Genomic DNA, 69789 nt, shown 5'->3' with positions numbered 1-69789 from the left:
TCTTTTTGTTAAAAGATTTATTTATTTATTTATTTATTTATTTATTTATTTATTTATTTATTTATTTATGAGAGATACAGAGAGAGAGAGGAAGAGGCAGACACATAGGCAGAGGGAGAAGCAGGTTCCATGCAGGGAGCCCGATGTGGGATTCGATCCCGGGACTCCAGGATCACGCCCTGAGCCAAAGGCAGAGGTTCAACCACTGAGCCACCCAGGTGTCCCAAGGGTTACTATCTAGAATATACAAAGAAATTGCAACTACATTTTAAAAAATCCAATTAGAGGGGCACCTGGGTGGCTCAGTCAGTTTAGTGCCTGCCTCTGGGGGCACCTGGGTAGCTCAGTAGATTGAGCATCTGCCTTCGGCTCAGGTCGTGATCCCACGGGCCTGGGATTGAGCCCCACATTGGGCTCCCTGCTCAGCAGAGTCTGTTTCTCCCTTTCTGTCTCTCTCTGCTGGTCACTCTGCTCATGCTTATGTGTGTGCTTTCTCTCTCTCTCAAATAAATAAATAAAATCTTTGGAAAAAAAAAAAAGGCGTCTGACTCTGGATTTCTGTTCAGGTCATGATCCCAGGGTTGTGAGATGGAGCCCCAAGTCAGGCTCTGCGCTGGGTGCGGAACCTACTTAGATTCTCTCTCTCTCTCTCTGCCCCTCCTCTTCCTCTTAATAAATAAAGAGATTCAATTAGAAAATGGGCAAAAGACTTTAATAGACATTTACTCAAAGAAGATATACATATGGCCAACAAGCATATGGAAAGATGCTAAATATTATAATCATTGGGAAAATGTGATTCAAAACCACAATAAGCTATCACCTTACATCTGTTAGGATGGCCAATTAAAAAAAAAAAAAAAAAAACAGAAAATAACAGATGCTAAAAAAAGAAAGAAAGAGAAAGATAGAAAGAAAATGACAAAAAAAAGAAAAGAAAATGACAAATGTTGGTGAAGATATAAATAAGTTGGCATCTTTGTGGTACTTACTGGAGGAATGTAAAATGGGACAGTCCACTATGGAAAACAGTACAGAGGTTCCTCAAAAAAGTGAAAAATAGAACTACCATATGAATAAGCAATCTCATTCTGGGGATTTATCCCAAAGAGTTGAAAAAAAGATCTCAGAAAGGTATTTACGCAATCTCAAAAGACACCCATGTTCGCTGCAGCATTATTCATAATTACCAAGAATTGGAAGCAATCTATCCATCAACAAATGAATGGATAAATAAAATGTACATACAATATACATACAATGGAATAATACTGCAAATCTTGTCATATGCTATAAAGTGGGTAAATCTTGGAAGACATCACATTAAATGAAATAAGTCAGTCACAAAAAGATAAATACTGCTTGGTTTCACTTCCAGGAGATGTCTAAAATAGTCAAACTCTTACAAACAGAAAATAGAATGATGGTTGCCACGGGCTTGGAGAAGGGGAAGGGGGGAGTTATTCAATAGGTATAGAGTTTTCAGTTTTGCAAGATGAGAAAGTTCTAGAAATCTATTGCACAACAGAGTTTTGCAACTGTATTGCACATACAGCTAAGGTTAAAGTGCTCTTTAACTGCTCTACTGTACACTTAAGGTTAAAGTGATACATTTTGTTATATTTTTATTATTTTATTTTATTTTTTTAAAGATTTTATTTATTTATTTATTTATTTATTTATTTATTTATTTATTCATGAAAGACACGGAGAGAGAGGCAGAGACACAGGCAGAGGAAGAAGCAGGCTCCACGCAAGGAGCCGGATGCGGAACTCGATCCCGGGACCCTGGGGTCACGCCCTGGGCCGAAGGCAGACACTCAACTGCTGAGCCACTCAGGTGTGCCTATGTTATATTTTTAAAACCCCTCCCCCCCATACAAAGAATAAACAGAATTGCTGGGTAATAGAGTATGTGTATCTTCAACTTTAGAATATAAAATTAAATTGTTTTCAAATTGGTTGTGCCATTTACTTATCACTAGCAGCGTATAAGAATTTTGCTCCACATCCTCACCAGCATTTGGTATTGTCATGCTTTTAAAATTTCACCTCTGATGGATTGTTTTAATTCGCATTTTATTGATTGCTGGAGACTTTGGGCATCTTTTCAGATGTTTATTGCTTATTTGGATTTCCACTTAAGTGAATGACCTATATATGTCTTTTGCTCATTTTTCTATTATTCTGTTTGTCTTTTCAATTGATTTTTATCAATTCTTTATATATTCCATGTGCAAATCTTTTATAAGTCAATCAAATAGCAAATATCCCCCAGTGTGTGGCTTGTCTTGTCACTTTTTAAATGAAGACCTTTAAAGAAAATAATCTTTTTGTGTAGTCAAATTTATCCATCTCTTCCATTGTGATTTACTCTATTTATATCTTGGTTTAAGATTTTTTTTTACCCTGAGGTCAGAAAGATATTCTGTTTTCTCCTAAAAAATTAAAGTTGTTGTGGAATTGAATTTTGAAGAGGTGTGAGAACATGGAATGGTAAATCAAGAGAGACTTTCCTTCTTTCATAGGAGGCGGATGCCCAATGTTGTCTATCTATGTGGAGTTAGAGCCAAAGTGGCTGCAGAGAGAGTTGGTCTAACCTCAAGAAGGGTTTCCTGTCGATGAGGGTTTGCAGAGTTTCATTGTCTTATTGAAGCAATGGAGTCTTTCACATTTTGTTTGGTAGTAGGAGATGGTTGCTTGAACACTAGAGAGATTATAATTCAACTGGAAGGGAAGAGGTGAAGAAGCAAGGGACAAATAAAATGATTATCAGTTGTCTCTGAACCTAAATATATCACTAACAGGCTGCAAGGCACAAACTAAATGTAAGTGCGTACAGCTCCATCTCTGCTTCCATACTTCTTCCTTATATTTCACTTAGAACTTTCTATCTGGCAGAAATAAAACAATCTCAAGAGAATATGGCCAAAGCCACAGTGGAAAAGATTAAAAAGTACAGCATTGAGTTAGAAATACTCTACTTGAGGACCAATGGAAGTGTGGACCTTCTCTGGAGCCTTTGAAAGTCAGACTGAAATGGCTTTAAGTGGAGGGAGGAGACCTCTGGAGCCATTTGGATCTCTGCAGAGGGTTTTTTTCAGTCTCCTGATTGGGTCGTCTGAAAAGTCCTTCTTGTTCTACTTAACCCAGGTCAGGCACCCCAACAAGGATGTTTCAGAAGGAGCCAGTAGAGAAGGTTTGGGAAAGACAAGGAGACAAAAAGCCTGGCCCCTATAGGAAAGCATAAGGAGTGGAGTGAGAAGAAAAGCTCTAGAGGAATAGACTGACAGAGTGGGGATGAATGACACTCCTGGCTCCTCCAAAGGGACATCACCATCAATCTTTAGTTTTTCATCCTAAGCTAGTGAAGGGGAGCAAGAGAGGAAGGACAATGCAGTGTAAATTATTACACAGCCCTTGGCTTTCAGAGTACCGCCAGTAAAAGAGATTTATGGAGTGAAAACTTCAAGCATAAGGTTCTAGAAAATGCTCACACCACCTTCAGGCACACTTATCAACTACATCTGTGCATTCATGCATGCGCCCCTCCCCGTGTGCATACACATACATTCGCCCCCACAGAAACAGCCTGTATGCAATAGTGTGCAACGTAATTTCACTACACTTCAGAGGCAACTCTGTCCGTTCTTCTGTTTCCACCAGGCTTCAGGGTAGATCCAACCACTGGTGTGAGTTTTGTTCAGGTTGACAAGGTATGAAAGGGGCACCTATAAAAGAGATGAGGAGTTGCAGAAGTTGCATTAAAGATATTGAATTCAGTATAGGGAATGATTTTTTTTTTTTTTTTTTTTTGAGGAAGGACACGAGGAAAGCAGTGTTTCATGCAAGTTATTCTGTTAACTATACATAAGAGGGAGTTAAGTTTTCACCACTAGAGACAGGAAGACTGAGAAGGAGACTATGCCATTGAACAGGTACAGAAAGCAACTTCTGGAAATGTCAGATAAAAACAAGACTGTAACTGCCAGGGCCAGACATATTGATCCCAGGGTAACGTGTATCTGTCTCCTGTCTTCTTCTTTCTATTTCCACTTTCCTGGGAGTTGGTACAGCCAGCAGCTGGAGGAGAGGGATCTTTGCTCTCATGCCCTTGGGTGTTCCAATGAGGAAGCCTACAGCCCTGTCTGGGTATCTCAGGAGTTCACTCAAAGGCTAGCAGACAAGGACTTCTGAGCCAAATCCATGACAAAGGCCTAGCTGATGTGAAGCAGCCTCTTGGATGCAGAGGCAAAGGGAGGGGAGGGAGGGGAGGCTGTTGAGAGGGCAACTCAGCTTTCCTCCCACCCATGGTGGCTCTTACACACCCTACACTGATGGTGACCACTCTTCCTTTCTTCCCTTGATTCAGTGTTAATGGTTGGGAATGACTTTGGCTATTTAACTTTACTCCCTCATGCTTTAGTGGTAACAACATCTAGGACATGCATACCTAAGACTTTACTATATTTAAAAGCAATTGCAGAACCATCATAGAGCCTTGTGATATTGTAATTTCATCTGTATGTGTTTTTATTTGCCATTTATTAGGTTGAACCATATGTGACTGATGGCATATTTGAGCATTTTGACATACAAAAATAAAAAATAAAACCTTGTAAATTTCACCCAAATATTAAAAACCCACTGTATGTTTAATAAGAGTAGAGGGCAACGTGATAGACTAGTTAAAAACCAGAGCCAAGCTGCCTTTTTTTTCTCCCCCCAGATGGCTTCACCATCTAGTCTTATGTAACTTTTCTGTGTCTTCCTTCCCTCATCCTTAAATGGAGATAGACTGCTTACCTCCTAGGCTCATTGTGAGAATTTAAATGAGCTGTCATATATAAAGCACTTAGAATAGTGCCCAACCTGAAGCAAGTTCTATATAAATATTGACTATTATTACAAGTTAGTCACTGTTATCTCGTTTAATTTTATTATTAAGTATTTCAGGCACACAAATAGGTATAGATAATAGGTAAATTACCATTTATCTGCCCACCTAAAGCATCACTGTTATAATGGAAACCCCATAGAATCCCTTCCCCTATCACATTACCGTCCCTTTGTTCTCTGATGTAACTTCTGTCTTGAATCTGGTGCTTATCATTACCATCAAAGTTTTTATAGTTTTCCTGTATATGTATATAACGTAAGCTATATACAGTGCCGTTTTACATGTGTCTTAATTTTTATAAGTGGTGTCATGCCATACTTATCCTTCAACTTGCATTTGTTGTTCAGTATTATATTTTTGATATTTATCTATGTGGATTCATGAAGCTCTAATTTATTCATTTTAACTACTGTAAAGTATTCTAATGAAAAGAAGGCGGCACAGTTTATTTAAGCCATTTTCCTTTGGGGTAACATTGAAGTTTCTTCCAAACCTCTGCTATTACAAACTCATTATTTAATTTTGTCAGCCACTTTATATCGGCTGCCATTTCCTGGAGGAAATGGCAAATGTGTTTACATGGCATGATCGAGGGGAAGAGTGATACGCAGTTACTTCAGGTAAGTAGCTAAGGATTTTCTTCAGTGATGGGAAGCCACTGGAGGGTGTTGAGCAGGGCAGTGATTTATTTTTTAATAGATTATTATGGCTACTACCATAATATCCAGGAAGCAAAAATGGATAGCAGGAGGACTGGCTGGGAGTTTATTCCTATAGTTTAAACTAGAGGTGATGGTGACTGAGATCAGGGTAGTGGCAGAGGAAATCCTGGAAGTGAACAGATTCAGCATATATTTAGAAGTTAGACCTACTAAGACTTTCCAACGGATTTGGTAGAGATTACATAAAAGAGAAATCAAGGTTAACTCTCAAATTTTTTTGCCTGAGCAAATGGATGAATGATGATGCTATTTTCTTAAATGGGGAACTTCTCAAGAAGAGATTTGGGGGAAAAACAAATACTGTCCTTCGTTTTGAACATGTTAATTTTGAGATGTCTATTACTTTTTTTTAAAGGATTTTATTTATTTATTCATGAGAGACACACAGAGAGAGGTGGAGACACAGGCAGAGGGAGAAGCCGGCTCCCCGTGGGGAGCCCTATGCGGGACTCAATCCCTGGCTCCCTGGGTCATGACCTGAGCCAAAGGCAACCGCTCAACCTCAACTGCTGAGCCACCCAGGCCTCCCTGAGATCCCTATTAGACCTCCAAGTGGAAACTTTGAATTGGAATTTGGGTATAGGAGTGTGTTTAGGGGGTAAGGATAAACTAAATATGTTAATTTAAAAGTCATTAGCATAATAATGTTTCTTGCCTTGAAATCTCCTGTGTTTTCCTCGAAAGGTGTTGCACTTTTGCATTCTATGTTTAGACCTTCAATCCTGCTGGAATTAATTTTTTTTTTGTATAGTGAAAAAAGAAAAGGATTTCATTTCCCCTCCTGAGGGTGGTCCATTTTGCCCAGCAGCATTTAGAAGACAGTCCTGCCTTTTTTTCCCACTGATCTGAAATGTCAGATACCAAATTTAAATAGCACAGGTCTGTTTCTGGATTCTCTATTCTTTTAAATCTTTTAAATAAAGTTTATTTTGACTCTCCCTATGCAAACACCACGCCGTCTTAATCACCATGTGATGTAGTCAGGGCTTAGTGCAAGAACAGAAATAACTCTAGATATTCCAAGCAGAAAGGAATTTACTACATCAAATTAAAGGAATTTGATGCTTACAAAATTGTTGGAAGGGCTGAAAGAAGTCAAAAGGTGCCACTAAACTCATTAGTGGGAGAACATACCGCCGCGGTTGACCTGGATCAACAGGCCGGGAAGCGGTGCCCCCACCTCGGAGCTGCCAACACGGCTTCTGTATGCCCCAGAGCTTCTGTGGAAAGGCTGTAGTTGCTGTTTGTAACTTCTTTAGTCAACTATCCATTTCTTTAATTTGCTTTGTCCTCAGTCAGCATCTGGCTGGTTCTGGTTCCTGGTGGAGAGACCCCATCTTTATTCCTGAAGGAGCTAGCCTGTAATGGTCCTGCCTGCCTTGAGGTGCTCTAATCTTCCATTAGCCTCACCTCAGTCCTGGAGGTGTGAGGCACCCCAGAGACTCTCCTGGGTTTTGAGCACACTCCTCCTTGCCCTTCTTGTAAGGCCACAACTCTCTTTCACCCCAGTTGGTACAGGAAACTCCTTTGCTTCAGTTCGGTGGCATGAAGAATACAAAATGGTCTGGAAGCTGTGAACCTCTCGTGGGAATGTATTTATACCTCTAAACCAGCAGAACCCAAAGTTAAAGGAATGGGGGGTAAGAAAAATGCTCAAGGAGGTCATCATGTCTTAACAGAGGAGTCAGCGTCGTATACACTTCTTGGTGCCCAGATCCATATATGTTGGCTACGGGGAAAATATCTCCACATATGGCTCACCCAATCGCTCTGGTAAGATAGCACTCTAACCCCGGAAAGTATTGTCTCCCAGTGGCTCTGCAGTCGAGTCTTCATCAGGCCATCCTATGAGTCCCTAAAGTCAGCCGCCCCTGGATGATGGAGCATCCGGGAAGACTACTGACTCCCCTGAGCATAAACCCACTGCCTCACTTCTTCAGCTGCAAACTTTGGATGGGAAAAATATAATGTGGGCCAGCATCCTAGTGAATAAGGCGTTCGGTAAGTTCGTGGATAATGGTGCTGACAGAAGCACTGTGGGCAGAGAGGGCAGACCTATATCCGGAAAAAGTATCCATCCCAGTGAGGACAAAACACCGCGTCTTCCACGATGGGACAGATCCACTCTTACCACGGTGCCTTCTCTGGCTCCCTCGGTGCAGCCCCATAGGGCTCGCTATCGTCTGGTCTGGGCTGTTGGCAGGTATCTTTAGGTGTAATGTAGCCAGATCTGCCTTGGCGAGGGAAAAGTCTGTTTTGTTGAGTAATATCCAACCTTGCTCTCAGTATTAATGAGCCCTTTTAGCAAGCCCTGGGTGGCGTGATAAAGAAGCTGACTGACATTTACCGGGTCATCTTGTCCACCTGGTTATTGAGCCCTGTCAGTGCCCTTTGGTGAGTGAGCATTTACCAGCTTGTACTTTTGTTGATAATCCCTATTCTATCTTTGTTTCTAATTTTTACTTTTACAATTATTATTTCTTTCCATCTTCTTTGGTGGGGGGACTTGGCTGTGACATTCTTTTCGTAACTCAGCTCTTTGTTTTTCTTTTTTCTTTTATAATGTATTAAGGCGATAAGCCCCTCTCTGATGCTGTTTTAGCTGTATCCCACATATTTTGTGTATTTTCTTTATTGTTCACTCTAAATATTATCTAATTTCCATTATTAGTTATGCTTTGAAATTTGTTCTTAAATTACTAACTATATGGGACTTTATCTTCTAGTTATTGCTATCTAATTTAATTGCTTATGTTTAGAGAAATGTTGGTCTGTTTATTTGTTGAGATTTGTTTTGTGGCCCAGTGTATGATCAAATTTGAAATGTTCTGTACACTTTTTTTTTTAAGAGAGGGAAGTGGGGGGCGGGGAGAGAGGATACTAAGTAGGCTGTAAGCCCAGTGTGGAGCCTAACACGAGGCTCAGTCTCACAACCCTGAGATCATGACCTGACCCAAAATCAAGAGTCAGACGCTTAACTGACTGAGTTACCCAAGTGCCCAAAATATTTTGTGCCTTCTTAAGGCAAATGAGTATTCCCTAATTACTGCATATGTATATCCATTAGCTCATGCCTGTTAATTGTGCTATTAAAATCTCCTGTCTTTACTAATTTTTGTTTGCCAACTTATCACTTATTTGAGGGTTATGACTTTTTAATCTCCAACTTATAATAATTCATAATTTCTTTTATAGCTTTGTGTTATGTATGTGAAGTGATTACATAAAAATAAGGAGTTGCTGTGTCTTCCTGGTGAACTCTTACTTTTATGATTATGTAGTGACTACTTTTTTATCTAAAGTTTATTTTTAAAAAATAAATGAACTTTTTTTTAAAGAGTTTTATTTATTTATTCATGAGAGACATCGAGGGAGAGGCAGAGACACAGGCAGAGGGAGAAGCAGGCTCCATGCAGGGAGCCCGATGTGGGACTCGATCCCGGGATCCCAAGGTCACAACTTGAGCCGAAGGCAGATGCTCAACCACTGAGCCACCCAGGTGCCCTAAAGTTTATTTTTTATTGTGGTACAATATATATAAGCATAAAATTTACCATAACAATTCAGTGTCATTAAACATGTTCACACAGTTGTGCAACCATTACCTCTATCCATCTCTAAAACTTTCGATCACCCCAATTAAAACCGTACCCATTAACCAATAACTCCATTATCCTCTCTCACCAACCCATGGTAACCACTATTCTGTATGTATGTACGTAGGGTCACACCCAGTATGGAGCCCAATGTAGGGCTTGAACTCACTACCCTGAGATCAAGGATCAAGTGCTTACCTGACCCAGGCAATCAGGCACCCCTATGTACCTTAAAGTCTGTTTTGTCTCGTAGTAACAGAGCAATGCCAGCTTATTTGGTATCTTTTTCTATTCTTTTACTTTCAAGCATTCTATGTCATTATGACATAATAGCACATAACTAAATTTTTATTTTTTAACTTTTTAAAGATTTTTTATTTACCGTATTCATGAGACAGAGAGAGAGAGAGAGAAGCAGGCTCCATGCAGGAAGCCCGATGTGGGGCTCGATCCCAAGACCCCAGGATCTCAGCCTGGGCCGAAGGCAGGCACTCAACCGCTGAGCCACCCAGGTGTCCCTAAATTTTTAAATCCAGTCTGACAATACAGTCTTGTAACTGGTGACTTTAGAATTTTTAGAATTTTATAATTTTACAATTACTCAGTTTGCTGATAATTTTTCTTTCTTATGTACTATCTTATTTTGTACTTCTATTTCTTCCATGTATCTGTCTTCCTACCTTCTATTTCCCTGATTCTTTCTTGTTTAAAATCCCTAGAGAGATATCTTTTCAATCCTGAACACTGACCAATACAATGACTAATGCACATCATGTAATCTAAGATGATATCACAGGTAAGAAACACCATTATTTTATTGACACTAAGAAAGCCACTGCTGCAATTAAACTAAGACAAATGCTTTCCTGACACCTAGCAATTTTCCCTACCCATTTAAAGAAATTTATAAGAAAAAAAAAAGCATAAGGGAAATAAATGAGTTAGGGTACTTCTAATACTTCTGCACTTCAGAATCCATCTCTTTTAAATTCCCTGCTTTTCCACACAATGGCATCTTCTATGACACCAAGAGCATTAGTAATGTAGCATTTCACAACAACAGTGCTCCCTATTGTCTCCAGGATTTGTTCAAAGTCACTGTCATCCATTCTGCAAATTTTGATGCATACAAACAGGCAATGACAACTACATCAAGAAGGTTGCCTACCCAGCAGTTATTGCAGGGAATATCCTGATTTCAGAGATGCTAAAATGTGAACAAAGTACGTCTTAGAATTGATGAAATGTGGTGTGTTTTTCATATCTAAAAATTCTCCTATGCTCTTTTTCAAATTTGTTTGTTCTTTTTTTTGTTGTTGTTCTTTTTTAAACTAGTATTTTTTCCCTTATTTAAAAAAAAATCTTCCTTTGTATCTTTGATCACATAAGTGTACTTTATTATCTGGATCTGATCACATATTATCTTAAGTTCTGAATAGTCCAATTCTACTATTTGGTGTGTCTGCTGACATTTGTTCTCTTGGATAGTTTCTTTACACCTCTGTAATTTTTTTTTTTCACCTCTGTAATTTTGATTTATGAGCTTATCTTGAGCAAGACATTATCTGTGGGAATTCTGTGTTGCCTAGTTGAGGTTGTTTCCTTTCAGAGAGGTTTTATATGTTTGCTTCTGCCAGGCAATAAACTCTGGCATCATTTTTATTTTTATTTTTATTATTTATTTATTTTTTTATTTTTATTTTTTTTTCTGGCATCATTTTTAATATTAATTTCTCAGCTAAAGAATCCCCACACTAAAAAAAAAAAAAAAAAAAAAAAAAGAATCCCTACACTATGCATATCATATAAATTTGAACCCCAAACTGGCATAAAGGGAGGCAAAAAAATCTTATAGGAGAATGTGTTTTGATATGTTTGAATTATTTTCCAGAACCCTGACCAAGACAGACTTCTTTGTCCTCTCCCTTTACCAATGGACAGATTTTTCCCCCCTTATTCTTCCTTTTTATTTGGGCCCAATTTTGATTCCTATTTCTATATGACCATTAAAACCCAACCCTTTGGGACACCTGGGTGCCTCAGCAGTTGAACATCTACCTTCGGAGATCCCAGAGTCCTGGGATCGAGTCCCACATTGGGCTCCCTGTGAGGAACCTGCTTCTCCCTCTGCCTGTGTCTCTGCCTCTCTCTGTGTCTCTCATGAATAAATTTTTTTTTAAGTGAGGAGATGTATTGACTGAAGAAACAGAATGGAATACAAATTACCTACTCCAGTTAAAAATATCACATTGGAAGGAATAAAGAAACCAATCTAAAGTTTGTAATCATGTACCTGGGTGGCTCAGATCATGATCTCAGGGTCCTAGAATCAAGCCCCATGTCAGGAAACCTACTTCTCCTTCTGCCTCTGCCTGTCACTCCCCCCATACTTGTGTGCTCTCTCTCTCTCTCTCTCTCTCTCTCTGTCAAATAAATGAATAAAATCTTTTAAAAAATAAAATAAGGGGGGGTGCCTGGGTGGCTCAGTCCATTGAGCAACTGCCTTCCACTCGGATCATGATCCCAGGGTCCTGGGATCCAGCCCAGTATCAGGTTCCCTGCTTGGTGGGGAGCCTGCTTCTTCCTCTGCCTGCCACTCCCCCTGCTTGTGCTCTCTCTCTGTCAAATAAATAAATCTTAAAAAAAAAATAAAATAAAGATAAAATAAAGTTTGTATTAATGGGGTGCCTGGCTGCCTCAGTCCATGGAGCATGCGGCTTTTGTTCTTGAGGTTGTGGGTTAGAGCCCCACATTGGGTGTAGTGGTTATTTAAAAATAAAATATTGAAAAAAATAAAATAAAAATTGTATTCATGTAGTTATAACATTTAAAAATTATTCTGATTAATGTTGAGTCTTCAAACAAAACAAAACAAAACCTTTGGTTAACAAAATCAATAACCACTCTCAAAAACACTGTAAGGCATATCCAGGATCAGCTCTCACATTTACTATTCAGGTTTTTCAGCTCTTATTTTTGTCCCCTTAAGAGATTGTTCTCTTTCTATCAAACTTAGTTATATATGTAAAAGAATATTTTAGGGGCACCTGAGTGGCTCAGCGTTTGAGCGTCTGCCTTTGGATCAGGTCATGATCCCAGGATCCTGGGATCAAGTTCCACATCAGGCTCTCCAGAGAGGGCCCGCTTCTCCCTCTGCCTATGTCTCTGCCTCTCTCTGTGTGTCTCTCATGAATAAACAAATAAAATCTTAAAAAAAAAAAAAAAAAGAAAAGAATATTTTAGGGGTGACTGACTGGCTCAGTCTATAGAGCATGGGACTCTTGATCTCCCCCATGTTGGGAGAGAGCCTGGGCTCCATGTTGGATATGGAGATTACTTAAAAATAAAAATATTAAAATAAATAAATAAAAGAATATTTTATATTTTATCCAATATTTTTAGGTGGGTTTGAAAAAATCATTTCTCTTTTTTTCTAAAAAAAAGATTTTATTTATTTAGTTGAGAGAAAGAGTGCACATGAGTGGGGCAGGGGTGTGGTGCAGAGGGCAAGGGAGATGCAGATTCCCTGCTAAATGCAGAGCTGGGGATCCCTGGGTGGCGCAGTGGTTTAGCGCCTGCCTTTGGCCTGGGGCGCGATCCTGGAGACCCAGGATCGAATCCCACGTCAGGCTCCCGGTGCATGGAGCCTGCTTCTCCCTCTGCCTGTGTCTCTGCCTCTCTCTCTCTCTCTCTCTCTCTCTCTCTGTGACTAAATAATAAATAAATAAAAATTAAAAAATAAATAAATAAATAAATAAATAAATAATAAATAAATAATAAAATAAATGCAGAGCTGACCTGGGGCTCCACGTGGGGCTCCACACCAGCCTCTATCCCAGGGCCCTGAGATCATGACCTGAGCAGAAGTCAAACACAAACTGAGCCATCCAAGTGCTCCTCTAGGTGCTTTATAATAAATCATTCTTAATGCTAAAATCAAAAGTCCATCTCATCAATATGTACTAAAAAATTTCCATTTAACAAGAGAGAAAATTAAGGCTCAAAGAGGTTAATCATTTTCCTAAGTTCACAGAGATAACAAGTGGTAGAACCAAATTTCAGTCAAGTTTTTTTGTTTCCAAACCCATGCCGTTCCCACTGAACCACAGTTAGGCAGCCTTGTTTTCAATCTCCTGATACTACAGTGACATTCTCATATTTACAGCTAATTGAATCATTACATTCTTATCTATTATAGCTGAAGATTTGAGTTATTTGTACTTTATAAAAATGCCACAATGGAACTTTGATGAATTTCTGAATATTCTATTTTTTTTAAAAAGATTTTATTTATTTACTCATGAGAGACACAGAGAGAGAGAGGCAGAGACACAGGCAGAGGGAGAAGCAGGCTCCATGCAGGGAGCCCAATGCAGAACTCGATCCCGGGACTCCAGGATCACGCCCTGGGCCGAAGGCAGGCGCTCAACCGCTGAGCCATCCAGGCATCCCTGAATATTCTATTAAAAAAAAAAATAGACTTCTGGGCTTGGAATATACTTAAAAAGAGCGTCTTGTCCATCCTTTGCTTCCAGACAGAAACACCCTCCAACCATTACTCACAATATTTGCTAGATGATAATTTCCCGGGATTCAAGGTGCTATAGAAGACAAACTATAAATTCTTTTAGTAAAACTCGGGCTTAGCAAGTCTCCTGGCAGGGTTTTTCTTCCTTAAGTCTTCCTTAAGTCTTCTCTCTTGTATCTTCGTCATTCCTGTTCACTAGGGAGAAACTAAAGAGCTTTCCTTGTCCTCTATAAATAGCATCATTGCCCCTCCCCACTTCTGAGTAATCACAAGCCCCTCTGGAACCACTGCTACTTTAAGCTTTCCCTTCTTTCTTCCTTTTTGGTCATGAATTTTTTTTCTTGGCTGTAACTCCTGGTGAGTTATCTACCCTTAATGATGCTGACATGCAGGGTCCAGATAAAGTGCTATATAAATGCTAAGTAATCACAGCCAGGCTTGGCTTTGTGATACAGGTTATCTCAGGCTGTTGTGTTATGGGATCAGCTCCTTGTTGACATTCAGGATGAAGTTTACCAGCTGTAGATTTTTTTTTTCCCCAATGAAACAGTTTTGTAAGTACTGGTGCTCTACTAGGAGCCTTCAAAACAGAGCCTGCTATTATTTGCCTGTCTGTCTGTTCTTCAACATGTACACATACGTGGCACATTAAGGTATACTGGTATACTAATAAACTTTCAGAACATGGCTGCTCCAGGACATGGGAGCAAATCCTATATGCTGGGTATTGAGGGTGAAGGCAGAGAGAGATCGGAGAGAAGAAGGATTATAGTGGAGATGGGCACTCATCCATAACACAAAGACTGGATCTGCTTAAAATGTTAAAAAGAATTCTTTTGACTACCCAATGCCAAATGACCAGGGTGACTGATTTTTTTTTTTCATTGACTTGGCTAAATCATCTCATTTTTTTGACATTGTGTAACTCTGTAATCAAATCAAAGAACCCATTTCCAACATTTGTGTAGAACAAGTGACTATAGACCTGTTCATGCTCAGGTTTATTGTCTGTATGACACCAACCAGCTTTGGAAAGTTGAAAATTTAAGTCAAAGTCAATTTCAGTCTTTACAATGTCAGAAAAAAAGAAAATATATTTGGAATTTTGTCATTAGAGAACAGAACTGAAAAGTTGTTTGGGCATTTTGTAGTCAACTGTGGTTATCTTCTAATTCATTCTCCACCCAACATTCTAGGCACTTAAAAAAGATTGTGTGTGTGTGTGTGTGTGTGTGTGTGTGTGAATATAATATGCAATATTCTAAGACTACAGTAGAAGGAATCTTAGATTTTTTAAAAGATTTTATTTATTCGTTCATTCGAGACACAGAAAGAGAGAGAGAGGCAGAGACACAGGCAGAGGGAGAAGCAGGCTCCATGCAGGGAGCCCGACGTGGGACTTGATCCTGAGACTCCAGGATCAGGCCCTGGGCTGAAGGTGGTGCTAAACCGCTGGGCCACCTGGGCTGCCCGGAATCTTAGATTTTGTAAACATTTTTCACATTTAATAGGTGAAAAAACAGAGTCAGAGAGAAAATGACTTACCAAAGGTTATTCTGCTATTAAGAGACAGATGTGGACTAATAGTCATATCCTTTGACTCCTGCAGGATTTAGTGCAGTTGTCTCTCCAGTACCATGCTAGTGCGGGGTAGATATTGGACTAATTTCCTGTAATTCTTTCAGAAAAAGGTTATTATATGGCTTGAAGTCATTGGTTAGCTGTTCCTGTTTCTTATAGACAAAAATAGGATGATTTAAACACTATCTTAGGGATCCCTGTGTGGCGCAGCGGTTTAGCGCCTGCCTTTGGCCCAGGGCGCAACCCTGGAGACCCGGGATCGAATCCTACGTTGGGCTCCCAGTGCATGGAGCCTACTTCTCCCTATGCCTATGTCTCTGCCTCTCTCTCTCTGTGTGACTATCATAAATAAATAAAAATTAAAAATTAAAAATAAATAAAAAATAAACACTATCTTAGGTCTACTGTTCTCTTAGTCTTTTTTATAGTATGCCTGCGAAATGAATAGCAGTCACTCAACAGCACTTGTGTCTTTATCCATATCTGAAATGGCATATCTTTTTGTATATGTGCATTTCTAATATGTAAATCAATGTCATTCAACATTTCTCTGTGTGTATGCGTAGGTGTGTATGGGGCAGAGGGGCTAGTGCTACACTTTCCTCCATGGGATGTGTACTGCTCAGAGCTTATCCATCTGTCCACCTACTAATCTGATGTCTAATGTCTATTGTTGGTGGCTGTCCTGCATACTATTCTAAAATGTTCAATGGGATCCCGGGGGGGCTCAGTGGTTGAGCATCTGCCTTCAGCCCAGGGCGTGATCCTGGAGTCCCGGGACCGAGTCCCACATCGGGCTCCCTGCATGGAGCCTGCTTCTCCCTCTGCCTGTGTCTCTGCCTCTCTCTCTCTATGTGTGTTTCTCTCAAGAATAAATAAATAAAATCTTTCAAAAAATAAAGAGTTCAAGAAGAAACACAATCAGAACACATAAAGACATGTCTATGCAGCCTTAAACACACACACATAGGCACACGCCACGGACACATGGAGAGGCACGTGCCACAACACCATCCCTGGCTCTTTCCTGGATTCTCTTGTGATAGCTGGCAGATATTATTGCCACTTCAGACTGGTACCAATGAGGCAACCTGCTTTTTCTGTGTTTGCGTCATACAACTGACCAGAGATGACTGCATCACCCTCATTTGCTTAGATTTTGCCTCTTTTCTAAAAGATAGGTAGAGAAAAAGCCTCCTCCCTTGTCAAGAATTTTGTCACAGACACCTTTCCCCAGAAATTCATGTTTGCTTCATCTTCTCCTGCTAGCTTTGTAATTCATCTGCTTCCCAGCCTTTTCTCCCATGACTCCCTGATGCACAATTTCTCCACCAACACATGCCTTATCTTCTCCAGGCTCTAAACTGCACAAGCCATTGCTCAACATGGGACATAAGTTTCTTCCTACTTCTGCCCTCAACTGCACTTCATTCTCCTTCCCAACTCTGAGCCATCTCCTCTCCTTGGGGATCACTCTCTTTTCTGATTCCTCCTGCACCCACCCCCCCACCCCCAGCAGCCCCTACTCCTCCTCCCCTGAAGGGATGTCCCTCTCCTCTCTTGTCTCTCAGTCTTCTCACCTTTCTTTCTGGGTCTGGAGTCTCTGTCCCATCTCCCTCCACAGATGGGACAGACTCCCCACAGGCAGGGATTGGCCTGATGTCTTGTTCTGTGGTGGCCCCCTCCCCCCTGCAGGAAGTACCTTCTTCCTGAGAAGGTGTTTATTGACAGACGGGCTGGAGTAAAAGCTCAGCCTTGATACTGCTCCTATCTCTTTTCTTAATTAATTTGATGTGTTTGGCATCAGCTCTGCTGCTAGAGGGGTATTTTCTAGAAGGCAGAGGAGTGTCGGAGGCCTTGCTCCTGTTCTTTCCCTTCCCAAATAGACTAGTATTTCAACCTGACAGCTCCCAGCCGGTCCTCTGGCTATGGAGCATTGAGTGTTTATTTTCCTGATGTTTTTATTCCAAAGTCTTTGCCAGGGTCATGTTGTTGAAGTCTGCCAAATGACAGCAGTCCCTGACCCTGCTACTGAATTTGACACATTTTACAGGTACAGCTGTTGTCAGAAAATTATAGAAGCCAAAGGCAAAAAAAAAAAAAAAAAAGAAAAGAAAAGAAAAGAAAAAAAGAAAAAAAAGAAAAAGAAAAAAGAAAAAAGAGAGGAAGGTAGCTTTGAGAGGTCATCTTGGACATGCCCCTGTCTCTGGCCTAGCTCCATACATTTTTGCTCAGATCTGGTATTCAGAGGGCAATAGATGTCAGACCCTTCAATTCTCATTCCATTATATAACAGGCCTCACTGTCACCTTCATTATATGGAACCACAAGCTCTCCTTTCTAATGTCAGACCTTTCCTACTTCAACTGCTCCTAGAAAGTGGATGATGGTGAGCATAACCTGCTGTACACTTGAAAAACTGAGGTAGAAGATGGGACATAATCCAAAGAAAGTGGGCCAAGCAATCACTCATGATGAATAATTCAATATTTAACACAATCTATGTTATCTGCAAAGACCAGGGTAATTTCCAGACTGATTTAGCTGTTAACTAAATGTAGACATCCCCAACCCTTCCTAGATCACAATGGTAAGCAGATTTCCGAGTTTAGATTAGTCTCACCCACAGACTTCAATGCTTTTTGTCTACCCACATCCCAATCTACAGCCCTTCTCCCAACTCAGGCTTACATAGTGCTGGTGCCAGCCAATAGCACACACACTTACCACAGGCCTATGTAATGCCAGGCGACTGGTTGTAAGCAGGAGGAAATTGTCATCCAGTTAATCCAACCACTTGCCTCCATATATCTAGATGTTTGGAACTGACCAAATGAAGGAATAACCCCTTGAGGTTATCTATCAGCTGGTAGATAGCCCTAAAATTTTGTAGTCTAGCAGTGTCCATGGACAAAGTTAGCTGCATCATTAATACTTCTTTTCTCCATTTGGCATGCTGTGGCTGGATGGGTTTTCTCCTCACCTGGTGACCCCAAAGCTGGCCTGTGTGGCTTGGCAGTGGTAATAAAGAGAGATGCCAGTATCTCAAAAGTGCCAAAGAGTCTGGCAGGCATCCTAGTATCAGACAGCTGCTGTCCTTTCCATAAAAGAAGAAGCAGAAGGCAAAACAGAACTGCAGGAAGGAGATTGCCCAGTTCCTAGTGTTGAAAGGGGCCAAAAAATGCAAATATATTTCTTGAGGGTGAGTCTAGTTACATGTATCATGGGAAGATGATGGAAGCTGGGGGGAGGGGGATTTTGAGCCAATTCAAAGCGATATATCCTCATTACCTTTGGAGAAAATGCTTCATACCTTTGCAAGGGACCAAATGGAGCCATTTCTACAGTCTAGTGAAGCAAACAGTGATTCTGTATTTAGATATGGAAATGTATGAAACCAAATAATTCTGAAAATCCACTTAAAATCCTAGATCATCTAGATCTACACTCTCTTGTTTATATGTCAGATTAAGTAATTGCTGAAGTTCTTCTTCATTTGGTGATATAGTTTCCACTACAGTTGCCCTGTTATAATTGGTTTATCTCCACAATTCCAACTCACAAAAACATTGCTTGAGCCCATCCCCTACTCCCTCCATCTCTCCAACTGCTATTAGGTCTGAAACAGCAGCTGAGGATAAAGGAAGAGAAACAGGTTAAGAAATAGAGAAGTTTGGGCAGCCCCGGTGGCCCAGCGGTTTAGCATCGCCTTCAGCCCAGGGTGTGATCCTGGAGACCCAGGATCGAGTCCCATGTCAGCCTCCCTGCATGGAGCCTGCTTCTCTCTCTGCCTCTTTGTCTCTCTGTCTCTCTGTCTCTGTCTCTGTCTTTCTCTCTGTGTGTGTGTGTGTCTGTCGTGAATAAATAAAATCTTAAAAAAAAATAGAGAAGGTTGGGGCGCCTGGGTGGCTCAGTTAGTTGAGAGTGTAACTTCAGTTCAGCTCTTGATCTCGGGTCCTGGAATCCAGATCCATCTGGGCTCCATGCTCAGTAAATAATACTTTTTTTAAATGAAAGAAATAGGAAAGCAAGAGGCACCTGGTTGGCTCAGTCGGTACACCATGTGACTCTTGGCCTCTGGGCTATGAGTTTGAGCCCTGAGCTAGGTGTAGAGATTATTTAAAAATAAAAATTTTTGGAAAAAAAAAAAGAGAAACAGAGGAGCCCAAATCACCCCTTTCCCCCCACTCTACAGGCATCTGGGCTGAAGCAAACTGGAGTTAGGGAGGGGAGATTTCACATTAAATCAAACTCAGAATCTTGAAGACACATTGGACTGGACATTCTAACTACGGATTTGAAATTGTGTATGTGACTTGAAGTGGTTACAGGACTATCTGTTACCTAAGAGCGAGCAGAAAAGTCTTGGGGCCGCCTAGGGTTTTAATCCAAGGGTCAAAAAGATTACCTAGCATCCACTGACATATATAAAGGGTGATGGAAGATAAAAATCAAGTTGCATTTTGTCTGTTAAAGGGTCTGTTATTTAAGAATGGGCTGGGTGGCAATAATACACTCCAAAATGCACAGTGGCTCAGACACAATAGAACGTTATTTATCCCTTAGGTACAGTCCTAGGCAAATGCTTCTTGTCAGTGGAAAGCTCTTCTCTACATCTGATTCAGGGGTCCAGGCTCTTCCTCTGTGAGTGTCCACTATTCCCTAGAGCCTAGAGGCTGGCATTCAAACTAAAGAAGGAGACAGAGAGCTGGGAGAGGGGGATGGGGACACATCCACTTGTTAAAAGCTTTGGCCAGGAAATGGCATATACATTCCATTGACTAGAACTCAGTCACATGACCACATCAAACTGCAAAGAAAGCTGGGGAATGTAGTCCAGCGGTGAACCTAGGCGAAGAACTCAGATTTGGAGCAGTTGCTAGAGAGACCCACTTAGAAAAGCCTCATGGAGAACCAATGGTTCAACCGCAACTGTGAGAATACTTTTTTCTTCAAAAGGAAGATAGATCATAAAAAAAAAAAAAAGGAAGATCATCACTCCCCAAAGAGGCTTTTCTTAGTGTGTCTTGATGAATGGGGGAGAGTAAAGAAGGAATGGGGGGGAAATTGAGAGGACTGTCTTGAAAGAACAGAAGTAACCACAAGCAGGGTCATGAAGATGGACGAGGCTGGTGTACCTTGCCTACTGAGACCTTCCACTTGCAACAGACTAGTTCCATCCCCCGCCCACTCGTGGAACTTCCGGCCTCTTGAGTAATGAAAAGATGCCCCTGAAACCCCTAGATCTCGAGGAGCCTGGAAATAGTCTTTTTAAAAGAAAAAAAAAAAAAAAAAACAATACCACCCTTTTCGCTACCGAAAAGAATCTCCAGTAAAAATCGCCACTGGACAGAGAAGCCAGTAAAATCCAGTGAATGCAGAGGAATCGCGTGGCCCTTCAACTCTAAACAAAATCATATTTTACGTTAATTACAAAACTGAATTTAATTTTTCTAAGTGCCCCATTTTGGTAGGGTCAGAAGACACATCTGGCAGGGATGAGGTCATCGCAAGAGGAGTTTGAAGATTTGCAAAAAAAAAAAAAAAAAAAAAACCAACAACCTCCTCCCTCGGAGTCTCAGTCGAGATGGGAGCAAGTAGCTTGCAGGCCCCATCACTGAAGGCAAGGTCCCCCCAGCTCAGTGTGCTCGGGCACCTCTGCCCCGGGCCTGCAGCTCGCTGTTCCAGCGCGGGCGCCCGGCTCTGCGGCGGGTGCACCTTCTCGGGTACGTGTCGGGTCTCCCGGGACTTTGACCCTGCGCCCCTCCCCGCCGGGTTGGGAGAGGAGCTGGGCCCCACGCTGGAAAACCTCCCCGGGGGAGGGGAGGGGCCCGGCTCACCCCAGGGCCCGGGCGCTCAAGGCCTCCCGGGTGAAGGAGCGGGGCTTGGGGAGGGATCGCTGCGTTCGCGCGGGCGCCGCGGGGCGGGACGGCTCCCCACCCCCGCCAGCCCTCCGTGCCCTCGGCGGGAGCGGCTCTGGGGTGCGCGGCGGCCTTCGGGGGTCCCGGGCGTCAGCGGTCGCTCACTTCGCCGCCACCCTCCGCGCCCCGGGCCCTCGCGGCCCGGCTCCGACTCCGCCTGCAGACCGGGCCGCCCCTCCCCAAAGGCGGCTTCGGGGAGCGATGTGGGGTCCCCCCACGCGGAGACGTGGCCGCGGGCCCAGCTCCGGGGAAGGGCGGGAGGCGGTGCGCGGAGGCGGCCCCAGTGCGGCGCCAGCACCAACCAAGTTCCGCTGGGGATGTTGGAGAAATCCAGTTTCTCCCCACCCCGGGATGCGCCCCCCGCCTTAAGTCCATCCCCTCCCAAGCCCCCAAGAGGTGGACGGGCGGGCGCCCCGCGGTCTGGGCGCTGGGGCTCTGCCTGGGGCAGATTTCGTTTGGCGCAGGTTGAGCAAACTCGGTGGCCGCGCCCCAGCTGGGAGCCCCGCGCTGCTCTGCGAGCCCTGCACGCGCCCGCGGCCTCGCCCGGTGCCCAGAGCCGCGCGCGCCCCCAGACCCCGCGGCGCCCCGCTCGCCCTTAGCTCCCCGCGCCTGCTCCCCGCCGGAGGAGGCCGTCGGCTGCCGGGAGCTCGACGGGAAGGCAACGCTCCGAGCTCCCCGAGCGGCCCTGGGAGGAAGGAAAGGAAATTAGCAACTGACACCCCAACTACAGACCTGGAGCCAGATTATGAGCCCACTGGCGGTTTCGCTGAGCCTCCCCACCCCACCCACCCCACCCCACCCACCCCACCCCACCCATGCACACATCATGCACCTCCGAGCTGGCTCCGTCCCCGAGAGCACGAGCCCCCAAAGAAGCCCTTCTGGCCTTGAGAAGGGGGACTCTCCTCCCCTCCCCCAGCTTTGATGCTTAAAACTGAAGCTGCTGAATCCTGGTTGGGGACCAGGGAGGAGGTGAGGGGGCTGCTTCTCTGAACTAGGGGTTTGTAACAAAGCAGATTTTGAACTTCTGACAAATACGTTCCTTGCTCCTACAGCGCGGATCTCCTTCTGAAGGGCCACGGTGCGGGGCGGGCCGCAAGGTTCTCCGTGGAAGTGGGCGGCCGGTATCCCAGCACTCCAAAACACCATCGCGGCGAAATCCTGGGAAAACGCAGGCACCTCTTCCTCTCCCCTACCTTTTGATTAGTTGAGTAATTCAGGAAAAGGAGAATTTTGGTTGCTTCTGGAGACTCATTCTTGCTGGAGAGGAAAAAAAGGGGGGGGGGAACCTAATAGAACAACGGTGGAGTGTGAGCTGTGAGCGAGAGGGTGAAATAGGTCCTCTGTGCACTTTTTTTTTTTTTTTTTTTTTCTGGCGTAAAAGGACAGAGTCTGCCTTTCTGGGGCATCGGTTCCTGGAAGGATGTTGGTAAAACAGTGCTAGATGGTTACCAAAATGTGTGTGTGTGTGTGTGTGTGTGTGTGTGTGTGTGTGTGTTGGAGGACAAGGGGTTTCTACTTATATGGATGGAAAACATATTTCTTTATGTGGGAATAATACGTGGGCTCTAGCTTTTTTCCAGGGTGATTGAAGCTGGCAGGACCAGCCCCCTCCACCTAATCCTTAGGTGAATATGCACTTGCAGAGCAAATCAGGGGCATTACTCCAACTGGCAAGTTCAGAGTCATCTTCCAGGCTGGGGAGAGCATCTGAGGAACCCCTGCTGAGTAGGAGCCTGAGGAGTGAGCGCTGACCCGCTAGCACCCAGACCAAGGGGGTATCTCTGGACCTAGCCAGAAACTGGGCTCCGGTGGCTGCACCCAGAGAGACGGTACCCTGAGAGCAAGGGAGCAGTTACTTTGGAGGCAGGGGCTGGGGTGGGACTGGGCTTTCTTCCTCCCTGGAATAAACTACATTTGATAAACTTTTTTTCAAGGGTGATGCTGAGTTTTGATGCCACTTTCTTACTGGCAATGTCCGAAGAGAGAAATTCGCCGCTGTGTATGATCCTGTGCCTACTCTTTAAAGCACCAAGTATTCTAAACAAAAAGATTTAATATAGGAAATTTGTAGACTCACCGTGCACCAGAATTAGACGTACATTTGAAATATGCCCAACTGGGTTGTCATCCTGAGTTTCTACACAAAACATGACCATGCCACATGCAGCAAATGACAACAGATACGTAGCCACACCGAAATTCATACTGAGATTTCTATCATGTGAATAATTTGCTTTTTCTCCTTTATCTTTACGCCAGTGAGGATCTACCCAGCTTTGCAGAAGTCTTTTCCCATAGGGTTCGCTGCCTCTGTCCTTCGGCCCTTCCTACCTACTTCCCCCCATTTAAAAATTTTGAGCCAAGAATTCTCTCACACATTTTCTTAGTGGGTGCATGAATTTTTTAAAACCACCTCCCTATCCCAAGACTGGAGAGAGGGAACAGAAAATAATTTTTTTCCCCCTTTCTCATTTGGGAGGTGCCCTTTTCTACAGGAAGAAGGGACCGGCAGTGAGAAGGGAGGGAAAGGGGCTGACCTGCGGTCTCGGCAGGGGTGGTTGTCAGAGGAAATCTGCAATCGGGAGGTGACCCCGCAGAGATGCACCGGCGCCCCCCCCCCCACCAAGCACGGGGACCTGGTTCCCAGACCCCCTTCTGGGGCGCCCTCGGGCACACCCTAGTCGGGGACCGCGCCTCCCCCGCGCCCAGAGCCCTGGGCCCTCCGGTCTGCTCTCCCCCACACGTGAGTGTGCCCACCTGTGCGCCCAGCCTCGGGGCCCCGAGCGCACGCGCGCCTCCGCGGGGCTGCGGGACCCGGCGGGGCCGCGGGGCGTGGAGCGGGTGCGGGTGCGGGTGCGGCTCGTCCCGCGGTCCTCCCCTGTCGGCCAGTCGCTGTCCCGTGTGCAGGCGGCCTTCGCCCAGCTGCAGCGGCGTCGGAGCTAGGGAGGCCGGATGCGCCATCGCCGCTGCACGTAGCACCGCAGCATCCCCGGAGCCTGCGGGCGGACACCGAGGCCCCGTCCCAGGGCTGGGAGCCTCCCCGAGAGCACGGAAGGGGCAGAGGCTGGCGCCCGGCTCCCGGCCCGGGCCGGCGGGGGCTGCCCAGGCTGCGGGGCCTCGCCACCCAGGCTCCGGGAGTGACCCGAAGCTCCTAAAAATCCGTGCAGGGAAACAAAACTGCGCTGAAGAACCGGCGTCAAAGCCGAGATGCCCGCGAGCTTGGCGAGAGGACAACCTGGTTTCCCGAAGGCGCCTAATTCCGCTAAGCGACCGCTTGGGGAGGGGGGGAGGTGGATCGGAGATGCTCCTGGATATCCTCAGACCTGGTGTCTTTATTCTCTCGAAAAAATAAACTTGAAAAAAAAAAAATAAAATAAAAAAATAAACTTGTAACAAGCATCTCTGCCTTACGTATGCCTGAACACCTTTTCTACTCAATAGCTAACTGCATCGGAGAAAACCACCGGTGGAGGTGAATGAATAAACACGTCTGTGCTAATGTGTATCTTCATCCCCAGAACTGTAGGTGCACCCATCCCCACTGTAGGTGCACCCATCCCCACTGTAGGTGCACCCATCCCCACCGTAGGTGCACCCATCCCCACACACGCCTATCGGCATGGGCGTAAAGACGATGCAAGGCTTGGCAATTTAAAAGTGAAACATGACAGTGTTTCGTATTCAAGGGAAATATTTTTTTAAATGTTTGCAAAGATTACTTAATTATCTGGATATGGGTATCTGAGGGCACATATCCTGTGTAAATATTTATCTAAAGTTCCCTTAACAACCAGCAAAGCATAGATTATATACTTATTTGTCTAGAGATGATAGGTCTGTAATAGATGAGAGAGAAATAAATCTATATTACTTCTTTGGAGGGAAATTCTTGAATAAGCCAAGCACTGAAAAGAGAGTTACCAGTATTTTAAATCACAATGCGGATCCTAGCAGAATAGGATTTTCCTGAGGCTGCGGAGTAGGCGAGGAATTGCATAAGTTCCCCCCTCCCCATGCCTTAGGAGTAGAACATCTGCAAAACTTGAGGACGGTCTCTCACATCCATTGGCTTATAGTGCTTAGTAGAAGGAGAGAAGGCCACCTCTGGAGACAGCTGGAGTTGGTGGGTTCACAGAGTCTCCCTAAACTCAGATCCTAAAAATATTTCCTTTCCTTTCACCCGTACCCACTCTACCAGTCTGCTCCAACCAGCACCCCTGTCATGACCAACCGTAAATGTCTCCAGGCTAGACAAGCACAATACACACCCCTCGCAACACATGTTCCTCAGCATGGGCACTGACTCCAGTGGTGTCCGAAAGCTGGGACTCAACAATTGTGCTCCCTAGAAATGCGGAAGCCCATCAAGTGTGAGGAGCCTGCGGTGGTCTTTGTGCCTCAAAAGATATTTCTTCTTATCTAAGTTAAATTCTTTTCTGACTATGCAAGTGAGTGTGGTAATCTTTAGGAAGAGAAAAAATAGATGTCCCCCCTCCTCCTTTCTGGTTCTTCATCTTTCATCCACTTTGCTGCATGCACAAGGCAACACCACAGCTGAGGGAAAATAGTGTTCCTAAGTACTCCCTGGGGAAGGGAAATTTGGGTGAGAGGGAGGAGGCAGGGAGGGAGGGAAAGTCCCTCCCCAAGGATATCAGAGGGATAGTTTCCCACCAGTCACTAAAACTGCACCAAATCGTATCTTTTAAGGAAGATTGAATCAATTACCACCAGTTGGAATCCTGTTCCAAGTATCAAGACAAACAAACCCCCTCCTGCCTTTCTGCCCCACAGCTCCCAAGCCAGGTTGGCTATTTTAACAAAGAGAGGTTTATTCCCCCTCCAACTTTAGTTGAATCTTGGGTCTTCACTTCCCTCCTTTTTTTTTTTTTTTTTTTGAGATGGGGAAACTAAATTTTCTTTCTTTCGATAAAGCATCTTCTGAAGATCCCTTAGTTGCTTGTGCCTGATTATTCTCAAATTAGAATGATTAGACTGTGTCTTCTTCTGTGACTTCTGAGGGTGTCTGGTCATGTGGAGAACTAGGCTGTGTCATTTCCCTCCTTCTTCATGATGAAACGTACATATATCCTTCACCATCTGCCCCTTAGGGCTCCACCAAATTCCAGTTCCCCGCATCATGGTGGCATTAAGGGGGGGGGGTGTCTCTCATCTAGTTAGAAGTGAAATGTCTAGCACTTCAGCTCTTTCACATTTAGTCATTCTTTGGGACAGGTTAAACAGTCCTCTTTGATACAGAAGAGTGATGGCTTGGGGTCCTGAGAACGTTATTTTCCGTATCTTCCTTTAAAGTAACTAACTAGAAGTCTGAAAGGGAGGGAGAGAAAGATCAGCCTCCTTTCTAGGAGCCCCAAATCTAAACTTTAAAAGATGGAGGAAATGATCGAAAGTGATAAATGCCTTTTCCAAGCATTCAGTTTGTTGGCTTTCTGACCAAAAGGGGCCTTTGTTAGATCTCTGCTACAAGAAAGCCAAACCCAGCTCCCAGCATACACTCCTCCACCTCTTCCCCACCCCCCTCACTGCCTTGTCTAACTTGAAAATGAACTTGGACTTCCCTCTCAGACAGGCCCTAAACCCAGGAGAGATTTTATTTGTCTGTTTTTGAAGGGCTTCCTAAAAGGGGGAGGTGTTTTGAGGGGAGGGGAGGGGAACAGAGGGCTCTCACCCACAGCAGAAGAGAGGGTAGGGGTAGGGGCTCCAGGGAGGCAAAAAGGGGCAGAAGGTACTTGGTAATTTCTGAGCTCCATGTTAATTCTCTGAATTTCTTTTGTCAGTGGAGGGTGAGGAGAGGGCAAGCGACCGGCTGAGATGTTGCCAAGAGAGACAAGGGGGCAGGAGGGATGAGATTAGAAAGGGATGTTGCTGGGGGAGAAGGAGAAGATGAGGAGGCTGGGAAGGGGCCTCGGTTAGGAGCTTGGCCAGGCTGGGAGGGCGAGGCGGGGAAGCAGTAGAAGAAAGAGGGCTGGGGTAGGGACCCTGGAATCCACTGGAGGAGGCTTCCTGAGAGTTCTCTATGGCAGGGGCTGATCTCCCCGCCGCCCAACGCAGTGCACCACCAGGCAGGGGAGGAGAATACCCAGGAAAAGATTGGTGATGACAGCCCGAACCTGAACCCCTGTGTGGATCCCTGCAGAACCAGAGAGGAAAGTGTGATGTAGCTCCCCAGACCCTCAGCCTGCACTGCAAGTCCTAAGTGACAGCAGAAGGGAGTGGATTTCCCTGATGTCTTAAAAGAGGGAAGTGAATGGGGTCTGGAGGAAGGCAAGTTTGGGTTTGAGAGTGAAAACTCTGACACTAGGAGCAAAGTGATGCCTCAGCCATCCTGGTCCCATCTTCCCTCAAGCTGGGGTCCCAGGGAGGGAGAACAATAAAGGTGGAAGACGCCGGGATGGCAGCCACTGTCCAGGAGGTGAGTTCCCAGGCTGGGAGGAGACGTCTGGGTGGCCCTTTTCTGAGGCCAGGCAGTGGGGGAGGACAAAATAAAGTAGAGCTGGTTCCCGAAAGATCCAGGTGGCTGGAGGTGGCATCTGAGTCTCCACACTCCTTGGGTCATCCCCAACCTTCCAGAGCTGGGTGGGGGGTGGAGGAGAGGAGGAGACCGGGCTAGGCCAGGGAGCCCCAGGATCAGCCACTTTTCTTTCCTTTTCACCTATATCACTTTCACAACCTACCAAGAATTTGCATTGAGTGTGTGGGAGGCTCTTTCACTCAGACACACTCTCAGGGCTGTCCTCTCCTAGGCCTTCCCTGAACCCCCAAACCTTTCCTGTATATGGCCTCTCTAACCCAAACAGCCCTTTCTTTCCTGGATAGCTCAAGCCCTATGTCCTCTGTCATCCACAAATCTCCTTTTCCATTCTGCAGCCCGTGCCCTGGACAGGAAAGGGCCCCCCAAACTATGCCCGCCCACCAAGGCCCCAAGTCTGGGCCAGAATCCAGACCCCATGGTGGTGAGGCTCTTTGTTCTCCGGCCGCCTCAACCCACCTCCTCCCTTTTTTTAAACTGGAATTTCTCCCATAAAAAAGGGGGGGCAGGAGCTTAAGGGCTTCGAGCTCTTCCCCCCTCCCCAAATCCTGGAGAATCTGAAGGAAACAGAGGAAATTGTAGGGAAAACAGAGGAATTGATGCTTAATTTCCAGAGAGAGGAACCTGGGAGTGGCGAACACACCAACTTCATTCCTCTCATCCTTCTCCCTAGCCTTGGGTTTAAGGCACACCCAGCCCTCAAACACGTTCATCAGGCTTGCACCCCTCTGCGGCAGACGCTGCTAACCTATACCTCTGACTTTGTCTTTAACGCAGAGGGCCAGGAGTTCCACCCCTCACCCTCAGCAAGGCAGACACCCGCCTCTTCATTTCCCTAGTACTTTCCTGGGGGATGTGTAGGTAGATAAGATGAGCGTGCAAATTAAGTGTGTGTACAGAGGGATAAACAGACCAGCAGAGATCTTTATTTGCATATAGAGGACTTCGGCGCGGGGCTGCGTATCTTCAAGAACGCACTGGGTTGTGTTCACAAGGGCATGTGCCCGAACAGTGCTGCAGCCCGCACAGGGTCCCAAATCCACAGGCCAGGAGCGAACACACACACACACACACACACACACACGCCAAGTGTGTGCATACACTTTCTGTGCAAAAGCACGCTGAACATCCCCTTTGTAGGTTGGACACAGAAAAGAAATATTTCGTAGCTGAACTTAGCCTGCAACTGGGTCCCGAGCAAAGCCAAGGACAGAGTGGCCCCGCCGGCAGGGCTGCCCGTGTCCCTTTTGAGCAGGGACCGGAGCTGAGCCCGGTTTTCCCCATGGGGCCCAGGAGCGATTTTCCATTTTCCTTTGATATAATGAAATGCTGCGTCTTTCCTCCCACACCAGCAGCTCAGCGAGAGCCGAGGAGCACCCTCCTCTTCGTTGCCCTGCTCTCCTCTGAACTTGCTGGGCGGTGGAGCTCCAGCGGCCGCACCGCAGCCTGGCGGGCTTGGGGCTTGGGGCTTGGGGCGGCAGGGCGCGGGGGGCGAGCGCCGGCCGGGTCTCAGCGCCCGGCTTTCCGGGGCAGGAGCGCCTCGGAGATGTAATTACTATGTTTGCAGTGGTGCATATTCTCCTGGAGTGTTTAATTTGGTTTTATTTGTGTCTCAGCGAGATCCACATTTTGGGGGGGGGGGGAGGAGAGAGAAGCGACCCCAGGCTTAAAGTTAATTAACCACCCAGGCTTTGCTGCCCACACCGCCGCGCCCCCGTCCAGGAGCCAGTTTCAGGCGCGGAATGTCCTGGGAAGCCCAGAGAAAGAGCCGGGAATCGTTCAGAGTATGCGGACAGTCTCCAGACGCTTTTAATGCCCTTGGCCCTGAACCTTCCCCTCCTCCAGGCTTCCCACACCCCCAAGTCTCTTGGTGGGTGCGTGGGGGGTGGGGGGCTACATCTTCGCTGGCTGGTCTTCTTGATGAAGGAGGCTTTGGTTCCCTCTCCTCTTGTAGCTAAATTTTGGCCGCATCGTGCCCCTAATAAATGGAATTGTAAAATTGCCGGGTTAATTAAATCTATATCTCATTGCAATAGGAATAGTTAATGTCCTTACATAAACCTGGAAAAGAACATACTATTAATTTTATTTATTGCTGGGCCGCCCTGCACCCAGATCCTTCCCACCGTTCTGACCCCTACTCCCAAAGGCTGGGTCCGGGGTCCACGAAGACACGTCAGGCGTCAGGCAAGAGCATTCCTGGGCTGGGGAGGGAGCCCTAGGAATGGGGTGGGCCGTTCAGGCCCTTTGTTTCTCCCGGCGGCCCCACAGAGCCCGGTCCACGCATCTCCCGGGGTCTCCACGCAGACCCAGGACTTCGCCGTAGGAGAAGCCAGGGCCTCTGCACCACCTCTACACCTGCGGCTGGAAAACCTCAGACCTCCGCGCCACCCACCCCCACCAGCCAGGCCAAGGTCACAGGACCCAGCCTGGACTGGCCAGCCCCGTGTTTGCTCTCCTTGTCTTACCTTGACCTTGGACTCTGAGGCAGGGTAGCCAGTTTCCAAGCCAAAAGCCGTCTCCCAGCAAGACCCCACCTTCCCCTGGTTCATCTCTTCTCCCTCCACCATCATCGCCCCCAACACACTTTCAAGCTAAGAGGGCTTTATGTTTCAAACCTTCCTGTTGTATTTTCCTCCCACTTTCCACCCAGCCCAAAGCCTGCCTGCTTTTCAGACTCTGCGCTGAGGTCCATCCTTCCAGATGAACATCGCACTGATAAAGATTACTCATTTCTTATCCTAACTCCCCGACGCTGGGCGCTCTCCATTGTCAAATACCACCTTCCCCATACGGGGAGAAGGGAGGCGGCCAGTGGGTCACGTCTCCGTACAGACCCGGGTTTGCTCCCAGGGTTGAGGGATCCAGTGGGTCCGGACTAGCCTGCGCGTGGTCTGGACAGGAGCACCCAGCATTTAAAATCTGTGGCGGTGGCAGGACAGAGGGAGACGCAGCAGCCCCTCTCCCCTCTTTTTTTCCTCTCTCTCTCTTTATTACCTCTTCTCCTCAGGGAGGCCCTGTGCTGAAAGGGAATTTGGCTCAATTCCATGGAGATGTGCTCTGGAAAGGGGTGACTCTATTAATGAGCTAAACTGGACATAGAAACCCAAGTCTGGAGATTGGTAAGGAGAAGGGGGGGGGGCTTTTTTCAAAAATCGGTAAGTTGGTGTTAATTTTTTTTTCTTTGAAATATGGGGCAATTTTAAAGCATGAAGACACTCCGCAGTAAAAGGGAGTGACCCCAAGAAAGCTGTGGGAGCTAAAGTTAGAGAACTGTGTTGATCCTGGTTCTGCCCCGGGGCCCTCTCAGGCCGGCTCTCGGGGCTGCGGAGGGCGGAGGCGGGCCGCGAGGCTAGGTCGGTCCTTCTGGGGTCTTACAGAGTTGCGCCTGGAAAGGTCCCTCCAAAGGGGCAGCTCCGCCGACTCTCTCTCGTTCCACGTTTCCTTTTGTACACCGATGTGAGGGCGCTTGCTCTTGCTCGCATCAAGGGCTTGTGAGCTTGCCCAGACCGAATCCCACCCCCCCATCTCCCGCCCTTTCCTTTGAAAATCTCACTCCGAGGCGGTTGATTTCTATTGCATATTGAAACATCAGCCTATTCCCTTTGCCCTCTTTTTCCTCCTTTTATTCTTTCTCCACTTTTCACTGAAGAGCATCCCTCTACCCTCTCCGTGTAGTGGTGTGTGTGTGTGTGTGTGTGATTTGGGGCTATCACATCCTCTTAGCCCTGTCTGCCCTGCGGTGGAGGTGCAGGAGCCAGCCGAAAGGCTCCCTCTCGGACAACTGGGGCTTTGAGGAAAGTGGCTAAAAAGTCGGAAATGCAGATGCAATCCTGGGCATCCAGGTCTCTCGCTGCGCGGCGGGTTCCTTCCATCCGTGAGCTCCAGGGGATTATGCCAGGGCGAGAACCCCGCGCCTTGACCGCGCGCTTCTGCCTGCTTTATTAAGAGGGGAAAAATAAAAATCCAGTCTCCCCGCTACCCTTAGCCCCAACCCCAATCCAGCCACAGCGAGATCTTTTTTTTTTTTTTGGGGGGGGGTGGGGTGGGGGGAGAGATCAGTCTCTCCCATAGACAATCTAAACCTAAACCTAGAGGGAGGCGCCCAGGAACAGTCCTAGTCGCTCCAGACCCCTTTGCGTCGGCCAAATTCAGCCTCCCCCCTCCTCCCTCCTCCCTCCGCCTCCCTCCCGGGGCCTGCCAGGGGGGCGGCGCCCTGTCCCTTTAAATCTCCCAGCTCCCTCCTCTCGGCCCCTCCTGAGAGCCAATCAGCAGAGGCCTGATCCCTTCGGCCCCGCCCCGCCGCGAGGGGTGGGAACCCCAGGAGGCCCGGCCCCGGAGTCACGTGCGGGGGCCGCGTCACGTGGGCGCGGGAGGGGCGGGGCGGGGGGGCCGCGCGGGAGGCGGCGGATTTCTTAATGAGGAGTGTCCGCATGCGTACGGGGAGCGGCGGGAGGGAGGTGCAGGCCCCGGGCGGAGGGGGAGGGGGGAGGGGGAGGGGGAGGAGGAGGAGGAGGAGGGAGGGGAGAGGGAGCGAGGTGTCTCCCTAGCTCGCTGCCTCTGGCAAGTGGAGTTTTTAAAAAGCTCGCGCAGACCATGTCATGACGACTTCGCTGCTCCTGCATCCGCGCTGGCCGGAGAGCCTTATGTACGTCTATGAGGACAGCGCGGCGGAGGGCGGCGGCGGCGGCGGCGGCGGCGCGGGCGGCGCGGGGGGCGGCTGCAGCGGAGCGAGCCCCGGCAAGGCCCCCAGCATGGACGGGCTGGGCAGCGGCTGCCCGCCAGCCACTGCCGCGACCTGCTCCCGCACCCCGTGCTGGGCCGCCCGCCCGCCCCCCTGGGCGCCCCGCAGGGCGCCGTCTACACGGACATCCCGGCCCCGGAGGCGGCGCGCCAGTGCGCCCCGCCGCCGGCGCCTCCCACCTCGTCCAGCGCCACCCTGGGCTACGGCTACCCGTTCGGGGGCAGCTACTACGGCTGCCGCCTGTCGCACAACGTGAACCTGCAGCAGAAGCCCTGCGCCTACCACCCGGGCGACAAGTACGCGGAGCCGTCGGGCGCCCTGCCCGGGGACGACCTGTCCTCCAGGGCCAAGGAGTTCGCCTTCTACCCCAGCTTCGCCAGCTCCTACCAGGCGGTGCCCGGCTACCTGGACGTGTCGGTGGTGCCCGGCATCAGCGGGCACCCGGAGCCGCGCCACGACGCGCTCATCCCCGTCGAAGGCTACCAGCACTGGGCGCTCTCCAACGGCTGGGACAGTCAGGTGTACTGCTCCAAGGAGCAGTCGCAGTCCGCGCACCTCTGGAAGTCCCCCTTCCCAGGTAAGCCGGGGGCCCGGGCGCCGCCGCGCGCCGCGCCTCCCCGCCCCGCCTGCCCCGGGGCTCCGCGCCGCAGCCACCCCCGCCGTCTGGGGCTCGGCTGGGCCGAGGGAGCCGGCCGGGCGAGCTGCGCCGAGGAATGCGCGGGGAAGAAATCTGCTCCGACACGTTCCCCGGAGCTGCCGGCCGAGGGTGAAGCAATCACAGGCGCCCGCGCGCCCGCCTCCGCCTCCCGCGCGGCCCTGGGCGCCCCGCGCCCGCCTGCAGCCAGGACGGGGGATGGGGCGGGCTGAAGGGCCGGGAGCAGACGCCCGCCGGGCCCACCGCGGGCGGACGCGCGGGTCTAGAGCAGTGGCCAGCGAGCGGACGCACAGTGTGGCCTGCAGAGATCAAGAGAGGGAGCTGCCCTGGCACCTCCTTTCTGGCCACCAGGACAAAACAACCCACCGAAGAATCGAAGAATGGGGGGGGGGGGGATAAGAACTCTCCTGCCCGAATTTTCAAGATCGTGCATGCACCAGACAGGTTTTTTTGTTGTTGTTGTTTTTGTCTTGTTTTTGTGATTTGAATAGGGGGGGCTCTAAAGACATGTAGACTGTTTTTCTGTTCTTGGTTTATTTTTAAGGATTTGGCCCCCCTGAGTTTCCTGGTCCTTAAAGGAGCAGAACTAAAATCTCCGGAGAGGACGTGGAGAGAAGGGAGTTTGCATCCCTCTCCTGCCCTACAAAATTTTCTTTGCTTCGCTGGTATCCTGAGCTCAAATCCTGTGGGTGTTCCCACTGCCAGCTCCTCCACCCCCACCCCCAGATGTTGGGTGGGGGGAAAGAGAGTTTTCTATGCCTCGACCACAGAAAAGGGGGAATGAGGATGAGAAGTGGGGGACCGAAGACCTGTTCTGGATACAGCCGGGATCCAGGCCCAGGCTAGGGACGCCTAAGTCTCTGCCTGTGGAATAGGGGGTGGGAATTCACCCATGTCCTGTTCCTTTTCCAAATGAGGCTGATTCTAAACCAGAGGGGACCCTGTAATCCTCACCGCTCCCCAGGGGAGAAAGATCAGTCTCAGGTTTGTCAAAATCACATCAGGAGCTTTGGATACAGCACAGTGCTGAGTGGTTACAAAGCTAGAGCCTCCGTCTGCTCTGGCTTTAAGCAGAGCTCGGTGGGAGAGGGCTGACTAGCTCCATCCTAATGCCTACAGGCGTCCTGGTGGGGGGCATGGAAGCCACAGATGTCTCCTCAGACCGTCCACAGGGCCCCCCAGCTCTAAGTGTGAGCCCAGGGACATTTTCACTGGGGATTAGAGGTCTGAAGACCTGCTAAGGGTGGGCCTGAAATTCCTCTGCATCCGGGATTGGGGCAAGGGCAGATGGTGAGAAATCCCTGAATGATGTTAGAAAGTGTAGAAAATAGCATTCTTGCAAATATGAGATTACTTAGTATAACACAACCGAATATCAGGGTGGGACCCACACTAGGCACCCCATTTCTGGCCACCAGAGGATTCCAGGATGATACCATTTTAGTATAAGGTATCTGGTATTGGTTGCTCTGAATTGGCAATAATATTTTTATATAATTTCTGTTAATTAACTACCTAATAGGAAACACATGATAATACATTTCTAGAAGACAGACAATTCACATGGAAGTATACAGCAACGTATTAGAGACAGATGGCCCTTTCGTTCTCCATCTCACCCAGACCGAAAACTCCTTAGAAGACACAAGTCCAGCAGGAATTCCTGGAGGAGGGAGAGCTAGCTGGTAGGCAATGCTAAGGGACTGAAGGGCAGGGGAGCAGATGCCCACCGGGCCCACTGTGGGCAGAGACACAGGACTAGAGCAATGGGCAATGGGTTTAGTGTGGAGAGATAAAGAGAAGGAGCTGCCCTGGCATCTCTGTGTATGTATGTGGAGCGAGTTGGTGGGTGAAAGATTGGAAAGCAGCTCAGAAATATCTTTGAGCAAAATGAACATCTTAGAGATACCCAGGGGGGAAAAAAAGCCTGCTAAAAATAAACACTTTTTGATCATAATCTCCTAGAGAAAAGTAACTTTGAAATAAAAAAATATAGCCCAATTGAGATTTAATACACTTGCAAATTACGGCATGGAAGTGGATATATAAAACCCACTATGTTTCAGCAGCTATATGCTCACAGGCTCCCTGTGTGGAAACCGAATCAGGCTGGTATATCTCAGTGAGTACAGATGTCCAGGCAAAAAGCAGATGAAAAAGAAATTATCTTCAGACACCCTACATCTTTCTACCCACACAGGGATCTTTTAGAAGTAGTGAGATTTCCAGATAACTCTGTCTATGCAATTGTGGTTTGTTCGGCAGCATCTGGGCATAAACACTACTGTCTCTCTTTAGCGCCTCTGGCTCTGAGAAACCTCACTATGGCAGTCTGGGCTGGTGTGGGATATGGAGGCAATTGTTCAGAAAGATCCAGATAATTAGGGCCGAGATGTGTTGTGGCTTCTTCTTTCCCCCAATTATACAGACCCTTGTTTCATTGCTCTTTTTTTTTTTCCTTTCTCTGGTGAGTGTAGGCACTTTTTTTTTTTCCACAGAGAGAGACAAAAATTCCAAGAGAGAATCAGAAATTCCAAGAGAGAATCAGAGCATGGGGTGGGGGTGGGGGGCACAGGGAGATCAATAGAATGAAATAGTGGGTTCTTTGGGCCATGTTGGAATCCCTACTGACTAGCCTTTGGATTTTGGTTGAGAAGAGCAGCTAGGATTTCTAGCTAGACCAAGTCCTCTTCAGCACGCAGAGCCCTGTTGTAGGAGTGAGTGGTAAAGAGCAAGTGGGCTGTGGGAACTTGTACCGAGGACCCCAAGAGAAGCCTACAGCTGAGCATTGATCTGATTTTTATTCAACTCTCAAAGATGTCTATTAGGTCCCCAGCTATGAAGTGGTTTGTGTGTGTGCTCTGGAGGGACATTAGGGAAGGCTTGATTGTAAAATTAATAACCAAATCCCCTATTTACTTTAGGCAGTAGAGACACAGCTCGAGGTCTGAGCTTCCAGATGTTCCTACATCTGTAGATCCCAATTCCTTTCCAGAAAAGACAGCAGACAATGAAAGGGGGCTTCTTTGAGAAGGCAAGACTAGAGGTGGATTCCCAGGAGGCCAAAACAACCAACATTTTGGTCAGATCCATTAAAAACTTGGGCAAGTCAATCCTTGGCATCCTATAGAGAAAAATAACTAGTTTAGACCACGTATCTGCTTTTTAAAGCACAATTTTAAGGATTATGTTGATTAAATCTCATTGGAAATTTAGAGTTGGAGTTTAGAGGATCCAAAATCGGGTAGGAAACTGTGACCATTTCCAGAAAGTGAGATAGAAAGTCAGGGACAATTAGTTCGTTAATCCAGGAACCAAAACCCACTTTAATTCATTTCGCTCTCCAGGGAAAAAGAGGTATTTCAGAGCTGGATTGTACCAGATAGCCTATTTCCATTTCAGAACTTACTGTGTCATTACATTGAGTCAGAAAATCTTGGTTTAAAATCTAGCCCTGTCACTCAAGTAATTTTACCCACTTTGAGCTTCAGATTCCTCATCTTGTAAATTGGGTTTAATAAAATAAGCCTGAAAAAATGTTCTGAGGATTTAAATAATAATAATAATAAAACACCCAAGTAGCTCATGGTATCACTACTTACCCTCTTTGTTTTACTCTTGTCCCAGAGTCACCAATCTCCTGAATCATAGCTACATCTGTAAGAGTAAAACAAATTTGAGAACTGAGAGTCATTAAAAAAATATCTTGTACAGAAAAATTCTTTTTAATGTAAAGGATCTTCTCTGTTAAAGTAAAGCTGTTTTGTTTTTCAGATTAAAAAAAACAAAACAACAAAAAAACCTTGGCCTATTCCTACACAGGCAGAGAAAAGTGACAAGTCCAACAATTTTCCTGAGAAACTGTCATCATGAAGACAGCCAGACCAGGCCATTGGAACCCCCTCTCTTACACATAATCTTCCTGAGCACTTTATTTCCTACTGCATTTGATTGTGACCTCTTCTCTTTCCAGCCTGTATAGACAAGTATTCCTGGGTGAGAGCAGATCCAATGGGAACGGGTGTAGGGAAGGTGTTTTATGAGGGTGGGGTGAGAACAAGCATTTCAGGAAGAGCCTTGTGTCTGCATTCCGGACTGCCTCTCTACTTCCAAAGGGCAGTAAGAATGAAGGGGGACCCCAAATATCTGGTCCTCAGCATTAGCTTCTGCCTGAAGAAGTCTAACAATCACATTTTTAAAAATTGAGGGGTGAATTATTCAGATAATCTCCCTAATTCCCCGCTTCCCTTTGGAAGTGTTGCTATGACCTCTTTATTAACAGAGGTGAGGGTGGAATGGAAGAGGGATATAAGGGACATATATTGGTTCTTAGTTCCTGTGAAAATCACAGAGTCTGAAGAGATTGACCGAGTAGTAGGTTGGGATAGCAAGGTGTTTAGGGTGGCTAGGGTTCCTGTATGCCATAGAGAAAGTTTCTCGCAGCGTTGGAGGAATGGAGAGGAGAGGGGGTTGGAGCAGAATTTGCTCTGTTTTGGTGAGTGGACACTTGTGGGGGCAAGGAGAGGCACTTTATTCTTATTGTGGAAGACTTATGTAAATAGCCGGATTTAACCCAAGAAGAGCTCTCCTAGTACCTCCTTTGGTAGGCAGACCCGGGGTGTGGACTCGACTTCCAGGGACCTGAATCTCTACATCTTGCATCCAAGACTTCCCAACTTGGATGCCGTTAAGTGGCTCACGTTGCATGCGTAGAATGCTCAGCTCCCAAGCAGGCTGGCTTCACCTGGACACTTCTCTTCTCTGGCTGTTGGTACAGGTCTCAGCTTCCTAGGGCAGAGGCAGTGACCAAAGGCATCAGGCCTCACTCAGTGGTGTGCACCCCCTGGAGCTCTCTCCCTTCTTGCCATGCCCTCCCTTAAACATGAGGACAGGACACCTTCTCCTGATAATGGGGCACAGTTTATACTAATAAATGCCCAAGGGATCTAACTGCAGGAAGGAGGAATTTTCCTGAATACTTGCAATCCTCTAGGCCCTTAGACCAGGATGAAGTTTGTAGGACCCTTTTAAGGCTCCAGGATTCTAATAACAAATGCTGTGCAGAACTATCTTGGAGCCTGAGGCAAAAGGACAAATCAGTACTACGGAATTTTAAAATTTGTTATTTTGTTTATCATGGATTTTTTTGCATTCATTTTGATTTCTTTAACATTTCATTAAAATATCACTTATCTGGATTCCCAAATTCTTGGTGCCCCCATCTTTTAAATTTTGCACAAGAAAAATAAATAAATAAAATAAATTAAGTTTGCACAAGAGGCAACACTCTAGTGTGGCCTTGCTAATAACAGATGTGCAAAGTCCGTGCCAGAACCTTGACCCTACACAATGGTGCAGCCTGGGGCACACAGCCCGGCTGTCTAGGGTCCAGGCACGGGACTCACTTCCTGCCACCCACCTCCTTTCTCCCCCCAGATGTGGTTCCCCTACAGCCCGAGGTGAGCAGCTACCGGCGCGGGCGCAAGAAACGCGTGCCCTACACCAAGGTGCAGCTGAAGGAGCTAGAAAAGGAGTACGCTGCCAGCAAGTTCATCACCAAAGAGAAGCGCCGGCGCATCTCTGCCACCACGAACCTCTCCGAGCGCCAGGTCACCATCTGGTTCCAGAACCGACGGGTCAAAGAGAAGAAGGTGGTCAGCAAATCGAAAGCGCCTCATCTCCACTCCACCTGACCAACCGGCTGGCCACCTGCCCCGTCTATTTATGTCGCCGCTTTGTACCATAACCGAACCCAACGAAGGACACTTCGCCGGTGCAGACGAATATTTAATGTTAACAAGAAAGAGTAACTGCGCCATGGGAGGCAGAGAGGCTCGGAGGGCGAGCTCTGCAGCCCCCCACTCCCCACCCCATCCTCAGCCCCCCACCGCCATGCAGATGGGACCTATGAGGCCTAGAGAGCTTCTAGAGAGCTTCGGGGGTGGGGCTGGGTGGGCTGTGGGAGGAAGGCTGGGAGCCTGCACTCCCCTTTGCCCTCATCCCCCGCCTCGCCAGAAAGCTGAGAGGCAGGGAGCGAAACGCCCGATCATTCCAACCAAAGCAGGGCTGGGGGACCCCAAATGACCCCATTCTTGCCTCATCCTTTGCCAGGCAGTTGGTGACCCTCCTGAGGGTGGGGCCCAGCGCAGACCTGGCCGAGCTCAGTGGCTTCGGCCTTCCCCTTCCTCGTCCCGCTCCCTGTCCCGCCCGCACTCCTTAGTTAGGCAAGATTTCCCGGTTAAGATTCTCTGTGCATATTTTAAAAGTCACGTTAATATTAATGATAATTGTTAGGGATCCGGCATTGTGACTGGAGTACACACAGCGCATAGGTTTTCTTTCTTTCCTGTTTCAACAAAAGCTGGAATTGGTGGAGGAGCTGCCTATCCCCACCTCAACCAGGAAACTGAATTTCTCTGGAGGAGCTGACTCTGCCCCACGGTCTCCTCCTGGGCTCTGCTCTCTCAGTCCCCTGCAGAAATCCAAGGAGGATGGAAACTCCAACCACGCTGCTAAATATCTTCCCCCTTCTCCTTCCTTCCCTCCATCCCTCTCCCTCCCGGGGATCAGGCCAGGCACAGAAGCAGAACGTTTTTCTAAGGAAAGGACGAACTTCTCTTCCAAGGGGATGGAGAGTGGGTCCCCGGCAGAGCCCCTCCCCAGTTGCTCCTCCGCGGAGGCAATCGCTGAGAGAGCCTCACACTTTCACTTCTACCGATTGTCCAGAGGAAAGCAGTTTTCTTCCAGGAGGCCAAAATAACCAGCCCCCAATTAACCAGCTAATGTAGACGCTGCCTAACATTTCCCTCCTCGAAGGCCAACTTGCTGCCGAGGGGGGAGGTCCCTCTCCCTTCTCCCTTCCCACTGGTGCATTACAAAACAGTGTTCTTTTGAAATGTTCATCAGAAATAGGCTTTTTTAAAATGTTGTGTATCTGTATATAGTATTGTGATGTCTGAATGACAATGTACTGAATGCAAAAAGAAAAAAACAACCCCACAGACCTGTTTTTAAAATAAAATCTTTTTTTTTTTTGCCTTGATTTTATGACTCAGATTCCTTCTGCAGACCCTTCTGTTCACTGGCTCACCGGGGCCACCTTTGATGCCCCAACACAGCCAGAATGGGCAAGGGGAAGCGTGTAGACATCACCTCCAGCTGGGTAAATTCCAAACTCATATTTCGTTCCACTCAAGTTTTCAAAGTGAGTTATTTGGGTTGTGGATGTGATCTCGAAAGGAGAAAACTCCCTCGAAATAGACGAGTGTGTGTTGGGGATAGAAGGATGCAATCAGCGACTGGGAAGGCCTGGAACAGGTGAGTGAGAACAGTACACTGCCTGTTGACTTCACTTAACAGTTGGGGCTCAGATCTGGATTTAGGAGCTGAGAAGGCAGCACCAGCTAGAGCTGGAGGCTATGGTGATCGCAGCACCAGCGGCAGCGCCAGGGAGCTAATCTTAGGCTTCTGGGGCCCTGCTGCCCCCATGAGGGTCCGCAGTCTCTCCAGCCAGTGCAGGCCTGGAGCTAGGCAAGGGTCCACACAGCCTGTTCTGCTGGCGGGGGTGGGGGGGGGTAGGGGGTGGGGAGGTGGGGGGGGTAGCCGCAAGCTCAGCACTCCTAGGCTGCTCTCTTTTCTTTCTCACCAATTTATGCAGAGATGTCAGGCCGCTAGGACCCCTTGGCCCCCCAGTTCATAAGCCAATCCCACCTTTATTTTCCAGCATTCCTGGGGACCACAGTCTTCTAGGCCGTCAGGAGCCATGTAGACTCTGCCATTAATTTGTTTTCCCTGTCGCGTCCATCCGTGCCTATCTCCCTATCTGGCGGAGTTAATGAGATCGTTAAGTTGTCAGGTTAAGAGACTTTTAAAAAGCAATATAGCCTAAAACAATGTTATCTCAGATTAAATCTTTACTGCAGCAATTTTTATTTATATATAATATTTTTCCTCTCCTGAGACACAGAAAGACTGGAGGCATTGGGTTGGAAATCAGAGCTCTCCGACCTCCCTTTGCCCGATGGCTGAGGTTCTTACAATTTTACTTAAATAAACATTTCTGGGGGTGAAGCACACACACACACACACACACACACACACACACACACACACCATGTTGTCTGAAGAGACAAAGAGCCTGAAGAATTCACCCTCTGTAGAGGCTCTGCTACTGATGTGGCTGCCAGTCCTGTTCTACTCCATTTCAACTCTGGGTTAACTCTCAAAGAATCACATGCTGGGAAGTGGGAGTTTGGGGGGATGTAGGTGAGCCTCCCAAGAATAAGGTTCATTCTTAATTCCATGCTCTCTTCTCTCACCACCTGCCACCTTAACCTCTTCCCAAAACCAAAACCCTGAATCTCTTCTGAGATGGAAAGAATTGAAAATTATATGCGTGTGTCAGACAGAGGAATTGAGCAGACAAGAAGCCTGGGGCTCCCTGGATATGGGCCCCATCCCTGTTGACTTGAGGGTGCGCTGGCTTAGTCCCATGACAGCTGTCGATACAGTGGAAGTTGGAGACCGTAGGGAAAGAGAGTCTAGAGCTCTCCCAGGGCTCTCTCCACCTCTGCACACAAACTCACCAGGCTCTACTGAGTGAGCTTCCCCACACAGAGAGACCCTCCCTAAGGCCCCAGAAGGGGGCGATGGAAAAAAGGAGAAAGCTCAAGCAGGCTCATTGGGGTTGCATTGGGACACTGAAAACCCAAGCAAAGACGGCAATCCCTCGAGCGCGCCTGGGAGCCCCAGTGTGCCAGAGGTGTTCAGGACCGTCTCTCACGCTGGATTAAATATGCCTGGATGGGTTTGGAGGATTATCGTGTCTGGATCAATTTTGGAGCTGCCTCTCCCATAAGAGGAAGCAAGCGTGAGAAGGAAAACTCCTGTGTGAGCAGGTATTGTGCGAGCGTGTATTCCGCGGAGGCAAAGATGGGGAAATGGAGGATTCTTCCCCCGTGTGTTGACCTTTCCTTCCTCCAGGAGTCGGTGTTCTCTTTGGGGGACTCTGAAGACATTCCTGTGGAGGTGTACGTGGGCATGTGCACAATCGAATGCGTGCGCGCGAGTTTGTGTGTGTGTGCGTGCATGTGTGCAGAGCTTTCGACCAGTGGAGAATTTCCTCAGCCTTTCCTGCATGTGTGTGTGTGTGTGTGTGTGTGTGTGCAAGCAGGTAGCAATATTGTCATCTCGGGGTGTAGACTATGTTTTCTTTTCTTCATTCCAATCTGTAAGAAGCCTTTCCTTCCAAGGCCAGTCTAGCGTTGGTGTGAGAGTGAGGCTCCACTGTAGGTGAGGGTGCGAGGATATACAAGAGGTGCGGAGGGTTGAGGGCTCAGAGGCTTCCCCTGGAAACAGCCTCCCTCCTCCGGGCCCAGGGCTCCTGTGATCTTTCTCATAATCCAGTGTCACTCCCCGACTCCCTCTGCCTCCCCCCACCACTCCGCAGGCCAGGACTGAGCGACCTGGCTGGCTGGAGCCTCACAGGACTCTCCACCTGGAGGTCACTCTACCAAGCTGCCAGGGAAGGCTCAGTTTTCCTGGGCTTGGGGAGAAACCCCTCCCCACCCGCATATTAGTTCCCAGACCTGGGGCCAGCACCGTGGGCCTTTCAGCCTGTAGTCCCACAGCCGAGAACCCACCTGAGGGAGCAAGGCCCGCAGTTCTCGGGGAGATCCCTCCACGACCGTCTCCAGACCATCTGCTCCTGAGGCCGATCCACAGGCGGCTGGGGCAGCAGGCCGGTGCGGGTGGGAGGCAGGGGCAGTCCCTGGGACATTCTCCCTCTCTCCGAGGATTGGAGCTGGGACCCTGCGGCAGGTCCCCCCACCCCATTCGAAAGCGAGCTCCCCACCCTGGGATCCACCTGCGCCGACCTGGACGGTGTCGGGAGCCCACCCCTCAAAAAACTGCAAGGGCTGGTTCAGGCAGATGTGCATCCAGACCTGCGCTGGTGGAGGATTGAGGGGCCCTGGGGAGCCAGGGGCTTCTGGGAGGAGGAGGGGGCCAGAGCCTTCTGCAACCAACCAGGCTCTTCCTCTTTTAGCCTTGACCGTGACTAGGTCTTTCTGACCTTGACATCACAGGGCGCACAGGGAAGGGGGGCCGGTGGAAAAGGCCTTGATCTTCCGGTGGCCAGAGAAGGGGAGGGCCGCTCGCCCCTTGCCGCGCCGGCCCCCTTCCCGCCAGGGCCCGCCGCCTCTGTTTACACACAGAGGAGGTGTCGGCTCCAGTCTAGACAGGGGCGCTAATAACGCCCATAAAAGGCGGCCTCTCCAGAGATGTTCTGCAACTCGGCTCCCGCGCGCCTACCGCTGGCCGCTGCCTCCGCCTCCGCCGCCCCGCCCTCCTCGGAGCCAGCCGCCGGCCTCCGGCCGCCCTGGGGAGGGGGCACCCCGACGGTTTCCAGAGCTGAGAAACCCCGCCCCGCACCCTTCGGAACCTCTTCTGTCTCCAAAGGTAAGTGGAGCCCCGCTCTCCCAGCCCAGCCCGGCCCCAGGTTAGCAGCGCATCCTCCCATCCCCACGCGCCCCCCCAGGCACCCGTGTCCCCCGCCCCGGGACTGGGGCCTTGGATTCGGGAAGCGCTGGATGGGTGGGCAGACCCATTTGGGTCTTTGGCCCAGACCCCAAATAGATCTCAGCCTCTCCCCAGTGCCAGGCCTGGCCGGAGGCCGTGGTCACTGCGAGCCCCGGCTGTGGGGCAGAGGGCACCGGGTAGTCCTCACCCCATCCCGCCTCGAGGTCGCCGAGACCAGGCCGCGGGCTCCCGGATACGGTGCAGGCGGCTGTGGGTGTGGCGTCTGATGAGAGTGGTTGCTGGCTTTTTTTTTTTTTTTTTTTTTTTAACTGGGTCCCCACACCTTTCCTGACACTCAGTAATTCACTAGGCCGAGGAGATCCTCTGCTGGCGGAGGGGGGGAAATGTCAGGGCCGCGAAACTTTAACTATTAGTGCGCCGAAAGGACAGGGAAAATGGGGGAAGGGGGCCCATTAAGGTACATTAATACATGCTCAGGTGAGAGGTGGAGAGATGGACTCCCAGACGTGCCTGCCGGTGACCCCCCTCGCCCCCCCACACCCCTTCCCATTTCCCGAGTGGCGATCAGGCTGGGGTCTTTGGAGGGAGGGGCCCCGAGATGCTGCAGAGGGGTTGGAGGAGGTAAGGCTGCTGCTGACCCCAGGCCACTGGGGTGAGCCTGAGAGCCTGACTGGACCCCTCTCCCCCGGGAGCCTTTAATGCCCCCCGCCCCAGTCTGCAGATGCCTGAAAAGCAGCACCTGGAGAAGGGGTCTCCCAATCTTCCTCCCTAAGTCCTGCTCCTCCGGAGAGGTGGCTGGGAGCCAGGTGGGCTCCAACCCTGGAAGAGATAGTGAGGGGAAGAAAAAGGAGACGTGGCACCCCTACCTCCACCCCTCAGACTTGTCTGAACCCACCAAAGATGCTGTACCAAGTCTGAGCTCCCTCCAAAGAAGGGAATAGAGAGTTCGGGAGGGTCGGGAGGGGGCCAGACCTTCCTTGCCGAACGCGAGGTCATCCACCCTCCCCGCGCCCCTCAGTCCCTACTCCCGGCCCACCGGGGACCCGGGCCCTGTCACATTTGCATACGCGGCAGAACCACTTTCTGCAAACTAGGCAGTGACCTTGAACCGGGCCGCCGAGGCCTCTTGACTGAGTGTGGAGAAGGCGGCACCGCACCCAACAGTCCTGACCTGGGGGCGGCAGGGGCGCAGCTCCAGGCAGCTCGCAGCCGCGGTGGTGGCCTGAGCCTCCCGCAGCTGCCTGGCCCCGGCCACCCGGGCGGGCATGGGGTTCTAGTTAACTCCTGCGGCCCGGCGTGGCGCGGACTCGAGGCCCCCCGCAGAGGCTGCAGCGGGGATGCAGGCACGGACGGAGGTGCGGGCGAGCCGGCCGGTGGGTGCACGGGAGCACCAGGGACTGCCTGGGGTGCTCAAGGGAAGCCTCGGCCGCATCCCAGCCTTCGGTTTTAATTAACCCCTGAGTTAATGAGTGGGGCTCGGTGGGCCAGGCCAGCTGCAGCCGGCGGGGCCACGGGGCAGGCCGCCTCTTCTAACCCCGGGGCCTGATGAATGTGCGGGAGAGGGGCCGCCCGCAGCGCTCAGCTGGTCCGGAGCCTGGGCCTGGCCGAGCACCGGGTGCGCGCGGACTGCGAAGTGCGGGTGGATAAAAGTCGGCCAGGCGCGGCTGCCCAGAGCTCTGCGTGGCAGGTCCCCCGCGGTCCCCTCCCGAAGCCCCCGTTGGTTCGGGGCATGCAGCTCCCCCCGTGGCTGGGGGTAAATTTGAAGCATCGCACCCGAGCCTCCCGCCGGCCCCGGGGACCCAGGCCAGGCGCAGCGCTCTGGGGCCGGTTTGTGGGAGCCCGGGTTAAGGAAGGTGGGGTGCCCTAGAAGGGGATAGATCCGCGGTGGCGCACTCTGATTGCCTGGGTTCCTCACCAGGATCCTGAAAACCGCGAGGCTCACAATGGGCTTGGAGGAGCTGGACAACGGGATGCTGCTGGTTGCTGCTGGTTCTCGGCAGCTCTCCCAAGGGGCGTCAGGGTCAGCTGCGCAGCGCAGAGGGGTTTGTGCGTGTGCCCTTGCCCGCAGAGCGGAAACCGGGGGAAATGGCCTTCAAGGCGGGCCAGGTGGGACGGGGAGAAACTGCGTGCCTGGACGAAGGAAGCCCTCCCTGTGTTTCTGTCCCCAGCGCCGCATCTGCCGCCGGTGGCTGCCGCTCCGTGTGCTCGGCGGCCTGGCCGGAGGGCAGCGTGCGACGCTGGGGCCTGAGGTCTTCTGGCCAAAGGGAGAAGGGGAGAGGCTAGGACCTTCCTCCCGGGGTCCCCTTTCCGGGAGCCTGGAGTCATCTGGGAGGGCGAAGAGGATGGGAAGAAGCCTCTACCCCGCAAGGACTGGTGGTGACTGCACAGCTCAGCTCGGCATCCCTCACACCAACAATAGCGGCCGAGCTCCGAGGCCTGGAGGCCTGAGACCTGGCTGCCCGTGCAGCGTTCTGTTTGAAAACAACAATATTCAAGTCACACCCTGTTTATCTTTATGACCCAAATAACCCCCAAATAAATTTTTTTAAAATTAAAATTTTAGTGGTGCTCATTAATGCATCTCGAAAAGGGCATAAATAGGATGTTGGAGATGCTGTGACGTGGAATTTGCAGCTCAGGGACGCTCCCTTCTGCAGCCGCGGAGCCCCATCATCAATTAGGCACAAAAAAGGACAATCCAGGCGGTCTCCCGCCCGGGGCTCGCGCCGTTCTGACTGCAGGTGACTGCGCGGTGCTGGCATCTCACCGCTCAGCCTCGGTTCGGCAAGTGGGCCGGGCTGGCGGGGCGGGCTCCGGGGGCGGGAGGGCCGTGGCCAGGCAGTCCGCGCAGGGCAGCCGCGTGGGGAAGGGGACGCGGGCAGGGCCGGGAGCCGCGCTGCGAGCCTGGGGCTCCGCGGGCAGGGCGACGCTCGCTGGCGCGGACTCCTCTCCGTCCGAGGGAGCGGTTCTGGGTGGGATATGAAATCGCCTGGCGAGCTGTGGAATTCGAAGAATCTGCGGTTCTCTCTGCCGAGTCCTGCAGAGGAGAGAGAGAGAGAAAGGGAGATGAGAATCTCCGGCTTCGGTCTGCTTTTGTAGCTTCGGCTCATTCTCAGATACTTAACTTTCACCTACAAGGGTTTCTTTCTGCCATATTCTCACGGAGGCTCTCGGTTTCTCCAAATCTCTCTAGATCTTCCAGTGTTTCCCTGCATTTAGCTGTTTGCTAAATGTCTTAGCTGTTGCTAACTGTCTATTTTACCTTGTGTTACTCAAAGCCGTGAATTGTATAGGAGCCGGAAACAATCAAATAGAAATCCGAGTACTTTGTCTACCAGACATCATTAGAATACACACACTTTTGAAGGCGTTGTTGTGGTTTTCACTTTAATCTGATTATCTGTGTTCTGTGGACTTGGTTGAGATCCGATTGTGGTCTTCAGATGTCCAGTAACCTCATCAATGGCCAGCGCTGGGTTCTCAGCCTTCTCTGGAAGGAGTTGCTGAGGTTAGCACCATAAATATAATTTTAAACCCCAATAAGATAATTCTCCGGAGTCGTCCCCCTCATTCCCAGCACACCTACTGGCATTGGCATGGCTCTCTGGTGGTCCCAGCGGCAGGCTGGGCTGGTTCTGGGGCGTGGGGGGGGGGTCTCTTTTGCAGTGGGAGTCAGGAGTCGCTCGGGCCAGCCAAGCTCTGCTGGGGTCCCAGAGCCTCTTGCTGCAAAGACTCTGGAAGGCTCCCCGGAAGCCCATCCGACCCACGGAAGTCACGGGGAGGAGTAGCTCAGGCCCTCAGATTTTCAAGAGCAGGTAGTCAGGTCCACATAGAGCCGGGTGCCTCCTTTTCTAGGCTTCTTCTGCCTCCTTTCTGCAACCCTCCTCTAACCGTGAGTGGAAGCGTGAGGCTGGGATGGCTCCCAGATCCGGAGGTAGGGGGAGGAATAGCCAGCATTAGCAATTCTCCCGTGGTCCTCTCCTCCAGGAAGGACCCCCAGAGTGTCTACCAAAATTCCTGAGGAGGAAGAGCTGAGGAAGAGGAGCACAGCAGCGGGCAGGGCTGGGAAAGACAGTGTCAGGGAAACCTGTCCTTACCCCTACTTCGCCTCTACTGTAAATAAACCCTGAGCCAAAGGGCTCATCCGTCTCCTTAAACAGCCAGTAAACTTTATATGACACAATATCTAATAGTAATTTATTGGGGAGATATTGTAAATTCCAACGGTTTTAGTTAATAAAGGAGCTAATTAAAGAGGGACAGGCTGTGCTTGGCCAGCTGTTGGCGAGAAGATAATACATCTGGGGAGGGGGGTGCATGGTGCAGGAGTGCCTATGTGCGGGTGTTTTTGGTGTGGCTTTTCTCCCTCTTGCCCGGGTCGGGCGTCGGGCGGTTGGCTTAGTCTCTGCATTCTGCATTGGGTTTTATATGATATTAAAAAAAAAAAAAAAAAAAAAACAGAATCCAGGGTCTGTTTGGTGTTTGGTCCCCCCACCCCCACCCCAGTGGGGAAGGGGGGAGCTGGAGCCGGTGCGGGGTGGGGGGGCCTCGCTGTCCCCACCCATCCCCCCGGCGGCGGCGCCCACGTGAGCTGGATGGCCAATGGGTGGCCGGTGCAGGTTTAACTATGTTTAATGTCAGATAGCAATAAAGTAGAAGCTGCCGGTCGGGCCCCGCGGAAATGGGCGAGCATAATCTCCTGAATCCCGGGTTTGTGGGGCCGCTGGTGAACATCCACACGGGGGACACGTTCTACTTCCCCAACTTCCGCGCGTCCGGGGCGCAGCTGCCGGGGCTGCCGTCGCTGTCCTACCCGCGCCGCGACAACGTGTGCTCGCTGCCCTGGCCGTCGGCGGAGCCCTGCAATGGCTACGCGCAGCCCTACCTCGGCAGCCCCGTGTCGCTCAACCCGCCCTTCGGCCGCACGTGCGAGCTGGCGCGAGTGGAGGACAGCAAGGGCTACTACCGCGAGCCGTGCGCCGAGGGCGGCGGGGGCCTGAAGCGCGAGGAGCGCGGCCGCGAGACGGGCCCGGGGGTCGGCCCGGGGGCCGCGCTGCTGCCGCTGGAGCCGTCGGGGCCGCCCGCGCTCGGGTTCAAGTACGACTACGCGGCCGGCGGCGGCGACGCGGGAGCCGCGCACGACCCGCCCTCGTGCCAGTCCCTGGAATCCGACTCCAGCTCGTCCCTGCTCAACGAGGGCCCCAAGGGCGCCGGCGCGGGCGACCCGGGCGGCTTGGCGTCGCCCTTACACCCCGGCGGCGGGCTCTCGGCCAGCGGTAAGGACCCGGGCCCGCTCTCCAGGCGCCGCAGACCCGACGGCTCGCGGGGCGCGCAGTGCAGGACCGAGCTGGGTGACAGCGCGGCGAGGGGCGCGTCCTTTAGGAAGGCGCAGGGGGGGGGGGCGCCTGTAAACGTGTAAATGCCCCCATAAAAGAGCTGCGGAGAGCTCCCTATCCAACCCCCCTCCCGCAGGAGCTGCTGCAGGCTGCAAGGGGCAGGGAGCTCCGGAGAAGGGGATTCTGACCCAGGCTTCTCCAGGCCTGGGGGTGTGTTGGGGGGAGGACCCTGCTCTCTCCGGCCTTTGCACAGGCTCCGTTGCCTACTTTTTTTTGTTTGTTTGTTTGTTTGCTTTTAAGAAATGCCAGCAAGGCGGGTTTACTCTGCCCGCCTCCCTCCTGTCTGTCCCAGCTCATCAGGGAGCCTATCCCGGAGGATGTGAAAGGAAGGGGCCAGGATATCCGGGAGGAGAGGTTTGGGGAGAAGGGAGGGGATCGGGACTCTGAAGGCTCAGGAATACAGGGTTGAGGAGGCAAGGAGGGAGGGGTGAAAGGGGAGGAATGGAGTGATGAAGGGGGGCAGGAGTGGACGGGGATGAGGGTGTGTAGGAGGAGGAGGATGAGCTAGGAGAGCGAGGGCCTGGGATTGGGCTGTAGGCCAAGAGAAGGGCCAGGGAAGGACCGAGGGCACTGGGCTTGTCACCTCTTGGTCCTCTGGCCAACCCTGCCGGTTCGTCTCCACCCAGGCGCGCCCTGGTACCCGATCCACAGCCGCTCCCGGAAGAAGCGCAAGCCCTATTCGAAGTTGCAGCTGGCGGAGCTGGAGGGGGAGTTTCTGGTGAACGAGTTCATCACACGGCAGCGCCGGAGGGAACTCTCAGACCGCTTGAATCTTAGTGACCAGCAGGTCAAGATCTGGTTTCAGAACCGGAGAATGAAAAAGAAAAGACTTCTGTTGAGGGAGCAAGCTCTCTCCTTCTTTTAGAGGGCAAGACACGGGCACCCGCCCCGGACTGAGCCTGTCTCTGGCAGAGAGCAAGGGGGGCGCTGCCTGGGACACAGTCCCCGCTTAGAACGCCAGGCATCTCTGGCAGGCGCTCCCTGGACATCCTCTTGTCTGTTTTGTTTGTGGTTCCCTCCCACACACCCCCCAGCAGGCCCTGCCAGGTCCCAGCCCAGCCAGGGAAAGAGGAAGCCCGCAGCTGCAGACAGGGGATAGGGTCAGCGAAGGCTGAGGTGCTGGGGAGAGGCTGCTCTGCAGTGGGACTGGGGCATCGGGCCTCTGGCTGAGGACCTGGAGGAAAGGCAATCCACGCACCCTCCTCCCTCCCACAACTCTCCTTCCAGGGTCTTGAGTCAGCCAGCAGTGGGCAGAGGTGGGGACAGTGGAACCAAGGCTCCCCAAACTCCCAACAGTTGGGGTTAGGAGAGGAGGGAGCGAGAGTGGAGGATCGGTGGGGAGACCGGAAGGGGTTAGGGCAGCTCCGGGAGGGCAGGAGGAAGTGTGGGAACCTAGAGGAAGTCCGGTTCGGGAGAACAGAGTGATCGGCGATGCTCGAGTCCACAGGGGTCTGGTCCCCTAGGCCTGGACACCCCACAGGCGCAGACAGGCGGCTGGTGACCTGGCTGCGGACGGGGCGAGCGTCAGCCTCCTGGCCCCTCTGGGGCAGGCTGCAGGAAGAGTCTGGGCCCCTCTCCCCTGGGCCCTGCGCCGCGCTCACAGGTGTGCCTCCCTCCACTCTTCCTGCCGCCCTGGCGGCTGCGGCCCGAAGCCGGGAGCGTGAGACTGGGAGCTGGGCCGATCCGGTGTCCGGTGTAGCGGCCCCCCAGGGACCCCCACCCGGCCCTCCAGGAGGCCCGGGAGGCCGGGAAAGGGGCTGCGAGGCGCACCGTTGATTGGCCGGGAGAGTTGTTGGCAGCCGCGTGGCTCGGCCGATCCCCCCTTCCCGCTGGCGTTCACGGTCACGGCCGAGGCTGGCCCGGCATAATTTACGAGGCAGGAGGAGAATCTGCCCCTAAAGGGGCTACCGGCTACGGAGGCCCCTGCTCAGCCCGGCTTTCCCAGGCTGGTGACAATGAAGGAGGGGGGCGCTGATGCCCCCCCCCCCCGCCCAACTCCTTTCTCTCTTTCACCCCCCCACTCTAGCCGCCCCCCAACGTCGCCCTTTGTCTCAGGATCCACTGCCTCCAGGCCGGCGAGCCACAGAGTACCAGGACCAGAGCCAAAGGAGGGGCACATCCCCAGAACCGGCTGGAAGCCAGAGTGGCTTCTTCAGCCCAGGGCCTTTACCCATAGCGCCCTTCAGACCCCAGCCCCAGCCCCAGCCCAGTAGATCTAGGCTGGCTTAGGAGAGAGGGCAGTGAAGACGTGCGGCGCCCTCCTGCACCCCCTGTTTATCCCTCTGGGTGAGAGTCCCTCTACCTCCCATCTGCTGACCCACCCTTGCCAGGAGGAAGAAGGTGAGAAGCAGGAGACTGATTCGAGCTAAGCCCAGCATGGACGGTGTGAACTGGCCTGCTAGCTTGGAGTTCTCCCTGCCGGGGAAGAGTCTCCCTAACACACCCTGGAATGGCAGCCCCCAGAGCCTCCCACCCTCCCACCAGCACGCAGCTTCAGGTCCCTGTACAGGGTTGTGCAGAGGCATGGGCAGACACAGCACAGCTGAGCCCAGCTCCACTCCCCCGGGGCCTATGCCACTCCCCTGACTGTACTTGGAAGCAGGCACCCTCTTGTACAGCCCCAAATACAGCCCTGCAGAATGGCCGTACAATCACTTGCCCTCATCCCCCACTGGGCACCTGACACCTTCCCCACTGACATAAATGTTTCACCTGTGTACAAGTTCTCAGACATCAGCACCATTCCAGCTGTCTGCACAATCCCCTGTGGGCTGGCCCTGGGTATGAGGCATCTCCCCTTTGCCTGGTCGCCCATGTACCCCTTTATGCAGCCCCTCCTGTGACCTTGTGGGCTCTGGGGTGCTGGATTCGAGCTTCACCACTCCAGCCTGACTCCCACAGCTTAGTGGAGGAAGAGACCAGAACACTATAAAAAGGGGTGGGGGTACAAAGATATGCAATATTCTTCTTCCTGTCGCTTTAAACTGACTTCCGTGAGCTTCTCTGTCAATCCGTGTCCAGTTCTCTGTGTCCGTTGCTCGTACCTAGTGTAGACTCTGTGGGTAGATGCCCTTCCCAGCTCTCTGTAGTGTGCCCTCCTATTCAAATGTCTGTCTTTAGCACGTTTTCCCTTTATATAGTCCTTGTACAGAGTTGCTTCATCATATTAATATTAATAATAATAATTAAAACATGACTGGATGACGATGTGATTTTTTTTGAGAAATAATTTTAAACTGGGTCCCCACGCGTGGTCTCCTCTGCTCAGAAAGAATGGGATCCCCATTCCTAGCTGTTCCCCCACTTTACTGTCTCCAGCTCAGGTGAATAATAAAAATAATAAATGTATAATGATAAAGGAAGAACGGTGCAGGGGCAACAAAAATATACGAGCAACCAAGATCTGTTGATGAGCTGCCATCTCTAGTCCCAAGCAATTACTAGCAGAGAGAAAATTGGGGGATAGTAGATTGGGGGGGAGGAGAGGGATTGCTGAGGAGTCATGGGGCCATAAAAATACTGTAGACAGCCCAGAGGGTGTCTACCTTCAGGGCCAGAAAGAGGAAGCCTGAGCTGCAGGATCTCTGAGAAGTGAAACCAGGGTAGAGGCTGCAGCAGGTTGGAGCAGCAATGGCAAGAGTGCCCTGGGACATGGGGCAGGGGCTCGTGGAAGCACACTTCAGCGCCATGGTCTAACCCCATGGCTTCACTCTGAGAGCACATTTTGTGCATGCAAAATAACCAGGTAGGGGACTGAAGACCCCTTGGAGCTGGTGAAATAGGCTTCACCTCTCAGCCAGCAGCTCCCTTTGGGCCTTGCCAGAGAGAGGCCTGGGTGGAAGCCAGAGTCTGGGTTCCAGCAGAGCCTATGAGACCTCTGCACCTTCCCTTCACCCCTTCCTTCTGGATGGGACATCCTCCCTCTGCCTCCACCCTTGTGCCTCTGGTCCCTGAGTTTTCCTTTCTCACAGCCTGGCTCCAATCAGGGAGTCTCCTCCAGATTCCCCCTCCACCCTCCTGGGCCTGCTTTGGAATAGCAGGGGCCCCCACTGAGCCCAGCGTCCAAGCCACACCTCCTGCCTTGAAATCCTTCTCCCTCTCCCTTCCTTTCCTTACTCCTACAAGTAGAAAAACTAACAAATTTAGATTGAATCCCATTCTCCATTTGCTTCTAACACACAGCTTGTCTTGTGTAGCTGAGGGGTTTGGGCAGGACAGAGATCCCAAGCTCTGGGGGTCACTCATACAAAGCCCCTCTCCCCCCCCCCCCCAGAAAACAGGCAAAGTTGGGGACAGGATAGCTTCTGGCACTCAGGAGGACTGGGTGGCCATGCCCAGGTCTGAATTAAGGTGGGGGGGGGGGAGGAGTTGAATCCCAGTGAATCCAGGCCAGAGACTACCCTCTTCTTAAGACAGATCTGTACAGGAAGAATTAACAGTGAAGGCATTTCTGGCTTAAAAAAAAAAAAAAGGAGGAAATTTAAGGAGGTCAGGAGTAACTGGTCTTTAGTTTATTCCCTTGATTTATTCCCAGAGACACTGCAGAATCTGAGAGAGAGGCAGTACCTTGTTGGGTGGTGTCCACATAGGTCCCAAAACTCAATAACTGGGCAGACTGTCAGAGAAGGAAAGACACTATAACCTCCTGCTAATGGTTGAAAACATATCTTTGGGTCTCTGGGCCAAAGAGAATGTCGTGATTGGAGCCTCAACTCAAGTACTCAGGCCAAGGCTGAACTCTGCATCTGGGCAGGCATCCTATCTATTTTGCAACTATTTGGTTCAAGCCCTCAAACTGCAATTTACTCCACGGACTTTAAAACAAAGAATCCCGTGTCTCTAATGGAGTCTAGAGGAGCATGGAATGGAGAGGATTATCTGGATAATTCGGGCAGACAAGGATTCCGCTGTTTTGTATCTGCCAGCTTATACCCCCCAGATGAGCTGCGTATCCGGCCCGGTTCTCCACCCAGTGCCACTCCACTCCGGGCCGCACAGACACAGCAGGGTATTTAGGGCCGCTGTGGAGCGGGCGGGCGGCGGGGAGGGGTGCGGGCCGCTGGGTCCCGGGGATGCTAATGCAGCCGGAAGCCCGGCGCGCGATCGATGGCTCAGACCCGGGGCGGAGCAGGGACCGCGGCCCCGTCTCCGAACAAAGCAACCCCCCGGGATCCTGGTTCCCGACAGGCCGGAGCCCCTGCCCATCCTCCCCGCCATTACCAGGAAGGCAGCAGCGGCTTTCCGGCCCCGGGCCGGCTCGGGAACCGCACCCCGAGCCCCGAGCCCCGAGCCCCGAGCCCCGAGCCCCGAGCCCCCGAGCCGGTCCGCGCCGCGGGCGCATGGAGGCGCCGCAGGCTCCGGCTGGCTGAGCGCGCGGAGGGCCGCAGGCGCCGGGTCCCGCAGCCGCGCATCCGCCCTCCCGCGCCGGCCTCGGTGCAGACGGGGCTGCCCGCGGGGAAGCGTCGCCCCAGCCCCGCACCCGCAGCCGCACCCGCAGCCGCAGCCCGCGCCGCGCCCGCCGCTCCGGGAGGCCCCAGACAAAGGCGCGGCGGCCGCTGGCGGAGGCGGCGCCGGAGCACCTCCGCGGCCAGGCCCCGCGCACAGGGCGCCGCGAGGTCGGCCCACCTCGCCCGGCCCGGCCCGGCCCCCGCCCCGGCTCCGGCTCCCGTGCGCCGCTGGGCCCCGCGGAGGGGAGACCCCGCGCGCCTCGCAGCCCCTGCCCCTGCCGCCGGCAGCTCCGGCCCAGCCCAGGGCCGCGGGCCCCGCCGGGGACGAGATGACCCCTGCTGGCCACAGCCGCGGAGGCCGCCGAGCCCCGCCCCGCCGGCCCGGCCCGGCCCCGGGCGCCCCGCGAGGGTGCGGGAGGCCTGGGAGGACCGCGGGGCCCCTCCGCTGGGCGCGCGCGGAGCCTCGGGGCCTGTGCCGCGCGGGGAGCCCGGCACCGCCGCCGAGCAGCTGCGCTCTGAGCCCGAGCCACTCCCGGGGCCGCGGAGCCGAGCCCCGGCTTGGGCAGCTTCCACCGCCCGGAGTGGACCACGTCCGGGAGGAAAGCTCCCTGCGAACGATGAAAGACGCGTAGTCCGTGTGCGGGGCGCCGGGAAGATGCTTCGGGAAATGCACACTTGGTACTGCCGGCACAACCAGCCTCTTCTAGCAGTCTAAAGTGCACACAGATCTCTATAGCACATGTCCATACGGGCACCGAAAATCTCTTTCTCTACAAAACATACATACAGAAGCACTTTTATTTGTACGGGAAAAAGCAACCTTCTGGGAAAAGGTTACACACAGCATGGATAAACACCACATGGAAAGGTTCATTTGCATGAACAGCACACTTGCATATATATGTGCTGCGCGGCGACTATACAGTCCTGCATCTATTTAGCTGCGTGGACGTATGCACTCCATAGGGCGTATGAAATTGTGCATGGAAAATGCATCCAAATCGTGTCCACCGAACAAGGAAAATACATCATCTTATTACATATGATGCACAAAGTGAATAAATATCATATTATTACATAGATGCACAAAGTGAATATCTACCCAGTGTATGAAAAAATATGTTGTGTAAGTTAGTTTGTTTACGTAGTGTGCGTGTACCAAATACATTGAATACATTCTTTGAGCTCACATGTTTTTGTATTTATAATACACATTTATTTGGCTATCTTACAAACAGTAGCAGGAGGAAGTTCAGGCATTGGCAATGACAATCTCCATCGGCTGAGCCTCTTTTCTTTCTGTTTTTCTATTATTTCCATCTTTTAAAAACCCCTTCTCCGTCCACACTGATTATTTATATAAGTGGTCTCCCATCTCCATGTCTCTGACACATCTCTTGTTGAAGTCAGGGTCTATATTTAGAATCCCAAGTCCTGTTTGCAGCAGGATAATCAGGGCCTGTATGGAAGGAGCATTATATAATTAGGTTACCCCTGTGTCTCAGGACTTGTTCTTCTAGACCTAAGGTAAATATATTAGAGAGTCACTCTAGGCTGCCAGTTAAGAAAGAGGGAGAGGGAAGAGGGAAGTGCCGGCCTGGGAAGTTGTGTAACAGGCAGGCTGGGGTAAAGGCAAACTCCAGGTGTATGCCCGGCACTCTGGGTTCCTGAAAGCTGAAGTTTGTTTAAATTTTTAAAAATTGATCGCCTCTCGGCCTTTTGGCTAAGATCAAGTGAATTTTTTAAAAAAATGATTCTTTAAAAAAATCTCCAGTGGAGAAAGATGGCATGAAATAAAGGCTGGACCTCGCCTTCTAGGACCCTCTCAAACCCCAGAGCAGCCCCACTCCCTTGGGCCAACCAGGGAGAGGATTCCGGCCCACCCAGCTCCTCAGCCCCACCTTAGCATCCTTAATGTTGGCCAGGTCTACACAGGCAGCAGGAGCGGGTTGGCCCATAACCCAAGTTCTTCTCAACAAGATCCACTCCTAGCACTTTCAGAGAAGCAATAATAGCTTAAAACATTTTCTGACACTGAGCTAACTCTGTTTCCGCCCCGGGAAATTAGTCCCACTTGGGTCTTTCCTTAGGAGCTAAAACTCCGAGAGTACCTGACACACGCCTATGGAAAAATTCTTTGAAAGACAATGCACTCACACCCCGCCGAGATATTGTTTATGGGTTCCGTGTAGACACTGCCATATTTTACTGTCCAAAGGAATCAATTAATTAGAGCCTGGCCAGTGCCCGCGCCGGCCGCTGCTTGGCTGAGCGCGAGGCTGAGATAGATGAGCGCGGCTGGCCCGGCCTTGTTAACAAGCGTCCTCATAAAGATGCAGCTGATAAGGCGGCGGGGCGCCGGCCCGGCCTTGGGGCGCCCGCCACGGGGGGCAGCGGAGTCCCCGCTCCGCTCGCCTTCACCCAGTCTTCTCCCCTCTGGCGCCTTGGTGCTGGCACCCAGCTCATTCCCTCTCCGCTCCACTCCTCAGAATTTTCCCTCTTCCTCGTGGAGCCCCAAATTTTAAAAGAGATGTTTTTTAATAAAAATATGTCCACCTCTTTCTGTGAGTGCCTGTCTGGCTGTTCCGGGACCTGCTGCCGCCTCCTTTCCTTGCATTACTGCGCCTGCTTCCTTTTCATGTCTGGCGCTCTCTTCCCTCTCTGGCTTCGTCGTTGCTTTTTCCACCAGGTTGGTGCTGGCTCAGGCCCCAATGAGCTTGTAAAAAAAATAATAATACAAATAACCCCTGGTTATCTTGTGGCAGAGTTAACACCCCCAGATAAGCCAGACCCCATGAAAAAAAAAAAAAAAGCCAACCCTGGATATAATTGCTGGTTTGGGTTGCAACACTTAATTCTGTTTATTCTCACCAATGTGCATACTTAACGAAGAGATATTGGTATTAAAGGGCAGGGGGGAATTAATTTTACTTTTATAGTCATCTATTAAGAGCACAAGATGATCTGGGTTTCCTTTAAAGGGACCAAAAAAGGGGGGGAGGGAGCGAGAAAGAAAGGGAGGGGGAAGGGAGAAATATGACTGAAGGCGAACAAAGATCTTTGCCTGAAGAAACAATGTAACACTAGACAGAACTATAAAGTCTGGGAATGTAGCAACACTGGACCCTCTCAACTTCCCCCATTTGGAATCCTGTCCCCTGCACTTCCTGCTGAAATCCTAATCCTGACCACACAGCAGTATTCAAGGAAGAATTCATGCAATTATCCGGATAATTGTGGGGAAAAGAGAGAAAGCATTTCCCTTTTATTGTCTCATCCTCTCCGCTGTGCAGAGGAGGAGGAGGGAGCTACATGGGATATGGAGGAAAAGGGGGGTCTCCCAGGGTCACCCTATGACTTAGAAGATGGCTACTCCTGAGCCAAGAGGGTCCTAGGCAGGAGCTTATAGGTGCTTAGAGATTAATAAGGCCTCAGGGATCCAGTTTCATTTTTCAAAATATTTGTTTGATTTTACTTTGTCTGTATAGACCTGCCTCATCTAGTATTGTAATTATCACAAGTAAGTGAATAATAGATAATTATAGGGGTGTCGATAATATCATTTATTTTATAGCCACACAAGATATGATTAGAGTCAATGTCGGAGGCTCTGTTGGAGCCTGGAAGGCAACGAGAGGCAAAGTAGAGAGGCCTGGTAGTCTTTCCTTTCCTATGGTTATGAATCTCCAGAAATCCCCAATTGTCTAAATTCTCTCTCCAGATATCTTAAGGGAAAGCTCTACATTTTCAGGGGTTGGCAGCTCGGAGAAGGGCAAACAGCAATTTGGTACTTAAACCTCCCCCACAGTCTCAGGGGCAGTAGTCTCCGTTCCCCCATGATGAAGGGCTTCACCCTCAGTTCAAGACTGCCAGGGTCACAGAGACTCGGCAGTTTAGGCCGGTGAGAGGAAGACAGGGTCTTACCAAAACCAAGTTCATTGTCATCCCCAAGTGGGCATTGGGTCCAGAATGAAGCCCCCTTTGATCCCAATCCGGTTTTCTTTCCTGGACCTCTCCCCCAGGGACACCTGGATGGGGGCAGAAGCCAGGCTAGGACTTGTGGAGGCTGGTTGGGATGGGGATGGGGGGGGGGAAACCCTGAAAATATGTTTCCTTGTTTCTGGGATTCAGAAGACCAGAAGCCAGAAGCCTAGGGGGTGGGGGAAGGGAGGGAGGGAGAGAGGGAGGGAGAGAGAGAGAGATTGTGATAGAGAGCCAGGCAAGAGAGGGTCAGGGGAAACCATGAAGCAGGAAGGCAAGAATAAAAGGAATCAGTGAAAGAAAAGGGGCAGGAGGAGAACCCACAGGGAATACAGGAAGGAAATATAATGGAAAAGGTAGAAAAGGAAGAAGAGGAAATAAAAAGAAGAAAAAAGGGGGGTCATTTTAAAAGGATGTTACAAAGAGCAGGAGAGGAAGGAGGGAGACCGAGGCCGCGGCTCGCTCGGCCAGGCCGCCTGCAGCAGTCTGGGTGGGCGGGGGGCGCCACGACAAAGTGAAGGTCAAGTTAGCATCGTACCTTATAAGGAAGGCGTCGGTCCTCCATTTCAGCCTTTCTTTCTGCCAGGACGTGGCCGTAGCATTTCTAGTCTCGTAAACACTGGACTCTTTGGGGCCTTTTAGAAAAAATAAAGACCCTCTTCCTTTATTGGAGGTGCGCTCGGCCGGCTGGGGGAAGCAGCGGACAGAGAAGTCAACTAATGAAGACTCCGGGAAACTTTTCTCTCCTTTTCTCTCTCTCTCTGGCTCCGCTCCCGCCAGCTGGGGCTCCCTCCCTCCCTCCCTCCTTCTCTCCCTCCCTCCCTCTCTCCCTCCTCTCCCAACCCGACACCTCTTCTGCTCTCCGTATCTCCCTCCCGGTCTTCCCTGTCTCTCGCCACCGTCTGTAACTCTGGGATCTGTCTCTCCACACCCCCCTCCCCTACTGCTGACTTCTAAATTTGTTCCATTCCACCACGAAAGGAGCAGGAACGTAAGAATTGGAAAGAAAATTAGCCATCTCAAAGAAAAGTTCATTTACAGCCTAAATGTCTATTAAGATTTCCTTCTGAAAACCAGGCGGTAAACTCGGTAAGGAGGAGAAGTGAGGCAGCGCCAGTGGGGAGGGCTGGCGAGGTGGGAGCCTTGGATTTATTTATTTCTCAGCTCCAGAGGCGAAGAGAAGGGGGAGAAGCAGGCAAGTGAGAGAGAAGCGCTGGAAGCCGGCAGCCAGCAAAGGAGGCGGCGCAGGGCGGTGCGGGAGAAGGGAGGCCCAAGGACAGGCGGCGGCCGCGACCTGGAGCCCGGGCCTGGGGTGCCCAGACACAAGCGAATCTCAAATCCGTGGGCCTGAGAAGTGGGGGGAGAGGCGAGGACCGCAGGAGGCAGGGAGGCCCCGAGGACGGCAGTGCCGCAGCCGGCCAGCCGCAGGGAGAGGGAGTTCCGGACCCGCAGGGCAGCGGCGACCCGGGGACAGCGGCGACCTGGGGGCGGCGGGGCGGGCGCCAGAGGAAGGATCCCGGAGCGCCATCCTGGATCCTGTCCCTGCAGGGTGGCACTGGGGGCGAGGGGGACAGCGGGGGACGGAGGGAGACAATCCAGCCAAGGGGGTCTGTGACGGACTCACCTCTTTTTCCTGGACCTGACAGCTTGTTTTCTCCTGCTCTGTGCCCACGGAGCCCTTCTTAGGCCTAATCGTGGTTTTTTAAGTGGGAACTCTAATGGCAGGGTCAGGGTGGGATGCTCAGAAAGCCATTCTGGGGACTTCTGGTTCAATCTGAAACTCCGCAAAACCCGAATTTTGTCACCTCCTCCCTTCTCAAGTGGAAACCGGCCTCGAGGACCAGTCCTCTCCCACTTTACCTACCTGGCTAAGGTGCCTAAGGGCTATAGGGACCTGCAGTAGGACCTGACACCCAGGTAGGAGCAGCGAGGAGCCCTGGGGCTGTCAGTGCCGCTCCCAGACCTCAGTGCCCAGAGCCTCCCGCCCTGCATTCTGATAATGAAAAACAAAGGGGGAGGACTTGATTATTTCTGATGGCATTAAAGGACCCAGGCTTAGAAAAACAGCATCTGACCCTGAGATCTAAGGTGATGGGTGTCTCCCCCACAGACATTTAATCTGGGCAGATGTCCTACTGCCTGAGCTCAAGGGGCCTTAAGGGGGTGGCCAGGGTGAGGACATTTGCTGCCAGAAAGCCCCAGGGAGGGAGCGGGAGGCCCGCTTTGGTATTATCTAGAGTTGTGTGGAGAATATTTTAAAAGGTCAGAATGAACTGGGGAGGCGCTTTCTGATGTCCCCCTCAGCTCTGGGAAGGGGAGCCCCGGAAAGGAAGGAGTTTCTGAGCTGGGGCATTTCCCCCTACTGTGGGAAAGACAGAGATACCCAGACCTCATCCTGCAAAAATGTGTTCTGTGCCTGTGACAGAGAATTGGTAGCTGCTTGGGAGATTTCTGGACTTTCAGGGAGTAGGGCAGGGTCAGACACTCTGGGGAAGGCAGAGGCTGAGGTGTGAGGTGGGGTAAGTGGAGGAATCTGGGGAGCAAGACTAGAAGGTATCACCCAAATCCAGTTCCTTAGAGAAGCCACACACACACACACACACACACACACACACAATGGGCTCCAATATTGAAAAACACCAGATGATCTGCTTGGAAGGGACATAAACAGGCCAAGCGGATGCAGGTTCATAAAACCTGCAAAATCCCAGACAGGAACACTTAAAATGCCCCAGAAACAAAGCACACCGTGACAAATTCTCACCCAACACACAAGTACATGCAGCAGAAGGTTCCCAGGCACGCAGAGAGCCTCCCCACCCGGGGCCTCCCCACTTGGCCACTCAGGTGTACCTGCCCAGCTCCAGGAGCACACACACACTTGTGCACTTCCCCAAACCTACCCGCAGCGACCCTTGGGGGCAAGGGACAAACACTCGGCTGCACGAACACCCCACAGAGCCAGACCCGGGTCCCCTGAGCCTCCATAATGCACGATCCATACCCGGAGATAAAAGTCTAGACAATAGACGGCTGTTTATGACAACGGGGCTCTCCAAGTTTGGAGCCAGGCGATAAATCTCTGGTGAATCTTCCTGTAACTCAACTTCTGGCTGTAGTGACGAGAGAGCCGCGGAGACCGCAGAGAGAAAAGCAGCAAAATACTCTTTTAAATCATGAGCAGAAGGCGACTTCCCCGCTGGGGCAAGAGAGTGGAGGCGGCCACACTCGCCCCACATGGCGCGTCCACACTGTGGAAGCTTTCGGATCGGGCTTCAGCACGCAGGCGAGTCAGGTTTCCCGGCCCCCCGGAAACTGGGGCGAAGTGTACAGGCAGATGGACGGGGCCTGGAGGCTGGGACAGACCCACAGACCGCTCTTGCTGCAGGCACAGGGTCTCTTTTTTGGTGGTGGTGACCAGAATCTTCCTGCTATGTGTCACCTGAATTTGTTCACCCCAGTCCCCCTGTCCCCCTCTTCTCCCTAGTGCTCTGTGTGTGTGTGTGTGTCTCTCTCTCTCTCTCTCCTCTCTCTCCCCCTCCTTTTCCTTTTTGGATTGATGGGCTGTTCCCTTTTGCATTTTCGACCCAGGCGTCTGATTACAAGTAAAGAGCCACTGAAGTTCATCTCATAAAAATGCCGCGAGCTCACTTTGATCTGCGCGGACTGGGTCCGAGCCTGAGCAGGCGCTAAAGCCGGGGAATGGCGGCTCGGGCAGGCGGCCTGGGCCTGGGGCGGCGGGGACGCCGGCTCGGGTGGCCCAGGGCCATCCCGCCCAGAGAGGCAGCTCCGCGCCGCCGCAACTGGGTTTGGGCACCAAGGTCCAATGGGAGCGGCTCCAATTCAGACTGCTTTTAAGACATTTCCTTCGTTTTAGAGCATTTGGTGAGGGGCCCAGTGAAACTGGCTCGTAAAATGGGACTTTTATGGGGAGAAACGGGGTCGCGTTGCTAGCCTCCTGGGACAATCCCTCGGGGGAGGAAGGTGGGTGGGGCTGCGGGGGGGGCGGAGAAGCTGCCCTTCTCCCTCCCCTTTCAGCTGGGGGGGCTCGGGTGACCTCACTTGGGCCCTTGGGCTTGGGGTGACGGCGGCCGGCCGAGGAGAGGTGGGGGCCGAGCCCCGGCAGTGCAATCCCCCAGCTCTTCGGCTGGGGTGGGATGCGTCCCGGGTGCGCGGGAACTGCTGGCCTGAAAATCCCCGAGCGCCAGAGGGGTTGGTAAAGCTGGGGTGTTGCTCTGGGGGAGAGACCGGCAGGAGAAGGTGCGAGCCGATTTCTGGAGTGCTCGTCTGGCGGCCAAGGCTCCAGCGCCGGCTGCTTACCTTGCACTGACCCCACAGCGGACTGAACTTAGAGTCCGAGCCCATCGGAGCTCTCAAGGGCCCTCTTTCTCCTCCCTCGCTTCCCCTCCCGGTGATGGTCTCTGGGGTGGGCCCCGTGCCCCACGCCCTAATCTGCTCTCTAGATCGGAGTGGACAAGCTGCAGGGCCAGCCAGTGCAGCGTGTGGGGTCTCCCGTGCGGGGATTCAGAACTCAGCAGATACTGCCCCCTTCTGAAGCCGCCTCTGGTGTGGGCGTGTGGAAGGGAGCCCCCGAGTCTGTAGAGGTCCTGGCCAGAGTGGCACAGCAGCTGCTGGCGGGCGGGTGGGCAGGCTGGAGGTGCTGACCGAGGCACCAAGGGCTACCGGGAGGATTTCAGGTGAAAATCGGGGCGCCAGGATTGTGGAAGGGCCACAGGCACCCGAGAGATGGGGGAGGGGAAGCCACCTCCGGCCAGGGACAAGGACTTGCCAGGGTTCTTGGGAGCTGACTTGGGACCATAGTTGAGCCTCAGTTGTGGGTGGGATGCACTGATGCCCTGGGGTGCGGCCTGGGACTAGCCACTCAGCCTATGCTTTGGAGTGGTCCCGGACCTAGGGCTGCGCGGGGAAGTGGCCAGCCCGCAGCGTGGGCATTTCTGCCCATCACTGCCTTGCTGACCTCAGTGGCCAGAGCCTTCTTTCCTTGACCCCAGCAGCAATCTCCAAGTGCTGGGATTTTAAAAAGTTGTTGAAAAATTAAAAGTCAGACCAAAACTAGAAAAAAAAAAAAAAAACAACAACAAACAAACCCTGAACTTCATGCCTTGTTTTTTGGGGGAAGAATATTAATTCTCAGAAGCCTCTGTTGAGAGACCCTAGAGTCTCCTGGACATCAACTTCTCTGACATTCTTTCTTGCCTTCTTTTTTGTTTCAAGGAAATAAAGCCGCCAGTGGCTCCTTGCAGCCGCCTGGCTCACTTTTATGGTGGCCCTGGAATAAACTTTGGTGGTCAAATTCAAGTGCTCAGACCCACAGCTGGCTCCTCACAGGAAGCGTACCCCCTCCCCACTGTCGGCCCTGGGCAGCAGAGAATTTGCCTGGGGGCTTAGGCCCCACAACGCCCTGGAGGCCAGGATGGAAAAAGAAGCAGGGCCCTGGGGGGAACTGGGGAAAGCCGAAGCCCGAGACTCTGTGCCCTCATCCCCACCTCTGCAAGGGATAGGGGTACCTCTCACTTCCCTCTTGCTGGTTCCTATCACTGTTTGGGGAACATTCTGCCTCCAATAAACTTGCGTTTAATGAGGTCAGGACGAACCCTATAAAAGCCATAGTCCATAGTTCCCCATCATTATAATTAAAAACGCTAGCCCCAGGTCACCCTATAAAAGGAGGTAGAGGAAGGAGGAAAAGCAACAGATTTTTCTTCCTGCAGCTTCTCACTGACAGAGAAGCCCCACACTTGAGCAAAGTCCCAATCTAGTTCTTCTTTGCCCCCATTTAAGATCAGGCCGGGACTAAAGGGCTCAGGAAGCTGATGGGGCTGAGGATGCTGGAGGCCTATCCCTGGGTATTTCAGAGCTACCCCAAGAAGGGGACCCATGACCAGCGTGACTCCACTCCAGGCGATGCTCTAAAGGCTGCGCACCTTTGGGGAGGCAGGAGGGTTGAGAAGGAATGGATTTGGGGAGTCTTATTTGGGGACACGATCTGATTTTTTGTGTCTTCTCCATCTGGTTTGGGGGCCTCTGTATCTCGGCAAGCTCGGCAAGGAAAATCAAATCCAAATAATATTTTTAAAGTAGAAATCAATTTTAACCAAGAGTTAGGGGGTCAAAGAGGGTCTGGGCCATTTCTGGCTTTCCCTGAGTCCTTGTGGGTTTCAGTCCTCCCCTCCTACCTGAACAAATCACGCCCTGGCAGCTCCTCCTTGGATCCAAGGTTGCTTTCTGCTTGTGGGGAGTGCTTCGGCCCCTTGGATCCAGTCCAGAACCTTTCAATAAAGTGATTCTCAGCTGCCTAGATGTGTCCCACAGTGCCCAGAGGGATGGGAGGCGAAGGAGGGCAGCTCCTCTGAGTCCACCTCTTGGGCCACAGCTATGTAGGAGGCTGGTGGACCGGGAGGAGGGCAGGCCAGGGCTAAGAAACGGGAAAGAGGCACCAAGGCCTTGCCTCCAGCCACCTGGGAACAGGGCTGAGGGCCTCCATGAGGGAGTGGTCCCTGGCCCTGCCCTGCCCAGCCCACCCAGGTTCCTCAGCTCCCTTCCCCTGCCCTGCTAGTCTGTCCAGCAGACCCACACCTGGCCCCACTGCCCACCTCCCAGCCCCCAAATCATTCAGGGATAGGAGCCCCAAACCCAGCACCCACCCACCTACCCCCTCCCTTCATATACTTCCTGAACCCTGACTCTGGGCATCTTTTCAGCCCCCAAGCTGAGGCTTGAGCCCCCAACCCAAAGGACCCCCCGGACAGAGAGAATACATGGCTCTCATTCTGATCTTTATCTGTGGGGTTTGAGATTTAAAAATCCACAGTGGATGTAGCTTTCTGCACATTGATTGACAATAAAGGCAGGCATGAAATATTCACCCAGGGCCACTCTCTCATACTAAATATTTAACACAACATTAGAGAAGGTTTTTCCCAGACTTCGCCAGGCACCGGCTGGGCGGCTGGCGCACTGCTTACCACTCGTTTATGACTAATCTGAGTCCCTAGCCGCAGGCAGCACAGCAAGCCAGACAAAGTTGGGACACTTGGCTTGCTGCTGGGCTGCCTCACCTTTGGAAAACTTCACACACTCTTCTGAGGAGTCTCTCCAAAAGAGAAAAAGGAGTCTTGACATACAGCCCTGGCCAAGAAAAGGATGGACTTCTTCAAACTCTTGTAAACAGGCACTGGCCCTCTGCGGGTTGGCGGGGTAAGAGTCCCTGAGAGTTGAGGGGGAAGGATTCACATCTCCGGCTGAACCAGGCGGTGGGGAAGGAGGACTTCATCCCCACCTCGGTCTTGGGTTCATCTCCCGAGGAGGCAAGACCCCCCCACCTGCAGACGTGGGCAAGACCCACCTCCTACTCCTAATCCTGGGGTGAGGGTGGGGGGAGAAGAGGAAGAGCAGCAGCTAGGGGAAAAAAAAATACAATTACCCCCTCCCAGCCACCGCCCCCGCCCATCCCACCGCCCACCCCACCCCAACCCTCTCTCTCTCTCTCCTCCTTTGCTCGCTCTGTGGAATGGAGAGGAGGGGAGTGACGAGAGAAAAACGAATACAAATCTGCAATTGATTTTCATAATGTTTCTGCGGTGTTTGCAAACCAATCGCCTGAACGTCCCCATCTTACCTAAGAGAGAACCCCTCCTACGTCTGCGAAGTGCTCCGAACTGATATATGACAATATCTACTTTGGATCACGTGCTCGGGGAGAGAGACTAAGACGGATAACGCGTCATCTCGCCTTCCCAAATTTTTCCCCCCTCGCCAGATCGGGTCCAAAACCTCCATCTGGAGCCGGCAGGAGAGGAGAACGATGTTTAACTCGGTCAACCTGGGCAACTTCTGCTCGCCGTCGCGCAAGGAGAGGGGCGCTGATTTCGGCGAGCGAGGGAGCTGCGCCTCCAACCTCTATCTGCCCAGTTGCACTTACTACGTGCCCGAGTTCTCCACGGTCTCCTCCTTCCTGCCCCAGGCCCCCTCTCGCCAGCTCTCCTACCCCTACTCCGCCCAGGTGCCCCCGGTCCGCGAGGTCTCCTACGGCCTGGAGCCCTCCGGCAAGTGGCACCCCCGGAACAGCTACTCCTCCTGCTATGCGGCGGCCGACGAGCTCATGCACCGCGAGTGCCTGCCTCCTTCCACGGTCACCGAGATCCTCATGAAAAACGAAGGCTCCTACGGCGGCCACCACCACCCCAGCGCCCCGCACGCGGCCCCCGCCGGCTTCTACTCCTCGGTCAGCAAGAACAGCGTCCTGCCCCAAGCCTTCGACCGCTTCTTCGACAACGCCTACTGCGGCGGCGGCGACGCGCCCGCCGAGCCCCCCTGCCCCGGCAAGGGCGAGGCCAAGGGGGAGCCCGAGGCGACCCCGGCCTCGGGACTGGCGCCCCGGGCGGACGCGGGGGCCGAGGCCGAGGCCGAGGAGGAGAGCACGAACCCCAGCTCGTCCGGTTCAGCCCACTCGGCGGCGGCCAAGGAGCCGGCCAAGGGAGCCGCCCCCAGTAGGTAGCGGCGGCCGGGCGGGCGCGGGGAGGGGGGAGGCGCGGGGAGCGGGGAGCGCGGAGCGCGGAGCGGGGCGGCCTCGTGTTTTGGGTCAGTCCGGTTTTATGTGGAGTTTTATAAGCATTCAAAGGATTTTATTATAACCTACAAAGCCCTCTCTCCCAACGACTCGACTTTTTACGATGGAGAAGGGGTGGGGAGGGAGGGAAAAGGGCGCTTTGGAAAAGCCGGGTGAATGAGCCCCCCCCCTTCCCCGCTATCTCTCCCTCGGTCTGTGAAATTTTTTAAAAGCGCCACCATCGCGAGCGATATTAACTTTGATCGTGAACTTAGAGGAGCGTTGAAGGAAGGATGGGGAGCCGGGCTGCCGGGGGTGGGGTGGGACGGAGGGGAGGGGTGGAGGGGGAGGAAGGGGAGGGCGAGGGAGAGACGGGGAGAAACTCGGAGAGGGGGAGTGGTGGTGGGGGGAGAAGCAATGGAGCAGAACCTGAGACCGGGGCGGCTGGGCTGCTCTGAAAAGCTGCTTTTTTTTGCAACGGGCCGAGGGTGCGTTCCGGGGCCCGCGCGGAGCCCCCCGGGGCGACGGGGAGGGGGGCGCTGGGGAGAGGCGGCTGCGGCCCGGCCCGGGGCTCAGCCTCCCCGCGCCCCGCGGCCTCGCGGCGCCGGCCCAGCCCGGGAGCGTGGAAGGCGCGGCCCGCCGGGCTCCGGGGCCCCGCGCGCGGCTCTCGGGAGGCCTCGGTGCCTGCGCGCTCGGCCCGCGCGCCCCTCTCCACGGCGCCCCGCAAAGCCGGGGCGGGGGCTCCCAGCGCCCCCGGGAGGCCGCGCAGCGCCGGGCCGAGCCCCAAGGCGCACCTGGCCGGCGCCCCCCCGCGCCCCGGGGCCCGGGGAGGGGCGGCGACCCCGCGGGCCCGGCCGGCGGGGGGTCCGGGGCCTGCGCCAGCCCCGGGCCCGGGCGCCGTCTGCAGGCAGGCCCGGCGGGAGGGCGGCCGCGGCGGGCTGGGAGCGGGGCGGCCCGGGTCTCACGTGTCTCTCTCCCCTCTCCTCGCATCGCCCCCTCCCCTCCCTCCCCTCCAGACGCCCCCCGCACCCGCAAGAAGCGCTGCCCCTATTCGAAATTCCAGATCCGGGAACTGGAGCGAGAGTTTTTCTTCAACGTGTATATCAACAAAGAGAAGCGGCTGCAGCTGTCCCGGATGCTGAACCTGACGGACCGACAAGTGAAAATTTGGTTTCAGAACAGAAGGATGAAAGAAAAAAAACTGAGCAGAGACCGGCTGCAGTATTTCTCGGGAAATCCTCTGCTGTAACCGCAGACCGGGCCCTTCTGGGGGCGGGGGCCGGGTGGGGTGGGGGGGAAGAAAGGGGAGAAATTATTTTATTTTATTTTTATTTTTTATTTTCTAACTCGCCTTCTTTCCGCGGGTGGAAAACTGGACTGTGGCCAGGGCTGGCCCCCACTGCCGGCGCCCGCGCTTCTCTCTGGAACCTCCTTCACCTTCCATCCGACTCGCTGTGGGACAGGGACGGGCCTGGAAAGAGGGTGAAGGGAAGTGTCTAACCCACGGCGAGTGGACGTGGTTGGCGCCGAGGCCAAGACTCTTTATTTAAAAAGAAAACACACCTCGCGACACTGTCTTGCTGCTCGGGTTGGGCGGGGGCGAGGGTAGTGGGCGCCTGAGCGAGCAATCCTGGGACCGAAAGCCTTCCCTTGCCCAGTGAGAAGATCTCTGCTAAGACACGGTGTCTGCCAGGGGGGACTTCCTGGGCTCCCCACCCCTGCCCCACCTACCCCCCGCTGCTGGGGGGCAGCTAAATGTGATCCTGCCTTGCTGTGAAATTTCTGTACCTTCGACCTGGTGTTAGGTGTGCAAAGTCCGTGTCCTACCTCCGTCTGCGCCCAGGCCCTGCCTGAGCCTAGTTGTTCTCCTTGTGAACGTGTAGAGCCCTCCTTTGAAATTTCTTAACTGGTGCATTAAGGTTTCCTAACCTATTTCCAAGCCGTGCCCCACTCCATGGATTTATAGCTATAGTCTATGCAGTTGTTACCTCCCTTCTTTTTTTTTTTTTTTAAAAAAAAAAAAAAACGATTAGGGTGGAGGAGGCAGGAGGGAGGTGGGATTGGACGCCTCCCCCATGCTGGGGCCTGAATTTTTGTAAATAAATTTCACAAGCGTTTCTTTCTACCCAGAGGGGATGGGTTGGGGGTTGGGGGGGGGGAGACTCGCCTGGAATGAGAGTCAAATCACCCATCTCTCTCCATGAGCGTGAGTGCGCGTGTACGTGTGCAATCCCCACCTTGCTCCCGTCCCAGAGGGATTGCTGTGAATTTTTTTTTTTTGGTGGCAAATAAAGATATTTCATTCTGTTCAATATTATGATTTTATTTGACCCTTTTATTAGCCCTTCTCCTCTTAAAATCCTCAGTGCTCCCAAGGCGGAGGAGAAGGATGGTGGGTAGGGCCCAGCTGGTGAGGGCAGGCTGTGAAGGTGAGGTAGGCCCAAGCTGGTGGGCCTGTACCCTCTCTGCTGGCAGGGGCAGGAGCCGTAGCTTCCTGCTGCTCTCCGGCCCAGGACATTCCACGGCTACTCTTAAAGCTCCCCTTTCTCACGTGCAGCTTGCGCAGCGTCCAAACGCCCAGCAACGCTTTCCGTTTAAGTACACGTTTGTTGTGGAGTTAATTGTAACCATCATCGAATTTAAATTTATAGGAAGTTTCT

At 51.7% G+C, this 69789-nt stretch overlaps 3 protein-coding genes and 1 long non-coding RNA gene across 4 annotated transcripts; 3 read left to right on the top strand and 1 right to left on the bottom strand.

Annotated features, from left to right (window-relative positions):
- Nucleotides 1-32316: 32316 nt before the first annotated feature.
- HOXC13 (homeobox C13) lies at nucleotides 32317-40200 on the top strand. The gene is given in 3 exon segments (XM_025458719.3): nucleotides 32317-32577; nucleotides 32580-33119; nucleotides 38634-40200. Coding segments are annotated over 3 exon segments (975 nt in total). The 5' UTR covers nucleotides 32317-32399; the 3' UTR covers nucleotides 38891-40200.
- An 8217-nt stretch (nucleotides 40201-48417) lies between these two features.
- Nucleotides 48418-51064, top strand: HOXC12 (homeobox C12). Its single transcript, XM_025458894.3, has 2 exons — nucleotides 48418-49012; nucleotides 49759-51064. The coding sequence occupies exons 1-2, from the start codon at nucleotides 48418-48420 to the stop codon at nucleotides 49995-49997; spliced, it is 834 nt and encodes a 277-aa protein (XP_025314679.3). The 3' UTR covers nucleotides 49998-51064.
- Nucleotides 51065-55512: 4448 nt separating this feature from the next.
- LOC112667296 (uncharacterized) lies at nucleotides 55513-59347 on the bottom strand. The gene is made up of 3 exons (XR_003141124.3): nucleotides 59099-59347; nucleotides 57136-57295; nucleotides 55513-56038 (listed from the first exon to the last, which is right to left on the bottom strand). It is a non-coding gene; the product is annotated as an uncharacterized LOC112667296 (long non-coding RNA).
- A 7031-nt stretch (nucleotides 59348-66378) lies between these two features.
- Nucleotides 66379-68386, top strand: HOXC11 (homeobox C11). The gene is made up of 2 exons (XM_025458892.2): nucleotides 66379-67070; nucleotides 68146-68386. The coding sequence occupies exons 1-2, from the start codon at nucleotides 66386-66388 to the stop codon at nucleotides 68376-68378; spliced, it is 918 nt and encodes a 305-aa protein (XP_025314677.1). The 5' UTR covers nucleotides 66379-66385; the 3' UTR covers nucleotides 68379-68386.
- The last annotated feature ends 1403 nt before the right edge of the window (nucleotides 68387-69789 follow it).

This window comes from Canis lupus, chromosome 27 (assembly GCF_003254725.2).
Source record: "Canis lupus dingo isolate Sandy chromosome 27, ASM325472v2, whole genome shotgun sequence".
Classification (NCBI taxonomy): domain Eukaryota; kingdom Metazoa; phylum Chordata; class Mammalia; order Carnivora; family Canidae; genus Canis; species Canis lupus.
The sequence above is the reverse complement of the archived record's forward strand: the minus strand, read 5'-3'. Positions and strand labels throughout refer to the sequence as shown.

Coding starts and splice junctions, on each gene's coding strand:
- HOXC12 (XM_025458894.3), top strand. CDS start 48,418: ATGGGCGAGCATAATCTCCTGAATCCCGGGTTTGTGGGGCCGCTGGTG. Junction 49,013..49,758: donor CGGCGGGCTCTCGGCCAGCG/GTAAGGACCCGG, acceptor GTCTCCACCCAG/GCGCGCCCTGGTACCCGATC.
- HOXC11 (XM_025458892.2), top strand. CDS start 66,386: ATGTTTAACTCGGTCAACCTGGGCAACTTCTGCTCGCCGTCGCGCAAG. Junction 67,071..68,145: donor GGCCAAGGGAGCCGCCCCCA/GTAGGTAGCGGC, acceptor CCTCCCCTCCAG/ACGCCCCCCGCACCCGCAAG.